At 35.9% G+C, this 71,571-nt stretch overlaps 6 protein-coding genes across 39 annotated transcripts; all 6 read right to left on the minus strand.

Moving 5' to 3' along the window:
* Positions 1-7,625: 7,625 nt before the first annotated feature.
* Positions 7,626-8,045, minus strand: LOC114924937 (uncharacterized). Its single transcript, XM_029291136.1, has one exon. The coding sequence runs from the start codon at positions 8,043-8,045 to the stop codon at positions 7,626-7,628; it is 420 nt and encodes a 139-aa protein (XP_029146969.1).
* Positions 8,046-11,027: 2,982 nt separating this feature from the next.
* LOC112728558 (putative disease resistance RPP13-like protein 1) lies at positions 11,028-18,789 on the minus strand. 5 transcript variants are annotated; one of them, XR_011869033.1, is made up of 5 exons: positions 15,260-18,789; positions 14,868-14,932; positions 13,955-14,031; positions 13,156-13,214; positions 11,028-12,484 (listed from the first exon to the last, which is right to left on the minus strand). XR_011869033.1 is itself a non-coding variant. In XM_025778748.3 (2 exons), exon 1 carries the CDS (start codon positions 18,604-18,606, stop codon positions 15,265-15,267), a length of 3,342 nt encoding a protein of 1,113 aa, XP_025634533.1. In that variant the 5' UTR covers positions 18,607-18,786; the 3' UTR covers positions 14,746-14,932; positions 15,260-15,264. The 5 variants fall into 5 exon arrangements, 1 of the variants encoding a protein (XP_025634533.1); XR_011869034.1 differs by lacking the exon at positions 13,955-14,031 and having other exon boundaries at positions 15,260-18,786; XR_011869035.1 differs by lacking the exon at positions 14,868-14,932 and having other exon boundaries at positions 12,314-12,484; positions 15,260-18,780.
* Positions 18,790-26,063: 7,274 nt separating this feature from the next.
* Positions 26,064-27,103, minus strand: LOC112730656 (putative disease resistance RPP13-like protein 1). The gene is made up of 2 exons (XM_025780723.1): positions 26,783-27,103; positions 26,064-26,678 (listed from the first exon to the last, which is right to left on the minus strand). The coding sequence occupies exons 1-2, from the start codon at positions 27,101-27,103 to the stop codon at positions 26,064-26,066; spliced, it is 936 nt and encodes a 311-aa protein (XP_025636508.1).
* A 1,320-nt stretch (positions 27,104-28,423) lies between these two features.
* LOC112730657 (putative disease resistance RPP13-like protein 1) lies at positions 28,424-34,183 on the minus strand. 17 transcript variants are annotated; one of them, XM_072209922.1, is made up of 7 exons: positions 30,679-34,172; positions 30,296-30,360; positions 29,929-30,055; positions 29,759-29,817; positions 29,545-29,636; positions 29,213-29,315; positions 28,424-29,088 (listed from the first exon to the last, which is right to left on the minus strand). In XM_072209922.1, exon 1 carries the CDS (start codon positions 33,663-33,665, stop codon positions 30,684-30,686), a length of 2,982 nt encoding a protein of 993 aa, XP_072066023.1. In that variant the 5' UTR covers positions 33,666-34,172; the 3' UTR covers positions 28,424-29,088; positions 29,213-29,315; positions 29,545-29,636; positions 29,759-29,817; positions 29,929-30,055; positions 30,296-30,360; positions 30,679-30,683. The 17 variants fall into 17 exon arrangements, with proteins under 17 accessions (XP_072066023.1, XP_072066021.1, XP_072066013.1 ...); XM_072209920.1 differs by having other exon boundaries at positions 29,525-29,636; XM_072209912.1 differs by having other exon boundaries at positions 28,424-29,092; positions 29,525-29,636.
* Positions 34,184-49,584: 15,401 nt separating this feature from the next.
* LOC112728559 (putative disease resistance RPP13-like protein 1) lies at positions 49,585-55,287 on the minus strand. 14 transcript variants are annotated; one of them, XM_072209924.1, is made up of 7 exons: positions 51,791-55,281; positions 51,411-51,474; positions 51,082-51,171; positions 50,912-50,994; positions 50,690-50,794; positions 50,377-50,479; positions 49,585-50,256 (listed from the first exon to the last, which is right to left on the minus strand). In XM_072209924.1, exon 1 carries the CDS (start codon positions 54,394-54,396, stop codon positions 51,796-51,798), a length of 2,601 nt encoding a protein of 866 aa, XP_072066025.1. In that variant the 5' UTR covers positions 54,397-55,281; the 3' UTR covers positions 49,585-50,256; positions 50,377-50,479; positions 50,690-50,794; positions 50,912-50,994; positions 51,082-51,171; positions 51,411-51,474; positions 51,791-51,795. The 14 variants fall into 14 exon arrangements, with proteins under 14 accessions (XP_072066025.1, XP_072066031.1, XP_072066030.1 ...); XM_072209930.1 differs by having other exon boundaries at positions 50,912-50,970; positions 51,791-54,397; XM_072209929.1 differs by having other exon boundaries at positions 49,585-50,252; positions 51,791-54,397.
* Positions 55,288-63,777: 8,490 nt separating this feature from the next.
* Positions 63,778-70,610, minus strand: LOC112728560 (poly [ADP-ribose] polymerase 2). The gene is made up of 18 exons (XM_025778750.3): positions 70,419-70,610; positions 69,822-70,152; positions 69,176-69,294; positions 68,956-69,037; positions 68,616-68,851; positions 68,190-68,316; positions 67,917-67,972; positions 67,400-67,473; positions 67,158-67,204; positions 66,958-67,007; positions 66,644-66,706; positions 66,088-66,168; positions 65,847-65,957; positions 65,603-65,678; positions 65,351-65,493; positions 64,311-64,384; positions 64,110-64,215; positions 63,778-64,019 (listed from the first exon to the last, which is right to left on the minus strand). Exons 1-18 carry the CDS (start codon positions 70,500-70,502, stop codon positions 63,921-63,923), a joined length of 1,959 nt encoding a protein of 652 aa, XP_025634535.1. The 5' UTR covers positions 70,503-70,610; the 3' UTR covers positions 63,778-63,920.
* Positions 70,611-71,571: the final 961 nt, after the last annotated feature.

A 71,571-nucleotide genomic window follows, 5' to 3' on the forward strand; every position in this document is an offset into this window, starting at 1 on the left:
AAGAGAAGAATTGGGTGAGAAAACATGATTCTCTTACCAAATTGCTCGGTAGGTTTTGTAGAAAATTCCGAGACAAACGCGTGACCGCTGACGGCTCGTCAATCGGAGCTCTAAATTGAAAGTTATAGAAGTTTGAATATTTGGAGAAAATGTTTCGTTAGGTTTTCTTTTTCTTCCATTTCCTATGCGTGAAACTGATTTTGAGGAAGAAAGAAGCCTGAATGTCCATTAAATGAGGGTGAAGGTGAACGGGTTAGATTTTGGGTTCGGTTTAGATTTGGTTCAATTTGTTTAATCTGTTCGGTTTAATTTTAGGTCAAAACTTTTAAAATTAGTGTTAAAATTCATATTTTAATTATTCCTACTTCGTAAAACTATAAAATTTTATTTTCTATTTTTTTAATAATAATTAATTTTTTAGTAAATTATTTACTAATTATTCAAGATTTACATCAACTAACCTATTTTATGTTACCTAGAGATAATACATTCTACTCGTGTAAAAACACTAAATCTATAAAAGTACCATAATTATAATCACATATGCTTATTAATTTAAAAGATAAAAACACACTAACTTCGAAGTCGATTGCTTCTGCAATGTGCCAACTATCATTCAGGCGGTCGATATCGGGGTCCTGTGTGTCGGTGCACACCATAACGTCCTAACAACTCAAAAATATAAAAAAAAAAACATCCGAGAAAGAGAGAAATGAAGGTTAAGGGGGGATGGAAAATGGATCAAGAGGCACTGCGAACGAGTTGTATTTATAGCCACACCTCAGTCTTATCTCATTTATAGAGTGAATGAGATACCTATCTCGTTCACTCTATAAATGAGATAAAGTACGTGTCATAACACGCGATACGTAAATATGAGTTTGTGTTTTTTTTCGTTTACACTGTAAACGAGATAAGCATGTTACAAAAATCGATAAAAACTCTTCAAATTACCTATTTCTGTAAATAAAATATTTATTTTATTTATTTAAAAAAACCATAAAAATAAAAACACTTGAACTGTAAATGAAATGGACAAAATCCAAAACATAGGAATATTGAAACTTATCAGTTATCACATAACTATCAAAAAATAAATAAAATCCTAAATTTTATCTGGACCTAAATAACATGGCCTAGATTAACACCTTCACTTTTAATAAATAAAACATAGCCAATCCAAAAAACATCAAAAAAATAAATAAGCTTTTCCAGTGATTAAAAAAATGAAGAAAAAGATTGGCACACAGCACACTGCAGCAGAGATAATCATATTGTTAGAAAGCAATAATATTTTAATTAATATATATATTGATCTGATTTGATAATATCTTAGTATAACTTGGATTAGTTCATATTGATTTTTTTTATTGGATTTTATCAATACGTTTAGATTTTATTTTTCAACAAACTATGCAAATTTTTAAATATCTCAATATATAGTATAAAATTATTCTATTATATTATGCAAATTTAGTATTATTTCTATGATTTTCCACTTATTTTCAGCAAGAATTTTAACATATACTTTTATTCATCAATCACCATGCTTGTTTCGGACAATAGTTTTTCTCAGTTGTGGTGTGTATTATTTTAGAATTATAAGTTTTATTTTGCTTTAAGAAATTTCTCATCCCCAAATATTGCAATTTTCATTATGTTGAGGAACTCTTAGGCAGCAAAACATTGAGAAAACTGAGTTAAATAAATAAAAGCAAAAGTTCTATATCTATATGTGCATGGGTTCGTTCCTCACTCAAGCGACAAATGCAATGCACAAACATGTCTTTTCTTTTTTCTCTCAAATTAATTAATGCTTGAAATTAAAAAAAAAAAAGCTTATTTCAACTGGTTCCAAAATACACCATGCATAGTGCAGCAACCATATCATCAATTTGTTCAGGAAATTAGTTCTTTCAGGTAATTTCAGAGTTTATCGTTTATCATGTGTATGTGGAATTAGGACATAATATAATAATAATGTCTCTAGCTAGAGGGAGGCGGGTCAAGTTTTCAAACTTATTAAAACTAGCCCAAATTTTCCATCTATTTTATCCATACTAGCTTAGTGACAATAATGATGTAGTATAATAACAAATATTATTTTGGTTAATCATGATCATGATGACCATTGCATTAAAGTGTGACACCAATCCACCAATATCGATTTGGTCTACACGGTGGAAGGCTCTATTAATCCCTTTTATATTATGTGAATTTTGAAGGGGAGTTTATATAGAAACATATATTAAAAAGAAAAAACAACTATGAAGGCTAATTATATTAATTGATTTCTGATAATAGAAACAATATACTGAATATGAAAGTAACAGCCATATATTACTACTCAACTTTAACCTTCTAATAAACATTCTATGCCGTATGTAGTTTATATATTTATGGCCAAAATTCCTAAAAGTAACAGCCATATACTACTACTCAAAAGATATGCCTCAGAAGTTCCTGCCTGAGACAAGAAAGTTCAATTAGTAGATACACAACTTGAAAGATCTTCTGCATTAAGAAAATTGAAACATATAACCCAATTATTCTACAAGATCTTCCTTTAAGCATGCCCAAAGATTTCCTATATTTGTTTATTGCAGATTTCAAAAATGATAATTTGAAGAGTATGGAATGATAAGAGCATTTTTAATGTTAAACTTGTACAGCAATGCCAATTAATTCTGCAGGAACCCTTTTAAGTCTCAATTGTGCTAGTAAGTGACATGGATCAATTCCCTCACACCACTTAAACTATCACATGCTTCCAAGTTCTTCACGACTGAGTCATCGTCTTCATGAATACATATTTTATTGACTTCATATACGTTTGCCTTTGGTCTTTAGCAACCTGAAGAATGTGGCCACTTATATTAACACTATACAATTCTAATGTGTTCTCTTCTACATAATCTTTTTTAGCAGTTACTAATGGTGTATCTTCGCATCCATCCTTGCATTGGCGGCTTTACAACTACTAATAACATTCTCTAATGAAATTTGTCCATGCCAAATGACCCATGAAGATTACTTGCTAACTCTCCCAATTAATCTGCACTGACCCCATTTGCTTAAGGCTTTTGCTAGATGCTCTCACTCACATCCTAACACTCCCACTAAACACATTTTGATTTCTAACGTATTCTACAGACTAAATGTCTCTAAGAAAAAGTTCTCCTGCCCCAAAATTTCTTTCTGCTGAATTATATTGACATGTTCCCAAGATGCTGCTTATGTTTGCTTCGATGATTGAGTAGATTTTTCCAAACTTATTTCACACAATTTATTTTCATTAATTTTTATCTAATGTATTTTTGTAATGAGACTTATATTTTATTTTTAAATTGAATCCAGAATTTATTCAAATATATATGCCTCAACTTCATAGTGAGAAATCCATTTTTCAAAAGCTTCTTAAGCCAAACAATATAGCTAAAGGCTAAAGCTTCAACTATTTAGAGCATGTTTGGGTTGTTTGTCCACTATAAATATAGGTTAGGATACTCAACTTCATTAGTCATTGTCATTTTTGTTTGACAATAAGGTTTGATTATCTCTAAGTTTTTGGTGGAACCACCAAGGTGTCCTTCTACTTCTTACGAAGGAAATCTTGTTCCAGTATTAGATATTGAAATCCAATCAACTTTATTGCAGCTAGGGAATGAAATGAAATCTGCACCCAAAGCATATGATTTGATTTTCAATTTAATTTTTGCACTACAACAATGCTACACAACCAAAACTTGTGTCTGAATGAGGTGCCAAAATTATAGTAAAAGATTGAGAGTAAGAAAAAAAAATTAGAAAATGGAGAAAGAAAGCAGAGTTGAAGGAATTGAAAGCACAAAAAAGAGAAAACCGAATTGAATTGTCCATTTACTGAATGAGAATGAATTATAATTATAATTTTACGTCAATAAATTAATAACACTAATTCTTAAACACCAACCTGCAGCACTATATTGTAAGACATAGAAAATGGAAGAGTGATGCAGATTTGAATGATTAAAAGGTGATTTTATAAAATGATCGCATGATTTGCAGAAAATATATGTAGATGACAGTTATAACAATATTGTGAATGAAAATTATAATAGAGAAGATGAACAACACGATCAATCCCAAAGTGAGATCTACATCTAGTCTTCACAACAAATGGTAGAATTTTTTACTATAAACAAATTCAAGTTACAAATACCAATTCAAGCCAATACAAAAAAAACAAATTTCTCAAACGGCACTATAGCTTTTTCTAGATATTCTGACATCCTAGCTCTCTTGCCTTTTTCATAACAGAAATTGATTCTCACTTTTTAAGCTCTCTCTTTCGTATAAACAGAATAACCCATATCAGCTCTCCTAAAATAGAACGAAACGATGAAGGCATGAAAACTCTTAAGAAAAAAAAAAAGATAATTGTTCAGTGTAAATAAAAATATAAAACTAAGTTTGTCCTTCCTTTTTTTCTTTGAAAATTTTGTAAGCTTTCTGCCTATTTTTGACAGGTTGCTCCAACTGTATCCATATCATTGAAGGTAATCATGTTGCATTTTGATTGGTCTATTTGTCCTTGCAAAATTATGTTTTTCATCATCCATTTCTTCTTTTGATTTTGTACGAGGATGATGTCTTCCATGAATTCTGCTTTTGAATTGATGCAGAGACTGCACCTCATCTGATTTGTTTGGGATTCATTGTTCCTCCATCATTCTTGCCCAGATTCCTTTGGTCTCCTAGTTAAGCTTAATCCAAGTTTGCTCCTATTCGTTTCTTGCTACGCCAAAACAAACACATTAGAACAACTCATACAATTTTTGCTTAGTGCATAGTCATTACAAGGTTAATTAATTTCTTAATTCAACAGAAGTTAATGCTAAGATAGTAAACAGCATATCAAAGCAACGAGGGCCACGAGCGAGCAAGCAAGCAAGAGCAACACCAAGAAATGTAATAAAGGCCTTAGATTTGGGTGAGTCAAGGGGTGGTGCAAAAGTAGCTGACAGAAAACAATAAAAAGAAGAAAAACCATTAATGACAAAGGCAAAAGTTGAAAGTAGAAGATTTCATCATTCTCAAGGGTTTATCCTTGAATTAACAAAATTATAACCTCCTAATAAACATTCTATGTTGTATGTAGTTTATATATAGCATTATGGCCAAAATCCCCTAACAGTAATAGCCACATAATACTATTCAAAACTTACTCAAAAGACATGCCTCAGAATTCATTTCTTCCTTTAGAGGAATACTGTTTTGAGATCACCATACCAGCCACTCAACCTTGCTTTCAACATTATTTGCTCCAAATAACCAAGTTTTACCATGCTCTCAAGTAGGGTAAAAAAAAAAGGGTAAAAAAGCAACAATCTAAGAATTTTGTGGAAAATTGGAAAAAAGACACGAGATAAATTTAATGCTTGTGCTTTTTTTATTATGATCACAGTAAAATAGGCCGTACCATGGGCATGATGATTATCTTGTACATACTTCAATGTAGGAAAAGCAAAACCCTTATTCACAATGGTTATAAAAAGGTGCATGAGAAAGTATATTGTACAAGAAAACAGTCACAAGAGTAATGCAGTGCAGGATTATACCACTCTAAGAGCGGTCCACTCCAGCTTGAAGTTCCTGCCTGAGACAACAAAGTTCAAGTATATACATAGCTCCTTGTCCATGTACTCAACCAGCAAAGAATTTGTCATGACCCGAACCAAGCCATGACTGGCGCTCAAGGGACAAGTCCCTCAGTAAGCCAAACGACCAAATTTTCAGAAAAAAACGAACAGAATCTCCTCTGTTTCTAGGACCTTACCAACATAAATATTAACTCCCTGTATTAATAATAAACCTCCATTTCCAAGACAACAACAACAACATACTCCAAATTATATCCACAACCAAATATATCCAAAATACGCATCATCTATATATATCAAGTTGATAATTAGAGTATATAGTTAAAACTATAAGTCTTACATAACCAAATCAAAATCACTACCTAAACAGTTCAAGATTCAAAATAACATAACCCACACGAGGATCCTGCCTGTGACATATGGAGCATTGACATAATCTAAATTTTGAGCAAATGTTCCATTACATAATTACTTAGCCCTGGGAAAGAAGAAGGGCTCACCAAAATGACTAAGATCTACTGAGGGGCTGGTGGAATGGAACCTGAAATGACTCCTGTATCTGAAAAATATGGGAATATAATAGGGTGAGTTTTGCAACTCAGTGAGCAAACATTACATCTATAACCCACACGAGACAATCCAGAGTTTACCTTGAAAATTATATTTCTTTTCAGAGATGAGAAATTCATATTAATTAATTATACAAACATTAGATAAATAGTTAAGCGGATGAACTGAAATGGGAGTTCTCATTCCAGAAGTCAAATCAAATCAAATATTACACATCTAGGGCGGCTCCACCTCTAAGGGTAGCCCTTTCCTCTAGTGTGCCCGTACGGTATAACAGATCCAACGTGTGGCCTACACGTTAGGCTAGCAACGCCCCTGCTAGCTGAGGTCTGAGCCAGATGCATCTAGGTTAACGTCATAACCGCCGTTAACTACGGTTTTCTAGTCAGAGTCTCCCAAACCAATCCAAACCAAATCACTTATAAAAATATCTAGTGCTTATAACATACTACTAAATTCCATAGCAAATCAATATATATAGGATTGCATACTAAAATTTAATTAAAATTTACATAAGGTCAAATAAGAAAACATTTATACTTTACAAAATATATAAATATCATCTCGTGTGTATTTTTATATAATTGTAAGTTTCACAAATCAATATTTATTTTCAAAAAATTCAGAAATCACAATAATAAAATATTTTCAAACTCCAAAATTAATGATTCAACATAGATATTGATAATAATATATTTAAAAACAATTATAGATATAATATCCACTCACAACTTGATTCCAAAGAACCAGAAACAACTCTGAGCGCGCCAACGAGCTACCAAATGATGTCCAATAATTCTACAACTCTAGAAATATGACAATAATGATATTTGTGAGCTACTAACATTGTCAATTAACATAATCTTACTCATCTTGACCAAAAGCCCCAAATTTTCTAATCCTAATAACCCTAATTCGGATTTATACATACCCATAAATATAGAGATGACAAAAATTGTGGATATGGCTAATTATTGAGTCAAAGAGTTACCTTGAAGCCTCAATAATAATTGGAACTCAAAGTTGAATGCTTCTTTCACTCATTAAGTTGACATTCCATGGTTTGGGGTTTTGAGAAAATGAAATTTTGAATAAATAGAAATAGAGTAGAAAAAGAAAGGAAGGTAAGATGATGAAGATGAGTTTGATAATAGTGTGTAATTGCAAGAAGAAATGAGAAGATAGAAGAGTTGAATGAGAAGGGAAGATAAAAGAGATGAGGAAGAAAAGAGATGAGATTGAGAAAGGGAGGGGAAGGGCCTCGAGAGCCTTCCTGACGGAAATAAGGGGAGTTAAAGTGGGTCACGTGCTTTTCACGTGCCACTCCCCTCTCTCTCTTTTTTTTTTTTTTTTTTTTTTTTTGGGTTACTACATTCTCTCCTCCTTAATAAATTCGGTCCCCGAATTTCGAATTCATATATGGTGATAAGTGTGACAGCTACCTTTAGACTCAAACAAATACGGATATTTGTCGTGCATAGCGTCCTTCACTTCCCAAGTTGCTTCTTCTACCGGATGATTCTTCCAAACAACTTTCACAGATGCTATCTCTTTAGAACGTAGTTTCTTTACTTGGCGATCTATTATAGCCACCGGTTTCTCTTCAAATGATAAATCTTCGTTTAACTCTATGGCTTGTGGTGCAAGCACATGAGATGGGTCGGGAAGGTATTTGCGCAACATTGATACATGAAAGACTGGATGAATCATAGACAACTCAGGCGGCAATGCCAAGCGGTAAGTAACTGCACCTATTCTGTCCAATATCTCAAATGGACCAATGTATCGAGGACTAAGCTTGCCTCTTTTCCCAAACATCATCACTCCCTTCATAGGCGACACTCTCAGAAATACCTGATCACCCACTGAAAACTCTAAGTTATGCCTTCTGTCTACTCTGAGCTGCTAATAAACGTTCTATTATTATGCGAACCTTCTCAACTGCATCTTGTACCAAATTTGGCCCCAAAAGCTTAACCTCACCAACCTCAAACCACCCAATAGGTGACCTGCATCTTCTCCCATAAAGAGCCTCAAATGGTGCCATTTGAATGCTGGCTTGATAACTATTATTATAAGAGAACTCGATCAAAGGTAGATAGCTGTCCCAATTCCCACCAAAATCTAGAACACAACACCTTAACATGTCTTCCAATATCTGGATTGTCCTCTCTGATTGCCCATCGGTTTGAGGGTGAAAAGCTGTGCTAAGATCTAGACGAGTTCCTAACGCTTTTTGAAAAAATTTCCAAAAATGAGAGGTGAACTGGGGCCCGCGATCTGAAATAATGGACACTGGAATTCCATGTAGCTTAACTATCTCATCAACATAAAGTTGAGCATACCGAGCTGCACTGAAAGTTGTTTTCACCGGAAGAAAGTGAGCTGACTTCGTCATTCTATCTACAATTACCCAAATTGAATCAAAACCTTTAAAACTACGAGGTAAACCTGTTACAAAATCCATTGTAATCCTTTCCCACTTCCATTCAGGTATCTCAATCTGTTGTAATAACCCAGCAGGTCTTTGATGTTCAGCTTTAACTTGTTGGCAAGTTAAGCAATGAGAAACAAAAACTCCTATGTCTTTCTTCATGCCTTCCCACCAAAACAATTGTTTCAAATCTTGATACATCTTATTGGAGCCTGGATGAACGGTATACTTAGAATTGTGAGCCTCCTCCAAAATAGCTTTCTTCAAGTCGGGGTTATCTGGCACACATAAGCGTTGACCACAACGCAAAACATCTTGATCAAGAGAAAAGTCTGAGTTCCTCCCATTGCGAACATCTTCCATAAGCTTTCTTAGTTTCGGATCATCACTTTGTGCAACCTTGATCTGTTCTATCAGGGAAGATTGGGTTCGAACATGTGCTAAGAAAACTCCTGATTCTCCAAGATCAAATTGAATTCCACTGGCCTCCAATTGATGGACTTCTTCAACAATTGGTCTCCTTCCAAGAGTGATATGGGCCAAGCTACCCATAGATTTCCTACTGAGGGCATCTGCTACAACATTTGCCTTTCCAGGATGATACAAAATGGTACAATCATAATCTTTTAGCAACTCCATCCTTCTCCGTTGCCTTAAATTTAAATCCTTTTGTTGGAATATATACTTCAAACTCTTGTGATCCGTATAGATCTCACAGGTCTCACCATAAAGGTAATGTCTCCAAATCTTTAAAGCAAAGACGACCGCTGCCATCTCCAGGTCATGAGTTGGATAATTCTGCTCATGCTTCTTGAGTTGTCGCGAGGCATAGGCAATAACGCGGCCATGCTGCATTAATACACAACCAAGTCCTATCCGAGATGCATCGCAAAAGACTGAGAATCCCCCAGACCCAGAAGGTAAAACAAGAACTGGTGCTGAGGTTAGACAAGCCTTAAGTGTCTGGAAACTTTCCTCACAAGCTTCTGACCATTGAAACTTTACATTCTTCTGAGTTAACTTGGTTAATGGTGCAGAAATTCTCGAGAAGTCCTTGATGAATCGCCGATAGTAGCCGGCTAACCCTAGAAAGTTACGAATTTCTGTCAGTGTAGTAGGCCTTGGCCACTTCTGAACGGCTTCAACCTTCTTTGGATCCACCATGATTCTATCTTTTGATACCACATGCCCCAAGAATGTCACTTGATCAAGCCAAAACTCACATTTAGAAAACTTAGCATAGAGCTTGTGATCTCTTAAGGTTTGTAACACAATCCTCAAATGATACTCATGCTCCGTAGCACTTTTTGAATACACCAAGATATCATCGATGAAGACGATAACAAAGCGATCTAAGAAATGTTTGAAGACTCGATTCATTAAGTCCATGAAAGCTGCAGGCGCATTCGTCAGACCAAAGGACATTACTAAGAACTCATAGTGCCCATAGCGAGTACGAAAAGCAGTTTTTGGAATGTCTTCCTCTTTTATCTTCAATTGATGGTACCCTGAACGCAGGTCGATTTTTGAGAAACAGGTAGCTCCTTGAAGTTGATCAAACAAATCATCAATCCTTGGCAATGGATACTTGTTGCGAACAGTTATCTTATTGAGCTGACGATAATCCACACATAGTCGCATCGTTCCATCCTTCTTCTTTACGAATAGAACAGGAGCTCCCCACGGAGAAGTGCTAGGACGAATGAATCCTTTCTCTAGCATATCTTCCAATTGAACTTTTAATTCTCGTAACTCAGTTGGAGCCATACGATAGGGAGGAATGGACACAGGTTGGACTCCCGGAGCCAATTCTATAGAAAACTCAACTTCACGGTCAGGCGGCATCCCCGGTAGCTCATCAGGGAACACGTCAGGGAATTCTCTAACAATAGGAACCTGATCAAGACTAGGCACTTCGGCATTAACATCTCTAACAACTGCCAGAAATCCTTGGTTTCCCTTATCCATCAATTTCATAACACTCATAGATGAGATGATGCTAGCTAAAGTGGGACAGTCATCACCCTTAAAAACAAAAGGTGAGATACCCGGTATGTCAAACTTCACAGTTTTGGAGTAACAGCCCACATCAGCATGACAAGCTGCTAACCAATCCATGCCTAAGATGACATCAATATCTTCCATTGGTTCTAAAAGGATCAAATCAGCTAAGGTTTCAACGGTATTAATTCTAACAACACAAGACCGAAATACGACTCGAACCATCGTGGAGACTCCAAGCGGAGTGCCAACATGAAATGGGTGGGATAACAGTTCAGGTTGTTTATCGAAACGAGATGCAAGATGTGGAGATACATATGAATAATGAGAACCCGTATCAAATAACACTCGAGCATCTAAAGAACAAACTTGTAAAGTACCTGCCACCACAGCATGAGAAGCTTGAGCATCTTGACGTGTTAAGGCATACACACGTGCCTGACCTCTTCCTCTTTGGCTCCCTCCTCTGTCATAAGTCTGACCCCTGCCACCTGCTCCTCTGCCACTAGGACCAGAAGAATTTCCAATAGACATAGCTGAAGATGATGGCATTGGTGTTGTAGGATGTGCAATACCTGGAGCAAAGCCTCCTCTAGGATTTGGACAATCCCTCCTAAGATGACCAGATTGACCACAACCAAAATATGCACCAGTAGCCTTGAAACATATACCGGAATGGTAACTCCCACACTGAAGACAATAGGGCTGAGCTGGCCTTGTCTGATTTGAACCCTGTGCACTAGATTGAGAGGTGCTCTTAACAAAAGGTCTGGGATTCGAAACACTCATGGGAGCAGATCCAGAAGAAGCAACCCCACCAAAAGATGCTTGAGGACGAGCTCGATACCCCGAATAACCTTGCTGGTTAGTTTGAACATGATGAGACTGAAATCCTCCTAAACTAGATCCACCAGAAAATTGTCCCTTCATCTTGGGCTTCTTACCAACATCCTTAAAAGCATTTCTCTCCGCTATTCCAGCTTCAATTCCATAGGCAGAGTTTAGGACATCCTTAAAAGACATGCGTCCGACTTCAGGCATAAGAGTAGTGAACATAGGTTCTGCCAATCCACGAACGAAACGACGAACTTTCATCTCTTCTGAATTCACCAAGTACGGAGCACTCTTAGAAAGTCTAGTAAACTCCTTAGCATACTCAGTCACTGTCATATTCTCTTGCCTTAATCTTTCAAAGGCAATTGCATCTTCTGCTTGCTTGTTAGCTGGATAAAATCGAGTAAGAAACTCTTCAATAAACTCTTCCCAAGAAGGAGGAGGAAGTCCAGCTGCTTCTTTGCTCTCAAGAAGAGACTCATACCAATACCTTGCTGAACCACGCAAGTTGTAGGATACTAACTCAACAGCCCATTCTTTGGTGCACTTGAGAGCTCGAATAGCTTTCTTTGCATCCTCTAGATATTGTTGTGGATCTTCATCCAATGAATCTCCATTGAAAGTGGACGAATTCAACTTCAAATACTTTTCAATTGGCGGCTCTTGATCCCCAAACAATTGATGAACCCTATGAGGCTGAGGATTTGGCGCATTAGAAAGTCTCGCTTCATCCCTATTTTGATTTGTTAGAACCTGTAACACCGCATTAAGAGTTTGATTCATTCCCCTCAATTCAACTGCTAAATCCGGTTGAGCCTCTCTTACTGCGGGGTTCTCTTGAACTCTCTCGCGGGGTATCTCTCCTGCGCGCCTATCAGCTATCCTTTGGCTCCTTGGCCTTTGTCGAAGCGCTCCAAGTGGCGGAGAAACTGCCCTATTGGATTCAGCAGTATCAGGAGCACCAACAGTTCCACCACGTCTTTTCTTAGGTGGCATCTTCCACCTATCGAGTAAGTAGAGCGATTGAATCACCAACGACATATATATATGGAGTTCGAAGATAATAGGACAGACAGAAAGAATTATGAGACCAAAAGATTGAGGACAACTTCCTATAGGCCTCTAGTAAAATCACACTTTATGAAAATGGGCCGGCTTCCATTTGCACAATTGTGATCTTACTAAAGAACACTTGCTCCATATTACACAGGAAAACCAGGCTCTGATACCACTTTGTCATGACCCGAACCAAGCCATGACTGGCGCTCAAGGGACAAGTCCCTCAGTAAGCCAAACGACCAAATTTTCAGAAAAAAACGAACAGAATCTCCTCTGTTTCTAGGACCTTACCAACATAAATATTAACTCCCTGTATTAATAATAAACCTCCATTTCCAAGACAACAACAACAACATACTCCAAATTATATCCACAACCAAATATATCCAAAATACGCATCATCTATATATATCAAGTTGATAATTAGAGTATATAGTTAAAACTATAAGTCTTACATAACCAAATCAAAATCACTACCTAAACAGTTCAAGATTCAAAATAACATAACCCACACGAGGATCCTGCCTGTGACATATGGAGCATTGACATAATCTAGATTTTGAGCAAATGTTCCATTACATAATTACTTAGCCCTGGGAAAGAAGAAGGGCTCACCAAAATGACTAAGATCTACTGAGGGGCTGGTGGAATGGAACCTGAAATGACTCCTGTATCTGAAAAATATGGGAATATAATAGGGTGAGTTTTGCAACTCAGTGAGCAAACATTACATCTATAACCCACACGAGACAATCCAGAGTTTACCTTGAAAATTATATTTCTTTTCAGAGATGAGAAATTCATATTAATTAATTATACAAACATTAGATAAATAGTTAAGCGGATGAACTGAAATGGGAGTTCTCATTCCATAAGTCAAATCAAATCAAATATTACACATCTAGGGCGGCTCCACCTCTAAGGGTAGCCCTTTCCTCTAGTGTGCCCGTACGGTATAACAGATCCAACGTGTGGCCTACACGTTAGGCTAGCAACGCCCCTGCTAGCTGAGGTCTGAGCCAGATGCATCTAGGTTAACGTCATAACCGCCGTTAACTACGGTTTTCTAGTCAGAGTCTCCCAAACCAATCCAAACCAAATCACTTATAAAAATATCTAGTGCTTATAACATACTACTAAATTCCATAGCAAATCAATATATATAGGATTGCATACTAAAATTTAATTAAAATTTACATAAGGTCAAATAAGAAAACATTTATACTTTACAAAATATATAAATATCATCTCGTGTGTATTTTTATATAATTGTAAGTTTCACAAATCAATATTTATTTTCAAAAAATTCAGAAATCACAATAATAAAATATTTTCAAACTCCAAAATTAATGATTCAACATAGATATTGATAATAATATATTTAAAAACAATTATAGATATAATATCCACTCACAACTTGATTCCAAAGAACCAGAAACAACTCTGAGCGCGCCAACGAGCTACCAAATGATGTCCAATAATTCTACAACTCTAGAAATATGACAATAATGATATTTGTGAGCTACTAACATTGTCAATTAACATAATCTTACTCATCTTGACCAAAAGCCCTAAATTTTCTAATCCTAATAACCCTAATTCGGATTTATACATACCCATAAATATAGAGATGACAAAAATTGTGGATATGGCTAATTATTGAGTCAAAGAGTTACCTTGAAGCCTCAATAATAATTGGAACTCAAAGTTGAATGCTTCTTTCACTCATTAAGTTGACATTCCATGGTTTGGGGTTTTGAGAAAATGAAATTTTGAATAAATAGAAATAGAGTAGAAAAAGAAAGGAAGGTAAGATGATGAAGATGAGTTTGATAATAGTGTGTAATTGCAAGAAGAAATGAGAAGATAGAAGAGTTGAATGAGAAGGGAAGATAAAAGAGATGAGGAAGAAAAGAGATGAGATTGAGAAAGGGAGGGGAAGGGCTTCGAGAGCCTTCCTGACGGAAATAAGGGGAGTTAAAGTGGGTCACGTGCTTTTCACGTGCCACTCCCCTCTCTCTCTTTTTTTTTTTTTTTTTTTTTTTTGGGTTACTACAGAATTAGTACATAGAAAACTTTTAAGATCATCTGCATTAAGAAAATTGAAACGAATAACTCAATTATTCTACAAGATCTTTATTTAAGCATGCCCAAAGATTTCCTATGTTTGTTTAATGCAGATTTGAAACATGAGACTTTGAAGAGTATAGAATGATAAGAGCATTTTTAATGTTAAGATTGTACTTTAATGGCAATGAATTCTCGAGGAATCCTTCAACAGAATAAAGCAAACGTTACTTTAAATCCAAATAGATACTCATCCTTACAAGATTGGAGGCGCAGCACCCAAATGCAATAAATTGACAAGTCCCAGAAGAATCAATATATGTTCCTATACATGAAGAAAGAAAGAAGAAATAATAAAAAAAAAAGGGTAGAACGGTTAAATGGGGAAAGGGAGGGGGAGGGGGGGGGATTCCAAAATGAGATTGTATCCTAAAAAAAGTTAACAGTTTTGTGATACTAAATGTTGGGGAAAGTAGGCATTGAGTAGAGTGGTGATTAAGAGTGTTAAAAGAGAGGATTGGGTTTTGTATTTACCTAAAAAAAGAGTAGGATAAATTATTGAAATAAAAGTAAGATTATGTAGGAGAGAATGAATATGATGTTGGAGAAGATGAAGTGGGTTTGGGATATAGAGAGATAGCAAAAGAGTTACCTGTTTTAAAATGCTGAGTCATTGCGAATCCATTTGCGATCAACAAGAATGCAGGGGATGTGGGAAATGGATGGCCAAATGTGGGGGTCCTTCCTCTCTATGCCTTCACCCAACAACGGACATTCTCTGATTTTGAGTTCCCTTAAAGAGGCAGGCAGCCTTATTATGTTCTCCAGCTTAGGGCACTCTACAATCCATAATTCTCGGAGGGACTGTGACACCTCCAGAGATGTCAACTTTTCACGTCTTGCGATTCTGAGATACTTGAGATTTGGGAACGCTGGCAATGCGAAGGATGTAAGCGAATCACAGCTGTTGTCTATTCTAAGACTCGTTAGTGAGTGATGTTGTTGGTGTTGTATTGGGAATTCTACATTCTTGCAATCCTCGATTGATAGCTCTTTCAATGAAGGGGGCAAAGAATCCACTGGAAATGATATGGCTGATGAGCACTCTGAGATTCCTAAATAACTGAGAGAGGTTGGTTGGGTGTGGGTCATGGCCTCAAACACATACTCCACCTGCTGCTCTCCATTAACCCATAGTGTCTTCAACATGGAAAGTGGTAGGTCCCGCATTCTTGCTTCCTGTGTGCCATATATTGTTAATTCGCGTAGGATGGGAGCTCTTGGCAGATAACAACCAAGCTCCTCGCATCTTCTAATGTGGAGTCGTTTCAAAGACGGAAGGAAAGTGGGCAAATCTCCTTTTAACTTAGGACAATCCCATATCTCAAGTGTCTCAAGTTTCGGAAATGGTGCATCATCATCATCATCACATTCATATGACTCCCATTCCTCCCAGCAAGGCAGTTTTTCAATACTCAGATATTTGAGGGATCGGAAGGGTGTCTCCTGATGCTGATGAGTTCCATCACCCTTATAGAATGACCCACCAATCTTCTTCACCTTCTCGAACCCTGCAATGACCAGCCTCTCCAGAGAGGGTAACTGTCCAAGTGAAGGAACCACCCAACAATTCCTGCATCCAATTAGCTGCAACTCAGTCATCTTGTGGTACGAAGACTGCCCTACCCAATCCGGAAACATCGTACCTCTGTAATGCCAGATGGATAGCTTCTTCAAGTCTTTGTGAGGACGTAATTTGTCAAGTACATCTTTTTCACTTTGGGAATCACAAACCTCACTTTCTTCAAATGATGACCAGGTCAAATCTATATCATTCAGGTGTATTTTTTCATCCATCCTTGCATTCGATGCTTCACCACTATTCTTAACATTCTCTAGTTTCTCAATACAAAATGAGCCATGAAGATGTGCTAGCTCTCCCAATTCTCCAATCCCATTCTCTTCATGTTCGCCCGCAATATAGCAACTTAAAAATTGCAAATCTTTTAATTTGCTCATCTTTTTTGGCATCTCTTCCAAATCAGTGCCGGAAAAATCAAGATGACGCAAATTCACAAGATTTTGCATCTTGCTAGGAAGCTTTTTAAGTTTTCTACAGTTTTCCAACTTCAATGTTTGTAAATTGTACAAATTATTCAAGGACTTGGGCAATGTCTCGACAAGTGTGGCAGAGAGATTCAAATAACGCAAGTAGATCAATTCACCAATTGAATCAGGCAACATATCAATTTTAAATGATGTAAATGACAAAACACGTAGGCGCTTCAACTGTGCTAGTAAGCCACAAGGATCAATTCCCTCTTTGTGTTCACCGTATAAATCTGCCTTGATTTGAAACAGGGTCCTCACATGACTTGAACTCTCACATGCTTCCAACATCTTCGGGACTGAATTATTGTCGTTGACATCATATGACAAATGACGAGTTTTCGTATCATGTTGGACTACATTCTCGTGTTCAGAGATTCTAACAAAGAACTTTTCACCATAAAATGTCGCTAGATCATGCATGAGATCGTGCATCACAAATGAATATTTATAACCATTCTTTGAAGGTTGAAAGAATGATCGTGCAGCTAAATCATTGAAGTATTTATATCCAACTTCTTCTAAAATGCTTCCACTCTTTGGTTGTTGCAAAAGATCTTCTGCCATCCATAATAGCACTAATTCATCTTTGTCAAATTCGTAGTCCTTTGGATATAGAGAACAATAAACAAAGCAACGTTTTAAATATGAGGGGAGGTAGTGATAGCTGATTCTTAATGCAGGAAGAATCCTACACTCATCTTCAGAAAACTCCCAAATCTCACTCATCAAAACATCTTTCCAATCCGCTATGTTATCCTTGGTTCTTAGCAAGCCCCCAAGTGATTGAGCAGCCAAAGGCAGTCCTTTGCACTTATCAACAATTTTTCTACCAACTTTTTCCAAAGCCAAACGATCTCGGGATTCAGTGGGAAAAAATGCATGATTTGCAAACACCGACCAGCATTGTTCATCATCCAACAAACTCAAATTGTGAGCTGGAATTGTTTTCACCATAGAAGCAACAGCATCAATGCGGGTTGTTACAAGAATCTTTCCTCCCTGACTTCCAAATTGGAAGGGGCCTAGAAAAGTTTTCCAATCATCATAATGATTGGTCCACATGTCATCCAGAACAACCAAAAACCTTTTCCCTGTTACCTCATTCCTCAAACGTTGTTGAACAGAATTTAAGCCATTCAGTTCACAAGACTTAGAAGTTACTTCCTCTATTACAGTCTTTGTCAACCGAAGAACATTAAAATCTTCTCCAACACAAACCCATGCTTTAACATTAAACTTTTGCTGCACTTGGTCATCATTGTAAACCAATTGAGCCAAAGTAGTTTTTCCTATTCCGCCCATACCCACAATGGGGATCACAGTCACAGGTGATTCAGCATGACGAGTATCATCTAACAGCAATTTGATTATCTTCTCCTTGTCTTCGTCCCGACCAAATATGTCAGAACTTACAACGAGAGATGTCGATGGAGTTCTCCATGATGACATGTCCACCTTGGTGCACTCTTTCAGACGATGATGATTTTTCTTTGCTACAACAGACTCTAGTGTACCAACTATTTTTTCCATGTCACCACTATCTTCAATATATGAATCAACAAGAGAAGAACAGGAAGAAGAGATACCTGGATCTCTTAGAGTGGTGGCGATGGCAGCCTTAGTGGAGAGCTCATCGACCAAATCATCAGCCTTATAGAGAGCATCTTGGAGATCAACAAGCCACTTCTTCACTTTCTTGTCAGTGAACTGCTTCTGCTCAGCATCGTCAAGAACAGGTCCAGCCTCATACAGACTTTTCTCCAACCTTCGAAGCAAGATGTTCCTTTCCAGGAATGAGTCGTCTTCTTCAAGTATTGGAGAAAGCTTATCCAAAATAGCATCAACAAAGCAAGTGAGATAAGCTCCACCATAAAGTTTTGAAGCCATGATTGGATCTCAAGTGCAGCGGATGAGATCACAACAAAGAAAGAAAGATGAAGGATGAGGGAAGAAGGGTTCACAGTTTGCAATGTAGTCTCTGGGTTTTCTCAAACAGGAGCTAAGGGAAGTGTTTGATATCTGTGGTGACTAAAATTTACCTGATGACTGATGAGCTTTATGGTCTTCGCCTCTTCGGACAAAATCATTGGCTTTTAATAAAGATGACGATGTCAGATGACAATTACGGAATTACCATCGGTGAAAATTTTCACCTTTTCATTTTATTTTCAACAGTGTTATGTTACGTGTACACCTAAAATACATATTAAAATATAAATACACATTGAAAATAAATTAAATTATATATATTTATACACAAATATATTGGTAGCTGATTTTAATGATTAATTTTAACTTACAAATAGTATTTTCCTTTTCGATAATATTATTTCAACATACAATTAGTTTCCACAAATCTTTTTTTTTTGGACTTGGTTTCTACAAGTCTTGTTCATTATTATTGAAAAAGAAATAAAAATTGTAACACATTACCAAATAAATACTTTTTTTTTTTGGTATTTGAAGGCCCAAATATTAATGAAGTCTCTTATATTAACTTCTATAAAGAAAATGGTGTGTTGGGACTAAAGGCCCAAACTGGTGGAGATAAATGATAAAGAAATAGATTTTTTTTTGTAAAATAAATACAAAAAATTTTTAAATTACGAATTTCACTTTGTGCATGCAGTAACCGACAAACTCTTAAATAAAGCTCAATATTGCGATGGATGAGTCTTTGACTTGTCGAATTAGAAGATACCGTGAGAAAAAAAGAACATAATTTTGAGAGTTTTTACCGATTTTCGTAATATGTTTTATCTCGTTTACTTTGTAAAAGGAGATAAGTATAGGTGTATCTCATTTCCAATGTAAACGAGATAAGGTACAAATTCAGGTCTACGTATCACGTGTACACACGTGTTACATGGGGAAGAACGAACTCCATATATCTCATTTACACTGTAAAAAAAATATAAATGAATCTAATTTTGTTTACTGAGTAAACAAGATACATGCTAACTTAAAACGTTGACACTATAAATGAGATATAGTACGACAAAAATCAATCAGCTATAAAAGGATCTTCAAATCGTTGGTATTCTCCACAAAAATCTCTCCTTTTTTTTAATTTATTAAAAATGTCTAGTGGTAGTGGTTTCTTTGTTGTGATGGTATATCCAACTGTCACATGAGAAACAGTGATACTGGGATTATATTTGAGTATGAGAATCATGCGCTGCTGCGCACTCGGAGAGCAAATTCTTTGTCCGAGTTAGAAAGTCTGATATTGACGCACGTCGGTGATAGGAAGTAAAAAGAGGTTGGAAGAGTTGGGTATAAGATGCTAGCACTGATGGAAAATGGTATATTTTGGTTTCATCCATTTTGCCTCAATGGCGATGAGCATGTGCACCTAATACAAGAACAAAAAATCATTAACTGATTAATTAACGTAAAATAATAATTTAAATTGCCCGAAAATAGGTTCAAAAATTTGTAATGTGAATTAGAAAATTTTGAAGTGAGATTTGAATTCAGTAGAATTTTTCGAGTTGGGAAATATAATTTTCTACGAAATGTTGAGTAAAATCGTGTACCGATAAATTAGCCGGCAGTACCAGTTTAAGTCTGTCTAGTACTGTATAAGCATAATAAAAACTGTAGAAAAACTTAAGAAAATTATTAAAGTTGAAAATCGGACGATAATTCTAAAGTTTTGACCCAAAGTTAGGCCAAACGGGCCAAAAATGCTAACAGGTTGGATCGGGTCCGAGTTGAACCCAAACCCAACATATATAAACACTTAAATGAAGCCAATTCAGCCTCATTCACAAACATAACACAACCCTAGCAGCTGGTAAGGAGAAGAGAGAAGAGAAGAGAGGTTACTATTCATATTCATCTTAAATCACTCATAACTTGAGCTACGGTGCTTTGATTCGTGTCTCGTTTGCGGTCACGCTAAGCTCTTGCCGAGTCCGTTAGTTCTATCTAACCAAAGTGGTAAGAAACTCACTCTTTCTTGCCAAGTTCTCTCTTCCCAACAATTTCGAAAATTTGACTATAGTTGTTGACTGCTTTTTGTGATTTGGATATTTAGGTACCATCTAGCACTTGATTGCTATTGGGTTTTGCCTCAATCAACATTGAGTAAGGTGAGTGTATTCGAATCTCTTGTGATTTTATGTATATATGGAATTCTAGGTTGAATTATGGTAAATTATGTATATATAGGTTGAATTCTTGTGATTGGAGTGAAGTTGGTGGATTGGAGTTGCTTGTTGATTGACTTGGAGGCAAAGCTCATTGAACTTGGTTGTGGATTTTGGTGATTTGTGCATATTGAGAATCGGCTAAGGTATGATTTCAGTTTTTTCTATGTAATATGTAATGTTTCATGACACATAGACTAATGGACCTTAGGATAGGATTGAATTGGTTGTTGATAATTGTTGGATTGATGATGTCCGATGATTTTGATGAGATTATGATGTTATTGTTAATGAATGATGTTGAGTATTGATATTGGGGTTGAATAATGATAATTATGAGGATTGAAGATGATATATGATGAATGAGGTTTATGAATAGTTGAATTGTGCAAAATTATTAATATTGACATCTTGATTTGAAAGTTGTGGGTTTTGTTGAATTATGGTGGAAAGAGGTGGAAAGATTGAGTGAAATAGGTGTGAAAATGACTGAAGTGCAATAAAATAGTAATTTGTAGTGTGTGGTAGTATTTTTGATGAAATTGAGTAGGTTTTGATTGGTTTAGTTTTGAAAATTTGGGAACTAGAGAACTTTGATGATTTTGTGTAAAATCTTGTTTTTAACGAACTTTGGCAAGGCATAACTTGGCCTTTAGACCCCCATTTTTTAGAAACTTAGTTTAAGTGAAAGTTGGGTCCGAGAGCTTTAAGACGTTTGAAGAACGAATGGAAAATATTTTAAAACGAAAAAATTATACGCGTTTGAAGTTCGGTGCAAAAATCTAAAATTCTGCAGCTTTAAAATTTTTCTACGTCTGTTACAGCAAGCGTACGTGAACCTGTGCACGCGACGCAAGCATTCTCCTCTGTCTAGGATACCTCGCGTACGCGAGCACTAGCATGCATCCGCGAGCATGTGTTTTCAAGGCATGCGTATGCGAAAATTTGACACGCAACGCGGGCTTTTCATCTGAATTGGGACACTCGCGTACGCAAGTAAGATGCCGCGTACGTGGACGCCCACATTTCGACTTGTGCGTACGTGGGACAGGTTCGCGTACGCGAGATCCTTGTTTTGCTGAAAAATTGTTTTCTTCACTTTTCAAGGGTTCTCTAACTTTCTAAACTTCTTTAATTATCGTTTAAGGTTACTATTTAGTAATTAGGCCCTAAGACTAATAGAGATGATTTAGTGAATTAAATTGGTAAATTTTTGTATGAGTTTAGAATATGGAGACTTTGGTTTCTGAAGTTGTGGGTGAACGAGTGAAGTGCTATATTAGTGATGACTTTGAGAACTTGAAAGTTGATCATAACTTGTGAAATCAATGACTAATGATGGTTATAACGAGTCTGGGACTTAGAGAGAAATGAGTATGGTTAATGAGACTGATAACTTGAGGTTGGTTCTGATTGAGAGGCGATATGTAAGTGGTAAGAGTGTGCCGGACACTATATCCTTGGGTAATGTGAGGTCTATGACTAAGTATCTCGCTCGCATCCTTTCGATTCACAAGAGTGAGTCGGACACTATATCCATGGGAGGTACCCATTTATATCGTGACAAAAGGCAACATACCCATGGAAATGTGTCGGGTTGACAGTTGAACCGATAATGTGATATCACAGCCAATAGGATAGGCATTCATCATGTGCATTTACTATGTGGTTGTTTGCTTTGTTTACTTGCCTATATTGCCTAAGCATATAACATGCTTACTTGCTTCCTGATTTACTTGCTATACATAATTATTACTTGTGTATTACTTGTTTGCATATACTTGTGTATGTTATTGAGGTTGAGGAGGCTCGGTAAGCGGTGGCAATGAGATCGCATGGATGTTAGGCCGGCGAAGACTGTGGGACAACAATGTAAATGTTAGTTTAGAAATTCCTTAAGTAGAGACCTATTTAAGGATTTTGTTAAATTGTTTTATAAGCATGAATCTTATGTTTGATGTGAAGTTCTAGGATTGCCTTTGGCGTTCCGGAACCTTATATCTTACATTACTGGGCATTGTTACCATACTGAGAATCTCTAGTTCTCATACCATATGTTGTTATTTTTCAAATGTAGTTTGTAACCCACTTCGGTGAGTTGCGAGATGGTGACGGAGCAAAGGATCTTTTATCACCTTTTGTATTTTGATTATTCTGTTGTAATACTCTCTCTTTTGTATCTTCGACCTTGTTTCCTCAAAGGCTTATTTGAGAGACAAGTTGTATATGTTGTTTAACTTTCCAAAACTCTGTATTGTTTGTATATCACTAGTCGGCCTAAACTCTGCGGACTACGGCTAGAGTTCTTTTGACCATTATACTTATATATAACTATCTTGATTATTACTGTATTATGTTGTATCTTGTGCATTTACGCTTTTAGTTAATTGTATGAACGCTTCGAGCTTTTCTATCTCTGTTTTGAGCTTTATTTCTTCATCGGGCTTCTCGTATTATAAATTCCTTATATATCTACTATTGTATAAGCTTTAGAATTGTTGTGACACTTTGTTATCCTTTACTTTACGGCATGATGTAAGGCTTAGGGTAATAGCTGTTACACCTAAGGTTTGACGTCTACGGGAGAATTATGGTTGAACAAGTGATGGAGTTTTCTGCGGAGGTTCGTGATATTAGTGGTGGTGGTTCTGGTAGCTCGAATTTTGTCCAAGATGACCTACCTCTTGCACTGTGCTAGTCCAGTGGTAGACATAGACCTTGATGGTAAGGAGTCTGATGAAGAGTACATTGCCAATAGCCACGAAAGTGGCTCCTCTAGGGATGGTGACAAGGATAAGTTTATACCAAAGACTCCCATTGGTGGATCAGTTCGATACCTTTTGTCTACTTCGCAACCATTCCGGAGTTATCAGATGTACCCAATCACCACCATACTTTGAATTTGGACGCGATGCATGAGGTAACTCCATTTTCCAATATGGGGGCAGATGATTACAATATTGATGGTGGTGTGGAGTTTAGGGTTGGTCACCGATTTAGAAGCAGAGAGGCAGTACTGTAAGGCATGAAGAATTACAGCATTTGGAGAAGTGCCGAATACCAAGTTGTGGAGTCGGATCGATTAAAATATCACGTGCGTTGCCGTTAATTTACTGATGATTGTCCTTGGAGTCTCCGTATCGTCCTCCGACAGAATCTCAGATACTGGTAAGTGTTACAGTATCTTAATGCATTACCTTATTTTTCATTCTTATTTTAGTTATAATATCATTTGATTATATTTTAAATCGTTAGAGAGGTACATAAATTCGACAGACTGCACACGTGTTTAGTCTCCATCATGTCTCAAAATCATCGACAGTTAGACATCCTAGATAGTAGCAGACGAGGCTTCTGTTTAAAAAAATAAAACTTCTTAAAAACTTGGATTTCAAGCTAAGTTCTCCGGCATATTCAAATTTAAAATGAAAAATATAAAATTCGACTCAAAGAAATAATATAACGTAATAACATGGATAAACAATAATTAATGAATTTCTTTTATTTATTTAACAAATCTAATAAACAGTTAATCAATAAATTAAATTAAGTTAACTAGTAAATTAACTTTTACTATAAATAAATTCGACACCCAGCAAATGTTAATAGCTTGTCAACTAACCTATTTTATGTTACCTAAAGATAATCCATTCTACTCATGTGTAAAAACACTAAATCTATAAAAGTACCATAATTATAATCACATACGCTTATTAATTTAAAAGATAAAAACACACTATCTTCGAAGTCGATCGCTCCAGCAATGTGCCAACTATTATTCAGGCGGTTGATATCGGAGTCTGTCGGTGCACACCATAACGTCCTAGCAACTCAAAAATATCAAGAAAACATCTGAAAAAGAGAGAAAAGAAGGTTAAGGGGGATGAAAAGTGGATCAAAAGGTGCTGCGAACGAGTTATATTTATAGCCGAACCTCAGCCTTATCTCATTTATAGAGTGAACGAGATAAGTATAGGTGTATCTCGTTTACACATATCTTGTTCACTCTATAAATGAGATAAGGTACGTGTTATGTGTACGCGTGATACGTAAACATGAGTTTGTGTTTTATCTCATTTACACTATAAACGAGATAAGTATGTTACAAAAATCGATAAAAACTCTTCCAATTATCTATTTTCGTAAATAAAATATTTATTTTATTTATTTAAAAAAAACCATAAAAATGAAAACACTTGGACTCTAAATGAAATGGGCAAAATCCAAAACTTAGGGATATTGAAACTTATCAGTTATCACATAACTATCAAAGAATAAATAAAATCCTAAATTTTATCTGAACCCAAATAACATGGCCTAGATTAACACCTTCGGTTTTAATAAATAAAACATAGCCAGTCCAAAAACCATCAAAAAAATAAATAAGTTTTTCCAAAGATTAAAAAAATGAAGAAAAAGATTGGCACACTTGCAGAGACAATCATGCATATTGTTAGAAAGCAATAATATTTTAATTAATATACATATTGATCTGATTTGATAATATCTTAGTATAACTTGGATTAGTTCATATTGATTTTTTTATTGGATTTTATCAATACGTTTAGATTTTATTTTTCAACAAAAAATGCAAATTTTTATATATCTCAATATATAGTATAAAATTATTCTATTATATTATGCCAATTTAGTATTATGTCTATAATTTTTCACTTATTTTCAGCTAGAATTTTAATATATACTTTTATTCATCAAATCACCATACTTATTTTGGACAATAGTTTTTCTCAGTTGTGGTGTGTATTATTTTAGAATTATAAGTTTTATTTTGCTGTAAGAAGTTTCTCATCCCCAAATATTACAATTTTCATTATGTTGAGGAACTCTTAGGCAGCAAAACATTGAGGAAACTGAGTTAAATAAATAAAAGCAAAAGTTCTATATCTATATGTGCATGGGTTCGTTCCTCACTCAAGCGACAAATGCAATGCACAAACATGTCTTTTCTTTTTTCTCTCAAATTAATTAATGCTTGAAATTTAAAAAAAAAAAAAGCTTATTTCAACTGGCTCCAAAATACACCATGCATAATGCAGCAACCATATCATCAATTTGTTCAGGAAATTAGTTCTTTCAGGTCATTTTAGAATTCAGAGTTTATCGTTTATCATGTGTATGTGGAATTAGGACATAATATAATAATAATGTCTCTAGCTAGAGGGAGGCGGGTCAAGTTTTCAAACTTATTAAAACTAGCACAAATTTTCCATCCATTTTATCCATATTAGTGATTGAGCAGCCAATGGCAGGCCTTTGCACTTTTCTAACAATTTTTCTACCAATTTTTTCTAAAGCCAAACGATTTCGGGATTCAGTAGGAAAGAATGCATGATTTGCAAACACCAACCAACATTGTTCAGCATCCAACAAACTCAAGTTGTGAGCTGGAATAGTTTTCACCATAGAAGCAACAGTATCAATGCGGGTTGTTACAAGAATCTTTCCTCCCTGACTTCCATATTGAAAGGCGTTTAGAAAAGTTTTCCAATCATCATAATGATTACTCCACATGTCATCCAGAACAACCAGAAAACTCTTCCCTGTTAGCACATTCCTCAAATGTTGAACAGAATTTAAGCCATTCATTTCACAAGACTTAGAAGTTACCTCCTCTATTACCATCTTTGTCACCTTAAGAACATTGAATTCTTCCCCAACACACACCCATGCTTTAACATTAAACTTCTGCTGCACTCTATCATCATTGTAAACCAATTGAGCCAAAGTAGTCTTTCCAATCCCACCCATGCCAACAAGTCTACAATGTCTTCCTTGTCTTTGTCCCTACCATATACATCAGACACCTTAACTAGAGACGTTGACGGAGTTCTCCATGACATGTTTTCCATCGGCATCTCTTTCAGGCCAAGAGTATCTTTTTGATTCACAATTGACTCTAGTCTACCAATGACATCTTCCATACTGGCAACCATCTCTCTATCTTTCATATTGAGAAAGCGAGATAGGAAGTTACCTGGATCCTTGTGAGTTGCAGCTTTGGTGGTGATTTCATCAAGGAAATCATCAGCCTCATAAAGAGCATCTTTGAGATCATCCAGCCAAACCTTCACCGGCCCTTCTTTGATTTGTCTCCGCTCAGCATCATTCAGCAGGGCTTCAGCACCACGCAGAGTGGTCTTCAACCTTCCAAGCAGCTTCTGGTCAATCTTCTTTCCTCGGATCCAGTTGACAATCGCAGGATCAGACATCTGGCCAAGGAAGTAAGAAAGGTAAGGGAAGCGATTTGTAGTAGTATGCACTCAAACTCAGAATTCTCTCACAAACACAAAGGGTAAGGAAGTGGTAGCAGTAGCAGTAGCATTAAAGTATTATTATAGTGAAAGTGTGATGCATGCTGGCATTATTAATAGTTTAATACTATACAAGTCTAATGCGTTCTCTACATAATCTTTTTTAGCAGTTACAAATGGTGTATCTTCACATCCATCCTTGCATTGGCGGCTTTACAACTACTAATAACATTCTCTAATTAAATGTGTCCATGCCAAATGACCCATGAAGATTACTTGCTAACTCTCCCAATTAATGTGCACTGACCCCATTTTCTTAAGGCTTTTGCTAGATGCTCTCACTCGCATCCTAACACTCGCACTAAACACATTTTGATTTCTAACGTATTCTACAGACTAAATGTCTCTAAGAAAAAGCTCTCCTGCCCCAAACTTTCTTTCTGCTGAATTATATTGACATGTTACCAAGATGCTGCTTCTTGTTTTATTCCTACAAAAGAATCCAACATGTTTGCTTCAATGATTGAGTAGATATTTCCAAACTTATTTCACACAATTTATTTTCATTAATTTTTATCTAATGTATTTTTGTAATGAGACTTATATTTTATTTTTAAATTGAATCCAGAATTTATTCAAGTATATATGCCTCTACTTCATAGTGAGAAATCCATTTTTCAAAAGCTTCTGATAAGCCAAACAATATAGCTAAAGGCTAAAGCTTCAACTATTTAGAGCATGTTTGGGTTGTTTGTCCACTATAAATATAGGTTAGGATACTCAACTTCATTAGTTATTGTCAATTTTTGCTTGACAATAAGGTTTGATTATCTCCAATTTTTTGGTGGAACCACCAAGGTGTCCTTCTACTTCTTACGAAGGAAATCTTGTTCCAGTATTAGAGATTGAAACCCAATCAACCTTATTGCAGCTAGGGAATGAAATGAAATCTGCACCCAAAGCATATGATTTGATTTTCAATTTAATTTTTGCACTACAACAATTAGAAAAAGAGAAAACCGAATTGAATTGTACATTTATTGAATGAAAATGAATTATAATTATAATTTTACGTCAATAAATTAATAACACTAATTCTTAAACACCAACCTGCAGCACTATATTGTAAGACATAGAAAATAGAAGAGTGATGCACATTTGAATTATTAAAAGGTGATTTTATAAAATAATTGCATGATTTGCGAAAAACATATGCAGATGACAGTTATAACAATATTGTAAATGAAAATTATAATAGAGAAGATGAACAACACAATATATCCTGATTCAATCCCAAAGTGGGATCTATATCTAGTCTCCACCACAACAAATGGTAGAATTTTTTACTATAAACAAATTCAAGTTACAAATACCAATTCAAGCCAATACAAAAAAACAAATTTCTCAAACGGCACTATAGCTTATTCTAGATATTCTCACATCCTACCTCTCTTGCCTTTTTCATAACAGAAATTGATTCTCACTTTCTAAGCTCTCTCTTTCGTATAAACAGAATAACTCATATCAGCTCTCCTAAAATAGAATGAAACGATGAAGGCATAAAAACTCTTAAGAAAAAAAAAAAGATAATTATTCAGTGTATATAAAAATATAAAACTAAGTTTGTTCTTCCTTTTTTTCTTTGAAAAGTTTGTAAGCTTTCTGCCTATTTTTGACATGTTGCTCCAACTGTATCCATATCATTGAAGGTAATCATGTTGCATTTTGATTGGTCTATCTGTCCTTGCAAAATTATGTTTTTCATCATCCATTTCTCTTTTGATTTTGTAAGAGGATGATGTCTTCCATGAATTCTGCTTTTGAATTGATGCAGAGACTGCACCTCATCTGATTTGTTTGGGATTCATTGTTCCTCCATCATTCTTGCCCAGATTTCTTTGGTCTCCTAATTAGGCTTAATCCAAGTTTGCTCCGATTCGTCTCTTGCTACGCCAAAACAAACACATTAGAACAACTCATACAATTTTGGCTTAGTGCATAGTCATCACAAGGTTAATTAATTTCTTAATTCAACAGAAGTTAATACTAAGATAGTAAACAGCATACCAAACCAACGAGGGCAACGAGCAAGCAAGCAAGCAAGAGCAACACCAAGAAATGTAATGAAAGGCCTTAGATTTGGGTGAGTCAAGGGGTGGTGCAAAAGTAGCTGACAGAAATAACAATAAAAAGAAGAATAACCGTTAATGAGAAAGGCAAAAGTTGAAGGGGAAGATTTCATCATTCTCAAGGGTTTATCCTTGAATTAACAAAATTATAACCTTCTAATAAACATTCTATGTTGTATGTAGTTTATATATAGCATTATGGCCAAAATCCCCTAACAATAATAGCCACATAAAACTATTCAAAACTTACTCAAAAGTCAAAAGACATGCCTCAGAATTCATTTGTTCCTTTAGTTGAGGACTACTGTTTTGAGATCACCATACCAGCCACTCAACCTTGCTTTCAACATTATTTACTCCAACTAACCAAGTTTTACCATGCTCTCAGGTAGGTTAAAAATAAAAAATAAAAAATAAAAAATCAACTAAGAATTTTGTGGAAAATTGGAAAAAGACACAAGATAAATTTAATGCTTGTGCTTACTTGTTTATGATCCCATTAAGATAGGCTGTACCGTGGGCATGATGGTTGTCTTTTACATACTTCAACGTAGCAAAAGCAAAACCCTTATTCACAATGGTTATAAAAAGGTGCATGAGAAGGTATATTGTACAAGAAAATAGTCACGAGAGTAATGCAGTGCAGGATTATACCACTCTAAGAGTGGTCCACTCCAGCTTGAAGTTGCTGCCTGAGACAACAAAGTTCAACTATATACATAGCTCCTTGTCCATGTACTCAACCAACAAAGAATTAGTACATAGAAACTTTTAAGATCATCTGCATTAAGAAAATTGAAATGAATAACTCAATTATTCTACAAGATCTTTATTTAAGCATGCCCAAAGATTTCCTATGTTTGTTTAATGCAGATTTGAAAATATGAGACTTTGAATAGTATAGAATGATAAGAGCATTTTTAATGTTAAGATTGTACTTTAATGGCAATTAATTCTCCAGGAATCCTTCAACAGAATAAAGCAAATGTTACTTTAAATCCAAATAGATACTCATCCTTACAAGATTGGAGGCGCAGCACCCAAATGCAATAAATTGACAAGTCCCAGAAGAATCAATATATGTTCCTATACATGAAGAAAGAAAGAAGAAATAATTAAAAAAAGGGTAAACGGTTAAATGGGGAGGGAGGGGGGGGGGATTCCAAAATTGAGATTGTATCCTAAAAAAAGTTAACAGTTTGGTGATACTATATGTTGGGGAAAGTAGGCATTGACTAGATTGGTGATTAAGAGTGTTAAAAGAGAGGATTGGGTTTTGTATTTACCTCAAAAAATAGTAGGATAAATTTTTGAAATAAAAGTAAGATTATGTAGGAGAGAATGATTATGATATTGGAGAAGATGAAGTCAAGCTGCTTTGGGATAGAGATAGCAAAGAGTTACCTGTTTTAAGATGTTGAGTCATTGTCAATCAGATTCCCATTAACTTTAATGTAGGGAATGTGGGAAATGGATGGCCAAATGTGGGGGTTCTTCCTCTCAATGTCTTCACCCAACAACCCACATTCACTGATTCTGAGTTCCCTTAAAGAGGCAGGCAGCCTTGTTATGTTCACCAGCTTAGGGCATTCTTCAATCCATAATTCTCGGAGGGACTGTGAGTGTGACACCTCCAGAGATGTCAAATTTTCACATCTTTCTATTCTCAGAAACAAGAGATTTGGGAACACTGGCAATGCGAAGAATGTAAGTGAATCGCAGCTGTTGTATATGTATAAGCTCTCTAGCGAGTGATGTTGTTGGTATTGCATTGGGAATTCTACATTCTTGCAATTATATATGCGCAAATCTTGCAACAAAGGGGGCAAAGAATCCCCTGGAAATGAGATAGCTGATGAGCACTCTGAGATCTGTAGCTGTATGAGAGAGGTTGGTTGGGTGTGGGTCATGGCCTCAAACAGAGAATCCACAAGCTGCTTTCCTTCTATTCTTAGTAGTTGCAGTGAAAGTGGTAGGTCTCGCATTCTTGCTTCCTGTTTGCCTAATATTTCCATTAGGAATATTGTGGGAGCTCTTGGCAGATAACAACCAAGCTCCTCGCATCCTCTAATGTAGAGTGATTTCAAAGACGGAAGGAAAGTGGGCAAATCTCCTCTTAACTTAGGACAGTTCCATATTGAAAGTTTCTCAATTTGAGGAAATGGTGCATCATCATCATCATCACATTCATATGACTCCCATTCCTCCCAGCAACTCAGAGAAAAAAATTGCAGAGATTTAAGGGATCGGAAGGGTGTCTCCTGATGCTGATGAGTTCCATCACCCTTATAGAATGACCCACCAATCTTCTTCACCTTGTTGAAATCTGTAATGACTAGCCTCTCCAGAGAGGGTAACTGTCCAAGTGAAGGAAGCACCAAACAATTCCTGCATCCACTCAGATACAACTCAGTCATGTTGTGGTACGAAGACTGCCCTAACCAATCCGGAAACATGGTACCTCTGTAACCGCACATGTATAGCTTCTTCAAGTCCTTGTGAGGATGTAATTTGTCAAGTACATCTTTCTCACTTTGGGAATCACAAACCTCACTTTCTTCAAATGATGACCAGGTCAAATCTATATCATTCAGGTGTATTTTTTCATCCATCCTTGCATTCGATGCTTCACCGCTATTCTTAACATTCTCTAGATTCTTAAGACAAAATGACCCATGAAGATGTGTTAGTTCTCCCAGTTCTCCGATCCCATTCTCTTCATGTTTGCCCGCAATATAGTAACTTAAAATTTGCAAATCTTTTAATTTGCTCATCTTTTTTGGCATCTCTTCTAAATCAGTGCCCTCAATATCAAGATGACGCAGATTCACAAGATTTTGCATGTTGGAGGGAAGCTTTTTAAGTTTTTCACACTCTGCCAACTTCAATGTTTGTAAATTATACAAGTTACTCATGGACTCGGGCAATGTCACGATAAGTGTACCAGAGAGATTCAAATAACGCAAGTGGATCAATTCACCAATTGAATCAGGCAATATATCAATTTCAAATGATTGAAATGGCAAAACACGTAAGCGCTTCAACTGTGCTAGTAAGCAACAAGGATCAATTCCCTCTTTGTGTTCACCGTAGAACTTTTTCTTGATTTGATACAGGGTCCTCAAATGACTTAAACTCTCACACGCTTCCAACATCTTCAGGACTGAATAATTGTCGTTGACATCATATGACAAATGACGAGTTTTAGTATCATGTTGGGCCACTTTCTCGTGTTCAGAGATTCTAACAAAGAACTTTTCACCACAAAATGTCGCTAGATCATGCATGAGATCGTGCATCACAAATGAATCTTTATAACCATTCTTTGAAGGTTGAAAGAATGATCGTGCAGCTAAATCATTGAAGTATCTATAACCAACTTCTTCTAAAATGCTTCCACTCTTTGGTTGTTGCAAAAGATCTTCGGCCATCCATAATAACACTAATTCATCTTTGTCAAATTCGTAATTCTTAGGATACAAAGAACAATAAACAAAGCAACGTTTTAAATAGGAGGGGAGGTAGTGATAACTAATTCTTAATGCAGGAAGAATCCTACACTCGTCTTCAGAAAACTCCCAAATCTCACTCATCAAAACATCTTTCCAATCCCTTATGTTATCCTTGGTTCTCAGCAAGCCCCCAAGAGATTGAGCAGCCAAAGGCAGTCCTTTGCACTTTTCAACAATTTTTCTGCCAACTTTTTCTAAAGCCAAACGATCTCGTGATTCAGAAGCGGAAAATGCATGATTTGCAAACACCAACCAACATTGTTCATCATTCAACAAACTCAAATTGTGAGCTGGAATAGTTTTCACCATAGAAGCAACAGCATCAATGCGGGTTGTTACAAGAATCTTTCCTCCCTGACTTCCACATTGGAAGGGAATTAGAAAAGTTTTCCAATCATCATAATGATTGGTCCACATGTCATCCAGAACAACCAAAAACTTCTTCCCTGTTACCTCAGTCCTCAAACGTTGTTGAACTGAATCTAAATCATTCATGTTGCAAGAAGCAGAAGTAGCTTTCTCCACTACAGTCTTTGTCACCTTAAGAACATCAAATACTTCACCAACACAAACCCATGCTTTAACATTAAACTTTTGCTGCACTTGCTCATCATTGTAAACCAATTGAGCCAGAGTTGTTTTTCCTATACCGCCCATACCCACAATGGGGATGACAGGTGATTTAGCATGAGGAGTATCATCTAACAGCAATTTGATTATCTTCTCTTTGTCTTTGTCCCGACCAAATATGTCAGAACTTACAACGAGAGATGTGGATGGAGTTCTCCATGACGACATGTCCACCTTGGCGCACTCTTTCAGACGATGATGATTTTTCTTTGCTACAACAGACTCTAGTGTACCAACTATTTTTTCCATGTCACCAGTATCTTCGATATATGAATCAACAAGACGAGACCAGGAAGAAGAGTTACCTGGATCCCTTTGAGTGGCTGGGATGGCAGCTTTAGTGGAGATCTCATCGACCAAGTCATCAGCAAAATAGAGAGCATCTTGGAGATCAAGAAGCCACTTTTTGACTCTCTTGTTAGTGAACTGCTTCTGCTCAGCATCATCAAGCACAGGTCCAACCTCATACAGACGTTTCTCCAACCTCCCAAGCAACTCGAGGGCAGAGACGTTTCCATTGAGGACGGAGTCATCTTCAAGTATTGAAGACAACTTGTCTAAAACAGCATCAACAAGGAAGCGAGATAGGCTCCACCATCAAGTTTTGCAGCCATGATTGGATCTCAAGTGCAACGGATGAAATCACAACAAAAAAAGAAAGGTAAAGGACGAGGGAAGAAGGGTTCACAGTTTGCAATGTACTCTCTGGGTTTTCTCAAACAGGAGTTAAGGATGAATGATGAGCTTTATGGTCTTGGGAGTTGGGACAAAATCACGTGGTGGAATAATGCTGGCTTTTACGGAATTACCCATCGGTGAAATTTTTCACCTTTTCATGTTATTCTCAAAAATATTATTTCAACATACAATTTGTTCCCACAAATCTTCTTTATTATTATTGGAAAAAGAAATAAAAATTGTAACACATTACGAAATAAATACTCTTAATTTTTTTTTTGGTATTTGAAGGCCCAAATATTAGTGAAGTCTCTTATATTTGACTTGTAGGAAGAAAAGAGTGTGTTAGGACTAAAGGCCGAAACCGGTGGAGATAAATGATAAAGAAATGATTTTTTTTTTTTGTAAAATAAATACAATAAATGTTTAAATTACAAATTTCGCCTAGTGCATGCAGCCGGCAAATCCTTAAATGAAATTTAATACTGAGATAGATTAGTTTTTGACTTTGTGAGTTGGAAGATCCTGTGAAAAAAAAAGAAGATAATTTTGAAAGTTTTTACTGATTTTCGTAATATGTTTTATCTCGTTTACTTTATAAAAGGAGATAAGTATAGACGTATCTCATTTCCAATGTAAACGAGATAAGGTACAAATCCAGGTCTACGTATCACGTGTGCACATGTTTTACATGGGGAACGAACTTCACATATCTCATTTACACTATAAAAAAAATATAAACGAACTAATTTTATTTAGTGTGTAAACGAGATACATGCTAACTTAAAACGTTGACATTGTAAATGAGATATAGTACAACAAAAATCAATCATCTATAAAAGGATTTTCAAACCGTTGGTATTCTCCATAAAAATCTCAATACTTCTTCTCTCCCTTTTTTTTTTAAAAAAATTATGAAAAATGTCTACTGGTAGTGGTTTCTTTGTTGTGATGGTGTATCCAACTGTCACATGAGAAACAGTGATAGTGGAATTATATTTGAGTATGAGAATCTTGTGCTTTTGCACACTTGAAGAGCAAATTCTTTGTCCGAGTTAGAGAGTCTGATATTGACGCACGTCGATGATAGGGAGTGAAAAGAGGTTGGAAGAGTTGGGTATAGAATGCTAGCACGGATGAAAAATGGTATATATATTTCAGTTTCGTCCATTCTGCCTCAATGGCAATGAGCATGTGCGCCTAATGTAAGAACCAAAAATTATTAACTAATTAATTAACGTAAAATAATAATTTAAATTGTCCGAAAATATGTTCAAAAATTTATAATGTGAATTAGAAAATTTTGAGGTGAGATTTAAATTCAGTAGAATTTTTTGAGTTGTGAAATATAATTTTCTACGAAAAATTGAGTAAAAACGTATACCGATAAATTAGTCGATAGTACTAGTTTAAGTCTGTCTGGTACTGTATGAGCATAATAAAAATTACCTTTTATAGTTTTGTGTAAATTTTATTAAATAATAATATGTATTAAAAATTTATTTTTTAATATTTTTTGTAAGTGTTCATATCTTGGGTCGAGCTACACGACCCAGGCTGCTTAAAGACAAAGCGACCGACCTGTACAGGTCTGGAACTCCCGATCTCTTCTCAAAGAGGTCGGCTAAATCGACAATAGAGGCCCAAAGCAGGCCCAAATAAAGGAACGCAACCCAAATCCAAAGGCAACCAAAGCCTATAGAGATAAGGGGGTTCCCTTGAAGATAAGATGACTTCACTCAAAGATAAGATAAGATAAGATAACTATCTTATCTCCAAGAAGGTCACTCCTCACCATTATAAATATACTGGAGCACCCCGGTATAACTCATACTCTGATTCTACTAAAAATCTGCTTAATACCCTTGCTAACTTAAGCATCGGAGTCCCTTGCAGGTACCACCACCCTCCGGTGACAAAGGATCAGCAGCACACCCCGTCCAACAAGTCGGACACGACAGCTCCAGTCACCACCCACAAGTCGGACAAGTCAGCTCCGACCAGCACAGAAGATCTCCTCCGAGATCGACCTACAGTTTCAGGTAACCCTCGGAACATTGGCGCTGTTGCCGGGGAACCTGGAAGTCATCCCATCATTATGGCGGACAACCTTGACAACGACCACAACTCTAATTTGGAGAACAGAACGCCACATAAAAACGCGGAGGTCACACTAGACGATACTTCTCAACCTAACAAAGACAAGAATTTACTAAACACGGGAGCCATGGAGGCACTTCAGGATCGCCTAAAACAACTCGAAAAAGAGGTCGAGTATCAACGGGAAGTCGAGAGAGACCTACGAAGGGAAGCTAGGTGACGCCGCGAATTAGAGGACAAGCTCCTAAAGTTCGAAGCTGATCTCAAAGCTAAAACTACTCGATCCAGCCACGAAGATAGCTCCCGCAAGGACCAAGACCCATTCACCAAAGAGATTATGAAGGCCAAAATCCCAAAAGACTTCAAACCCCCCCGACATGACTTTGTACGATGGCACATCAGATCCCAGCCATCATCTCAGTAATTTCAGAAGTAGAATGTATCTCACCGACGCCTCAGATGCAGTCCGCTGCAAAGCCTTCCCGACTACCTTGACAAAGACAGCAATTAAATGGTTCGACAATCTGCCCCCTAGGTCCATCTCAAGCTTTGACGACTTAGCCAAGAAATTTCTAGCCAGATTCTCTATCCAGAAAGACAAAACTAAGCATGCCCCAAGTCTATTAGGGATCAAGCAAGGAGATCGGGAAAGTCTCCGCAGCTACATAGAAAGATTCAACAAAACATGTCTAGACATACAAAGTCTGCCCACAGAAGCAGCCATTATGGGCCTCATCAATGGCTTACGAGAGGGACCTTTTAGTCACTCCATATCGAAAAAACATCCCACATCTTTAAATGAAGTGCAAGAACGAGCAGAGAAATACATCAACATGGAGGAAAACTCTCGACTAGGAGAGAACTCAAAGTCCGGATTACCATACTTCTCCCGAGATAAAGATAAAGAGTCCAAGAAAAAAGAAGATTAGCATGGAGAAAAGATCAAGAAATACCACAATTAAACCCCTCTTCGGGTGTCTCTTGTAGATATCTATCGAGAAGTATGCCATACTGAAAAAATACCTCCACCTCGTCGACTCAAAAGCAAGAAAGGAGGAGGAAATCGGACAGAATACTGTGAATACCATCGAATCTATGGACATCCCACCAACGAGTGCTTCGATTTGAAGAATGTCATAGAAAAATTGGTAAGAGAGGGGAGACTAGATCCGTACTTAGCCAACAAATTAGATGAGCCAAGAAAAATAAGAAGGGACGAAGAAGTCGGATGAACTGAACGACCACCTCGTACCCCGGAGAGACATGTCCACATGATACACGGAGGATTTGCGGGAGGAGGAATCTCCAAATCATCTCGCAAAAGACATCTGAAAGAAGTATATCATGTCGAGGGAGGAGAAGGAGCACCCGACCTCCCCACTATCACCTTCACCAAAGAGGACGCAGCTGGCGTCATCTCGGAACATGACGATCCCATGGTCATCACTATCATATTGGCCAACGCTAATCTCCACCGCACACTGGTGGACCCAGGAAGCTCAGCCGACATACTGTTCAAAATCGTCTTCGACAAACTCGGCCTAGAGGAAAAAGAACTCAGAGCATATCCAAACAGCCTATTCGGGCTCGGAGACACTCCAATCCAACCACTGGGATACATCTCACTGCACACAACCTTTGGAAAAGGAAACCGGTCAAGGACACTCAACATAGACTACATCGTGGTCGACGTGAGTACAGCCTACAATGCCCTGATAGGTCGAACAATGCTGAATCAGCTCGGCGCAGTAGTCTCGACTCCACATCTGTGCATGAAGTTTCCAACAACAGAAGGGATCGCTACGGTAAGAGCAGACTAGAAGACAGCGCGCCGCTATTACAACGAAAGTATGAACCTCAGAGGCAAAGGAGAAGAAATCCACACCATCGAATTCGGGGGAGTTTGAGGGCGGGAAGAACTTCGTCCACAACCCGAAGGCAAAATAGAAAAGGTCCAGATCGGAGATGTCCCAGATAAAACAACCAATATCGGCACAATCCTAAAAGGAGACATAAAGGAGTCCCTCATAAAGTTCTTAAGAGATAATGTTGACCTCTTCGCATGGAAGGCCGCAGATAGGCCATAGACCCCAAGCTAATGTGCCACAAGCTGGTAGTATACCCAGGATCTCGGCCAGTACAGTAGAGACACAGAAAGCTCGGGCCAGAACAGTCCCAAGCTGTAAAAGAGCAGGTACAAGCTTTACTGGAGGCAGGATTCATATGGGAAGTCAAGTACCCACTATGGCTCGCTAACGTCGTCTTGGTGAAAAAATCAAATGGGAAGTGGCGGATGTGCACCGACTACACCGATCTCAACAAAGCTTGCCCAAAAGATCCTTATCCACTCCCAAGTATCGACGCTCTGGTAGTGCCTCCTCCGGATACAAATACCTCTCGTTTATGGACGCCTATTCGGGATACAATCAAATCCCAATGTACCCACCTGATCAAGAAAAAACCTCATTCTTAACCCCAAAAGCAAACTACTGCTACGTCGTCATGCCATTCGGACTCAAAAATGCAGGAGCCGCTTATCAAAGATTAATGAATAAAGTCTTCACAGACCACATCGGGAAAGTCATGGAAGTATACGTGGATGACATGTTAGTAAAGACACAAAGCGAGGAATCATTACTGTCCGACCTCACCCAAGTATTCGACACTATAAGAAGGCATGGCATGCGACTTAACCCTGCAAAATGCACCTTCGTAGTAGAAGCTGGCAAATTCTTGGGTTTCATGCTCACACAAAGAGGAATTGAGTTAAATCCGGATAAATGCTGAGCTATACTCGACATGAAGAGCCCGACCTATGTCAAAGAGGTACAACAACTCAATGGAAGATTAGCAGCCTTGTCCAGATTTCTAGCCGGATCAGCAATAGAATCTCTCCCCTTCTACGCCACTTTAAGGAAGGAAAAGAGGTTTGAATGGACAACGGAGTGTGAGCAAGCTTTCCAGGATTTCAAAAGGTTCCTGGGACAACCACCTATTCTAACTCGGCCACGGGAAGGAGAACCACTTATTTGTACCTCACAGTAGGAAATCGGACAGTAGCCTCAGCACTGGTCAGAGAGGACGAAAGCAAACAACAACCTATATACTTCATCAGCAAAGCACTACAAGGGTCCGAACTGAACTACCAAAAAATAAAAAAATTCGCCTATGCTCTCATACTAACGTCTCGATGACTTCGCTCATATTTTCAAGCCTACATCATCAAGGTTCAAACCAGCCAGCCCATAAAAGGCATTTTGCAGAAAATATATTTGGCAGGAAGAATCTTACAATGGGCAGTCGAGTTGTCTGAATTCGACATCCAATATGAAGCGCAGACAGCCATCAAATCACAGTACCTGACCGACTTCATTGCAGAGTTTACTGACACCCCGAAAATCCCTACAGAATAGAATCTCTACATAGATGGCTCCTCGAACAAAACCGGGAGCGGGGCAGGCGTAATAATAGAAAGCAATCAAGGAACCCAAATCGAACTCTCCCTTAAGTTCGATTTCCCTGCCTCAAACAATCAGGCTAAATATGAGGCATTACTAGCTGGTTTGAAGCTGGCTAAAGAGGTCGGAGCTCAAAAGCTTATCATCTTCAGCGACTCACAAGTAGTCACCTCACAAATAGCAGGAAGTAGGGGTGTTCGCGGTGCGGTTTGGTTCGGTTTTTTAAGAAAAATCTATCCGATCCAATTTTATATTAGTAGTTCGGTTCGGTTTGGTTCGGTCTTTTTACTGAGACCATCCGAACCAAGCCAAACCAATTAAAATCGGTTTGGTTTGGTTCGGTTTTTGAACTCAAAAAATGAATTCAGTTCCAGTTATTTCCCATGTACTAAAACTCTGTCCTATGTTATTTTCAACATAAACATATGCAACAAAATAACAAGTTTAATTTCACAAAGTCATAAATACAGTCATACAACATAATAACTAACAAAAATCTTGATACAAGAAGTTCAACAACAAAAGAAATTATAAATACAACAATCGAAAAACATGAAAAGTTCAACACAATAAAAAGAAAAAAAAAGTTGCTTCCATTAATTTGTACAGCAAAGCAGCCATATTTTGATGTTTCCTAGCAAGATTGCAAAAAATTGTTCAGCAAACAAAGAACCTGAAATCAGAAATTGAGTTATAACAATTAATACCACCAAATAGGGTTGTATATTCAGGAAAAAATGAATGTTAAACAATAGTATGAATGCTTAACTAAACTAAAAATGTGCCTCTAAAAGGTATTCTCGATTCTCAATCTTCAAATTAGGGGAACAGGGCCATGCCTTAATTTATGCATTATTTTCAAAATTAGAATCATAACAAGTTTCAGCAAATAAACACAGTTTACAAACAAAATCATTGAATACAACCAAACTGATTCCAAAGTCACTAACAAATAATCAACTTGACTCAAATCATTAACAAAGTACTAAAAACACAACAAATTAAAATCATCAACAATTTTGTAAAAATAGGGAAAGCAGAAGATGGAACAATAATCAACCTCACTCAGAAAAATCAAGAAGCAATAAAAAAAAGGCAAGAGACTGAATCAGAAATAGAACCAAACTAAATCAGAAATACAACCAATCTGATTCCAAAAGTTTGCATGTAGTGCACTAATTCCACAAATTCTTCCTCTTTCACCTTCTCCTTTCGTGCATTAACATTGAATAAACAAGAAATTCAGAATTAACCCTAAACAAGAATTACCCTAAATTAAACGTAACAAAAAATTCAGAATTAAAAAACAAAATCAGAATCAACAACTCAGCCATAAAATCAAGAACAAGCCAACCAAGTGTTCATCCCAAATTAGAATCAACAAGAATACTAAACCAGATTTAAAAAAATAGAATCAGAACAAAAAAAATAAACCTGAGGCTTAGGCTCCATTACAGATGACAGAGATGCTGCGACAGAAGGAGATGCTACGACGGAGGCAACGAGGCTAGAAGAACTGGAAAACGAATTAAAATGAAGAATAAATTAAAAAAAAATTAATAATAGCAGTGAACCAAGAAAACAAAATTAAAATAAAAAAATACCAATCAATAATCAAGAAGAAAATTATAACAAAAATAGAAAAGGAAAAAATGGCAGATAGAGAATGAAAACTCAGAAAGAAAATCAAGAATAAACCTGTGTGACGGAAGACACGGCGGCTGGACTGCGCTGCGCTGTGCTTCACGGAGGGCGATGCTGCATGCTGGTGCGTGCTGCACTACTGCTGTTGTTTCGCTGCGTGGGAGACGATGGAGAGAGAGCGGGTACGAGAAAGGGAGAGGGAGAAGGAGGGGATAACGGGGAGAAAGGCTCCTTCGCGGCTGCTACAGTCTGGACTCCGGAGGATGGCAGAGGAGAGTGGAAGATGAGGGTTGAGAGTTCAGAGTAGGGCAAGGTAATGAGGTCTGCGGCGCTGAGGTGAGGGTGAATGAATGGGCTTCACATTAGGGTTAGGGTAATTTAAATGTTTTATTTATATACTGGTTTGGTTTGGTTTGGTTTAGGTTTTCTCAATCAAAACCGAAAACCGAACCGAACCGAACAAAAAACTGCAAAAACATAATTTTTTGGTTATTTTGGTTTTCGGTTATTTCGGTTTTTGGTTTTTTTAGTTCGGTTCGTCGGTTTTATTCGGTTTGGATTGGTTTTGAACACCCCTAGCAGGAAGCTATCAAGCCAAGGATCCGACCATGAAAAAGTACTTGGATAAAACCAAGGAACAGCTCGGACAACTCGGGAAATATGAGGTCCGTCACATACCTCGGGAACAGAATGCTCGAGCTGATGCACTCTCAAAACTAGCCAGCACCAAACCAGGGGCAACAATAGAAGCCTCATTCAGGAGATACTACAGAACCCGTCAATTTCGGAAGATGAAAAGGTCCTATCCATAACCGGTCTGGATCAAGGATGGATGTCTCCCATAATTAACTACCTCAAAATAGAAATACTCCCTACAGATAAGAAGGAGGGAAAGAGGTTAAAATGGGAGGCACAATACTATACCATCATAAACAACACTCTATACAAGAGAGGGATTTCAACACCACTGTTAAAATGTGTGCCGACTTCCAACACAAAGAAAGTTTTAGAAGAAATACACAGTGGCATCTATGGCAACCATCTCGGAGCACAAACTCTCACCAAAAAAAAATACTCCGAGCCGGATTCTATTGGCCAACTTTACAAAAAGAAGCAACATAGTTCGTAAAGATATGTCCACCATGTTAGAAACATGCTAATTTTCACATCGCCCTACCAGAGGAGCTCATCAGCGTAACCTCACCCTGGCCATTTGCAAAATGGGGACTCGACCTCTTTGGGCCCTTCCCTCAAGGATCAGGACAGGTTAAGTTCCTCATCGTCGGGGTATACTATTTTACAAAATGGATTGAGGCAGAACCCCTAGCTAACGGCACTGCTCAAAGAAGTCAAAAATTCCTATATAGAAACATTGTCACAAGGTTTGGGGTTCCATACTCCATCACCACAGACAATGGCACTCAATTCACATATGCAGGCTTCAGAAAATTGGTGGCCGACTTAAAAATAAAGCACCAATTCACATCCGTAGAACACCCCCAGGCTAATGGACAAGCAGAAGCTACCAACAAAGTCATACTGGCCGGGTTAAAACGGAGATTATAGGACGCAAAGGGAGCTTGGGCTGAAGAGCTCCCACAAGTCCTATGTGCATATCGGACAACACCACACTCCACCACAAAGGAATCACCTTTTCGATTAGCTTACGGGATGGAGGTAATGATCCCAGTGGAGGTCGAAGAAGGATCGCCCATAGTGATCCACTATGGTTAAAAGGACAACTCCCAACTACAAAGGGAAGAACTCAACCTACTTCCAAAAATCCAAGAAAAAGCTCGGATCAGGGAAGAGGCGTTAAAACGTCGAGTGGCCTCAAGATACAATCGGAAGGTAGTACAGCGAAGCTTTGCCAACAACGACCTCATCCTAATCCGAAATGATATCGAAACAAGTCAACCGGGAGAGGGGAAACTAGCAGCTAACTGGAAAGGACCCTACCGAATCACAGAGGTACTGGAAAAAGGCTACTACAGGGTGTCCGAACTAGAAGGGCGAGAGCTACCAAGGTCATGGCAAGCCTGCAACCTAAGAAAGTATTATAGTTAGTGGTAATAAAGATCTTAGGTCAATGTGCACTCTTTTTCCTGAAAAGGTTTTTTAACGAGGCATCAAGCCAAGATATATACATGTATATATTTGCATATTTTCTATTTTGAATAAAGTTTTTTCAGATTTTCTACAAATCCTCTTTATCAAGATGCATTAATCTGAAATGCAAAAATTCATCGCCCGATTATAAAGCTACAGATCGACAAAAGTGAAAAATCAAATTCACTGCTTGATCACGATGAAGTCGACAAAGATGAAAATCGAATTCATCAGAAGTCGGCCAAAGTAAGGATCAAAATCGGCAAGATGAAAAGCGACAAAATAGAATAATGCAAGAAGTTATCAAAAGTGATCCATAGGAAAAGACTTGACGAGGTCTTAATAAAAATGGGTTGCTAAAAATAACTTAAAGACGGACCGACATAAAGAAGTCAGACCAGTCGACTACAACTATAAAAGTTATAAAAAGTAATCCCTAGAAAGAAGCCTGGCCAGCCCTAAAAAAGAGGATTACTAGAAATAACTTAGAAGGGACCAACATGATAAAGTTGGCCCAACAAAACTCAAAAAGTTATAAAAAAAAGTAATCCATAAAAGAGACCTGACAAAGGTCCAAATAATATGGATTACTGAAAATAACTTAGAAGGGACCGACATGATAAAGTCGGCCCAACAAAACCTCAAAAAGTTATAAAAAGTAATCCATAAAAGAGACCTGACAAAGGTCCAAATAATATGGATTACTGAAAATAACTTAGAAGGGACCGACATAATAAAGTCGGCCCAACAAAACCTCAAAAAGTTATAAAAAATAATCCATAAAAGAGACCTGACAAAGGTCCAAATAATATGGATTACTGAAAATAACTTAGAAGGGACCAACACAATAAAGTCAGACCGAAAAAAGCTACAAAAAGTTATAAATAGTAATCCATAAAAGGACCTGACAAGGTCCAAATAAAATGAATTATTAGAAATAACTTCGGATAAACCGAGATGAAGAGGTCGGCCTAAGACAAATCAAAGCTACAAAGTTATAAAAGTCATCCATAAAAGAGACCTAACAAGGTTCAAATAAAATGGATTACTAAGAATAACTCGAAGGACTCAACAAAAGGAGCCAACGTGACAGAAGGCGTGCGCTAAAAGGGACACGGCTCAACCTACAGAAAGCCACGACCTCACCAAGCTCGCAAGTATTCTATGAGAGTACTAAGAAAGAATAAGTCGAATAAAACTAGCCTCAGAAACTTTGTTCGACTAGCGCAAAAAGTAAAAGCCATCTAAAGAGGTCGGACAACAAGACTCCAACACTCTAAAAGATTCCTGAAAACGCTAAACAACGCTGCAGGCAAGCATATCGCAAAGGAACAAAGATAATATGACAAAGGGCTCAAGAGGCCACCCAAGAGTCGACCTCAGAGAGCTCAAAAAGCTACTTTATTTTTCTACATAAAAGTTGCTATAGAAAAGCAACCAAAATCTCCAAGTCAAGACCGCAAATTACAAAAATAAAGAGTTCAAAGCCCACAGACCGGGCTATACACAAATACATCAAGAAAAACTATAAAGGATGCAAGGACTCCCCAGTAGCAGTGTCTCGGGGTGAAGGAGGACGAGCCTGAAGGGGAACAGCATCTACAGTCCCATCATCCCGGTTCAAGATCTGGACATTAGGGTCGGACTCGAGCTGGCCGACCTCAGTAGCAGGAACTGAAGAAGCCGGGGCACCAGGAGCCTTGGTAGATGGCACAGGAGGAGGGTCTACATCCACATCATCATCATCCGAGCCATCAGGGACAATCTTACCATCCACTACAGTGTTGTCCAAGCTGAGTAGGGTAAGGTCGAGCTCGAGCACAAGAACTCAAATATGAGCCTTCAAATTCTCATAAGCAGCATTCACGTTACCTACAAGATGACCCTGGAGCTCGGCATAGTCGGTCTGGGCAGATTTCAACCTCTCCCGGAGCTCTATCATTTCCCCATAAGTTAGGACATAGCTCTCCTTATGTTTCAAAGACATCTCCTCAGCCAAGTTCGCAGAAGACACCGCAGCAGTAGCCCGAATCTTCTCACCCTCCAACTCTTTTTCCAACTTCGCCACCCTCACCTCAAGCTCCTCCTTCAACCCCTTGATTCTGTCAAACTCTGATTTAGCCTCCTCCATAAAAGCCTTGGTTGCATGAATGGGAAGATCTTGGGCAGTTCGATATAAAGCCGCCCCCATATATGCCATCTTAATACTGCTCCGAGTAATAAAGTCCAGATGACAAAGAAGAGAGACATCGTCAGTAGGAACAACACCGTAAGGGGCAATCTGTTGATCAACAAACCCAACGGCATCAAAGTCAGGGGCATCCAAATTGAAGGGTTTGACAGTCCTCTGTCTTTTTTGGGGAAGTGCCAACAGTAGAAGAAGTAGCAGCAGAAATTGAGGGAGGATCAACTAAATGGACCTGAGGAGTTGGAATCATCCTCCTCGGCCCAGTAGAGCTCATGATCGGCTTCTTAGGAGGAACTTGAGAAGATCTCTCCCCTGCGGCTTTTGCCGAGATGTTCTGGGCGGTGATGGCTTTTCTCGCCTTCTTAAAGGCCCTCATGGAGTCATTGTTTTTAATCATCTCTGAAAACAACATACAGCAAGAAACCGAGTTATAAAAAGGGAAACGAATAAACTCGACAAAAATAAACAAGCACAACAAATACAAAAGAAGTCGACCACCACCTAACTCAGCTCGGAGAAGAGAGAAATTTCTTTGTATCAAGATGGGGAGGCTGCCCCCAGTTCTCTTCCAGCACAGTCACGAAGGCTTGCTCAACCTCATCTAACATCTCTCAAGTATACCTAGACACCACTACATTCTTTTGCCATTCTAAAGGAAAGCTGGGCTCGCCATTCTCATCCAAAAAGAAAGGCCGAGCTCCTTCAACAGCTCGGACCTTGAAAAAATAGTTCTTAAAATCGCAAAAAGATTCATCATACATTGAAAAAACTTTCTTTCCCTGGGCGGCACGGAAAGATACCCAAGCAGCCTTCTTCTTAGCCACCCCGGGCTTAGTCAAAACAAAGAGGTAAAGAAAAAGGGTTTGAGATGGTTTAACATCCAACTCTTGACACAGTAATTGAAAAATCTTAAGAAAGCCCCACGAATTCGGGTGAAGCAGGGAGGGAGATACATTGCACGACCACATCAAATTGGTCTCAAAAGCAGTAAAAGGAAAAGTAATGTTCAGTTGGCTGAAAAAATAGTCATAGGCATAAAAGAAGGGACGCTCCCCCTGGACCGAGGTCGAAAAACAAACCCTCTCATCGGAATCAGGCGCTACAAGCTCATAATCTTTCTCCTGGGCCTGACTACTACAAATCCTATGATGTTTCTTCAGTTCTACACAGTACTCAGTATTTACCACAAAGACACACATCAACACGAGGGAGTCCAGCCAGTCCGACATACCCTCAGGGACTTTTAAAGAAGTCTCGACAATATTTTTGCGAGAAGACATGGGTCAACTAGTCCTACAATAAGAAAAGGAAAAAGGGGTTACTAAACAGCTCGGGCAAATCAAAAAACAACTCGGACTAAAACATAGAAACAGCAAAAGGAGACCTCAGGACTGACACCAAGGTCCAGGGGCATCCTTTAGAGGAAGAAACAGAATAAGGCTTCAGGAAAAATATACGACCTACATCCCTCAAAACAAGGAAGCAACTCTCCTTCGATAGCGACACTCCACAAAAACACAAAATAATCTATCAAATTCATTACTTTTTACAGCCTATCAGAAAAGTCAAATATCAAAGCATGCAAAGGGGCAATTATCAAAGACGCAACCTTTCTCAAGGTCAAACAGTTCAGCATTTTAAAAAGGGAGAATCATCAAGGGCGCAACCTTTTCTCAGAATCAAACAAGTTCACTATTTCAAAGGAAGAAATCAAGAAGATACAGTAAACAGCATTTAAAACCCTAAAAATGCATCAAATACCAGCAAACAAGGAAAGGTTCTACAAAATTAAAGAAACCCTAAAACAGCACACAGAGCAAAAGCAAATCAAACGCAGCAAGCAAAGAAAGATTCAAACTTTTCAGCTTTTTCCAAACAAAATAAAAAAGATTATAAATATGCAAACATAAAAATGAGGAAAGAGAGAAAAGCCAACCTGCAGTAGGAAAGGAACAATGAAGTGATCAGAGATTGAAAAGAAGCAAACACCAACGATCGCCTCTTCAAAAGCAGAAGATAGAAAGCAAGAAAAGTTGCGGGGAAGCAAGAAGAGGAGAGACAGGGAAGAGAAACTCTTTGAAGAATTTTGAAAAGAAGTGAGAAGTGGGAAGCAAAGGAAACGGCGAAAGGGGAGGTTAATGGGCATTTAAAACCGTCGCATGTTTCCAAAGAAGTACAAAAACGTGCGCTACAAAGAGAAACGTTCCGCATTTAAAGCTACTTAAAAGAAGTTCTACAAACAGACCCAACAAAAGAATGCTCGAGTCCGGCTTCCCCAAAAGAGATCGAAGTTCTAAAACTCGACCTCAAAAGAAAGACCGAGCTCGAGCAGGGGCACTGTTCATATCTTGAGTCGAGCTGCACGACCCGGGCTGCTTAAAGACAAAGCGACCGGCCTGTACAGGTCTGGAATTCCCGATCTCTTCTCAAAGAGGTCGGCCAAATCGACAATAGAGGTCCAAAGCAGGCCTAAATAAAGGAATGCGACCCAAATCCAAAGGCAGCCCAAGCCTATAGAGATAAGGGGGTTTCCCTTGAAGATAAGATGACTTCACTCAAAAATAAGATAAGATAAGATAACTATCTTATCTCCAAAAAGATCACTCCTCACATTATAAATACACTGGAGCACCCAGGTATAACTCATGCTGGCATTATTAATACTATACAAGTCTAATGCGTTCTCTTCTACATAATCTTTTTTAGCAGTTACCAATGGTGTATCTTCACATCCATCCTTGCATTGGCAGCTTTACAACTACTAATAACATTCTCTAATTAAATGTGTCCATGCCAAATGACCCATGAAGATTACTCGCTGACTCTCCCAATTAATGTGCAGTGACCCCATTTGCTTCAGGCTTTTGCTAGATGCTCTCACTCACATCCTAACACTCGCACTAAACACATTTTGATTTCTAACGTGTTCTACAGACTAAATGTCTCTAAGAAAAAGTTCTCCTGCCCCAAAATTTCTTTCTGCTGAATTATATTGACATGTTCCCAAGATGCTGCTTCTTGTTTTATTCCTACAAAAGAATCCAACATGTTTGCTTCAATGATTGAGTAGATATTTCCAAACTTATTTCACACAATTTATTTTCATTAATTTTTATCTAATGTATTTTTGTAATGAGACTTATATTTTATTTTTAAATTGAATCCAGAATTTATTCAAGTATATATGCCTCAACTTCATAGTGAGAAATCCATTTTTCAAAAGCATCTGATAAGCCAAACAATATAGCTAAAAGCTAAAGCTTCAACTATTTAGAGCATGTTTGGGTTATTTGTCCACTATAAATATAGGTTAGGATACTCAACTTCATTAGTTATTTGCCAATTTTTGTTTGACAATAAGGTTTGATTATCTCCAATTTTTTGGTGGAATCACCAAGGTGTCCTTCTACTTCTTACGAAGGAAATCTTGTTCCAGTATTAGAGATTGAAACCCAATCAACCTTATTGTAGCTAGGGAATGAAATGAAATCTGCACCCAAAGCATATGATTTGTTTTTCAATTTAATTTTTGCACTACAACAATGCTACACAACCAAACTTGTGTCTGAATGAGGTGCCAAAATTATAGTAAAAGATTGAGAGTAAGAAAAAAAAATTAAAAAATGGAGAAAGAAAGCAAAGTTGAAGGAATTGAAAGCATAAAAAAGAGAAAACCGAATTGAATTGTCCATTTACTGAATGAGAATGAATTATAATTATAATTTTACGTCAATAAATTAATAACACTAATTCTTAAACACCAACCTGCATTATAATTATAATTTTACGTCAATAAATTAATAACACTAACTCTTAAACACCAACCTGCAGCACTATATTGTAAGACATAGAAAATGGAAGAGTGATGCAGATTTGAATGATTAAAAAGTGATTTTATAAAATGATTGCATGATTTGCCAAAAACATATGCAGATGACAATTATAACAATATTGTGAATGAAAATTGTAATAGAGAAGATGAACAACACGATGTATCCTGGTTCAATCCCAAAGTGGGATCTACATCCAGTCTCCACCACAACAAATGGTAGAATTTTTCACTATAAACAAATTCAAGTTACAAATACCAATTCAAGCCAATACAAAAAACAAATTTCTCAAACGGCACTATGACTTTTTCCAGATATTCTCACATCCTAGCTCTGCCTTTTTCATAACAGAAATTGATTCTCACTTTCTAAGCTCTCTCTCTCTGGTATAAACAGAATAACTCATATCAGCTCTCCTAAAATAGAATGAAACAATAAAGGCATGAAAACTCTTAAGAAAAAAAAAGATATTTGTTTACTGTAAATAAAAATATAAAACTAAGTTTGTCCTTCCTTTTTTTTCTTTGAAAAGTTTGTAAGCTTTCTGTCTATTTTTGACAGATTGCTCCAACTGTATCCATATCATTGAAGATTTGAAGGTAATCTTGTTGCATTTTGATTGGTCTATTTGTCCTTGCAAATTATGTCATCATCCATTTCTTCTTTTGATTTTGTACGAGGATGATGTCTTCCATGAATTCTGCTTTTGAATTGATGCAGAGACTGCACCTCATCTGATTTGTTTGGGATTCATTGTTCCTCCATCATTCTTGCCCAGATTCCTTTGGTCTCCTAATTAGAACTAATCCAAGTTTGCTCCGATTCGTCTCTTGCTACGCCAAAACAAACACATTAGAACAACTCATACAATTTTTGCTTAGTGCATAGTCATCACAAGGTTAATTAATTTCTTAATTCAACAGAACTTAATACTAAGATAGTAAACAGCATACCAAACCAACGAGGGCCACGAGCAAGCAAGCAAGCAAGAGCAACCCCATGAATTGTAATGAAAGGCCTTAGATTTGGGTGAGTCAAGGGGTGGTGCAAAAGTAGCTGACACAAATAACAATAAAAAGAAGAAAACCCGTTAATGACAAAGGCAAAAGTTGGAAGGGGAAGATTTCATCATTCTCAAGGGTTTATCCTTGAATTAACAAAACTATAACCTTCTAATAAACATTCTATGTTGTATGTAGTTTATATTTCGCATTATGGCCAAAATCCCCTAACAGTAATAGCCACATAATACTATTCAAAACTTACTCAAAAGACATGCCTCAGAATTCATTTCTTCCTTTAGTTGAGGAATACTGTTTTGAGATCACTATATCAGCCGCTGAACCTTGCTTTCAACATTATTTGCTCCAACTAACCAAGTTTTACCATGCTCTCAGGTAGGTTAAAATAAAAAATAAAAAATCAACAACTAAGAATTTTGTGGAAAATTGGAAAAAGACACGAGATAAATTTAATGCTTGTGCTTACTTGTTTATGATCCCATTAAGATAGGCTGTACCATGGGCATGATGGTTGTCTTTTACATACTTCAACGTAGTAAAAGCAAAACCCTTATTCACAATGGTTATAAAAAGGTGCATGAGAAAGTATAGTGTACAAGAAAATAGTCACAAGAGTAATGCAGTGCAGGATTATACCAGTCTAAGAGTGGTCCACTCCAGCTTGAAGTTCCTTGTCCATGTACTCAACCAGCAAAGAATTAGTACATAGAAAACTTTTAAGATCATCTGCATTAAGAAAATTGAAATGAATAACTCAATTATTCTACAAGATCTTTATTTAAGCATGCCCAAAGATTTCCTATGTTTGTTTAATGCAGATTTGAAACATGAGACTTTGAAGAGTATAGAATGATAAGAGCATTTTTAATGTTAAGATTGTACTTTAATGCCAATTAATTCTGCAGGAATCCTTCAACAGAATAGAGCAAACGTTACTTTAAATCCAAATAGATACTCATCCTTACAAGATTGGAGGTGCAGCACCCAAATACAATAAATTGACAAGCCCAGAAGAATGAATAGATGTCCCTATACATGAAGAAAGAAAGAAGGAATAATAATAAAAGGGGTAGAACGGTTAAATGGGGAGAGGAGGAATTCTAAAATTGAGATTGTATCCTAAAAAAAGTTAACAGTTTTGTGATACTAAATGTTGGGGAAAGTAGGCATTGAGTAGAGTGGTGATTAAGAGTGTTAAAAGAGAGGATTGGGTTTTGTATTTACCTGAAAAAAGAGTAGGATAAATGTTTGAAATAAAAGTAAGATTATGTAGGAGAGAATGAATATGATGTTGGAGAAGATGAAGTGAAGCCACTTTGGGATAGAGAAAGAGCAAAAGGGTTACCTGTTTTAAGATGTTGAGTCAAACTCAATCCATGTGCCGTCAACTTCAATGTGGGGGATGTGGGAAATGGATGGCCAAATGTGGGGGTCCTTCCTCTCTATGCCTTCACCCAACAACGGACATCCATAGATTCTGAGTTGAGTTAAAGAGGCAGGCAGCCTTATTATGTTCTCCAGCTTAGGGCACTCTACAATCCATAATTCTTGGAGGGACTGTGACTGTGACAGCTCCAGAGATGTCAAATTTTCACGTATTGCGATTGTGAGATACTTGAGATTTGGGAAAGCTGGGAATGCGAAGGATATAAGCGAATGACAGCTGTTGTGTATTTGTAATCTCTGTAGCGAGTGGTGTTGTTGGTGTTGCATTGGGAATTCTACATTCTTGCAATTGTATATGCCCAACTGTTTCAACGAAGGGGGCAAAGCATCCCCTGGAAATGATATAGCTGATGAGCACTCTGAGATTCCTAAACAACTGAGAGAGGTTGGTTGGGTGTGGGTCATGGCCTCAAACACATACTCCACCTGCTGCTCTCCATTAATTACTAGTGTCTCCAACATGGAAAGTGGTTGGTCCCGCATTCTTGCTTCCTGTTTGCCATCTATTCTTAATTTGCGTAGGATGGGAGCTCTTGGCAGATAACAACCAATCTCCTCGCATTCTTTAATCCAAAGTGATTTCAAAGACGGAAGGAAAGTGGGCAAATCTCCTCTTAACTTAGGACAGTTATAAATACGGAGCTCCTCAAGTTTCGGAAATGGTGCATGATTATCATCATCACATTCATATGACTCCCATTCCTCCCACCAACCCATATGACGAAATTCTAGAGATTTAAGGGATCGGAAGGGTGCCTCCTGATGCTGATGAGTTCCATCACCCTTATAGAATGACCCACCAATCTTCTTCACCTTCTCAAACTCTTCAATGATCAGCATCTCCAGAGAGGGTAACTGTCCAAGTGAAGGAATCACCCAACAATTCCTGCATCCCGTCAACTCCAACTTAGTCATGTTGTGGTACGAAGACTGCCCTACCCAATCCGGAAACATCGTACCTCTGTAACCCCAGATGAATAGCTTCTTCAAGTCTTTGTGAGGACGTAATTTGTCAAGTACATCTTTTTCACTTTGGGAATCACAAACCTCACTTTCTTCAAATGATGACCACCTCAAATATAAGGCATTCAATTGTATTTTTTCATCCATCCTTGCATTCGATGCTTCACCACTATTCTTAACATTCTCTAGTTTCTTAATCCACAATGAGCCATGAAGATGTGGTAGCTCTCCCAGTTCTCCAATCCCATTCTCTTCATGTTTGCCCGCAATATAGTCACTTAAAAATTGCAAATCTTTTAATTTGCTCATCTTTTTTGGCATCTCTTCCAAACCAGTGTCAAAAACATCAAGATGACGCAAATTCACAAGATTTTGCATGTTGGACGGAAGCTTTTTAAGTTTTCTACAACTTCTCAACTTCAATGTTTGTAAATTGTACAAATTATTCAAGGACTCCGGCAATGTCACGACAAGTGTGTTAGAGAGATTCAAATAACGCAAGTGGATCAATTCACCAATTGAATCAGGCAATATATCAATTTTAAATGATTTAAATGACAAAACACGTAAGCGCTTCAACTGTGCTAGTAAGCGACCAAGATCAATTCCCAATTTGTGTTGACGGTATAAATCTGCCTTGATTCGAAACAGGGTTCTCACATGACTTGAACTCTCACATGCTTCCAACATCTTCGGGACTGAATTACTGTCGTTGACATCATATGACAAATGACGAGTTTTAGTATCATGTTGGCCTACATTCTCGTGTTCAGAGATTCTAACAAAGAACTTTTTACCATAGAATGTCGCTAGATCATGCATGAGGTCGTGCATCACAAATGAATCTTCATAACCATTCTTTGATGGTTGAAAGAATGATCGTGCAGCTAAATCATTTAAGTATTTATATCCAACTTCTTCTAAAATGCTTCCACTCTCTGGTTGTTGCAAAAGATCTTCCGCCATCCACAACGACACCAATTCATGGCTACTGAGTACATAATCTTTAGGATACAAAGAACAATAGACAAAGCAACGTTTTAAGTGTGAAGGGAGATAATGATAACTTATTCTCAATGCAGGAAGAATCCTACACTCATCTTCAGAAAACTCCCAAATCTCACTCACCAAAACATCTTCCCACTGGCTTGCCTTATCCTTGGTTCTCAATAAGCCCCCAAGTGATTGAGCTGCCAAAGGCAGGCCTTTGCACTTTTCAACAATTTTTCTACCAATTTTTTCTAAAGCTAAACGATCTCGAGATTCAGTAGGAAAGAATGCATGATTTGCAAACACCAACCAACATTGTTCAACATCCAACAAACTCAAATTGTGAGCTGGAATAGTTTTCACCATAGAAGCAACAGTATCAATGCGGGTTGTTACAAGAATCTTTCCTCCCTGACTTCCACATTGGAAGGGGCCTAGAAAAGTTTTCCAATCATCATAATGAATGGTCCACATGTCATCCAGAACAACCAAAATCCTCTTCCCTGTTACCTCAGTCCTCAAACGTTGTTGAACAGAATCTAAATCATTCATGTTGCAAGAAGCAGAAGTAGCTTTCTCCACTACAGTCTGTCACCTTAAGAACATCAAATACTTCACCAACACAAACCCATACTTTAACATTAAACTTTTGCTGCACTTGGTCATCATTGTAAACCAATTGAGCCAGAGTAGTTTTTCCTATACCGCCCATACCCACAATGGGGATGACAGTCACAGGTGATTCAGCATGACGAGTATCATCTAACAGCAATTTGATTATCTCGTCCTTGTCTTTGTCCCGACCAAATATGTCAGAATTTATAACGAGAGATGTGGATGGAATTCTCGGCATGTCCACCTTGGCACTCTTCTCCAGACGAAGTAAATCTTTACGTGCTACAACAGACTCTAGTGTACCAACTATTTTTTCCATGTCGCCAGTACCTTCAATATATGAATTAACAAGAGAAGAACAGGAAGAAGAGATACCTGGATCTCTTAGAGTGGCGGGGATGGCGGCCTTAGTGGTGGAGAGTTCATCGAGCAAATCATCAGCAAAATAGAGAGCATCTTGGAGATCAACAAGCCACTTTTTGACTCTCTTGTTAGTGAACTGCTTCTGCTCAGCATCATCAAGCACATGTCCAACCTCATACAGACTTTTCTCCAACCTTCCAAGCAACTCGAGGGCAGAGTGGTTTCCATTGAGGACAGAGTCATCTTCAAGTATTGAGGACAACTTATCTAAAATAGCATCAACAAAGGAGGTGAGATAAGCTCCACCATAAAGTTTTGCAGCCATGATTGGATCTAAAGTGCAGCGGATGAGATCACAAGAAAGAAAAAAAGGTGAAGGATGAGGGAAGAAGGGTTCACGGTTTGCAATGTACTCTCTGGGTTTTCTCAAACAGGAGCTAAGGGAAGAAGTCTTCGGACAAACTCAAGTGGTGAAATAATGCTGGCTTTTAATAATAAAGATGATGATGTCCGAGGACAATTACGGAATTACCCATTGCTGAAAATTTTCACCTTTTCATGTTAGTCTAATATTATTTCAACATACAATTAGTTTCCACAAATCTTGTTCATTATTATTGAAAAAAAAATAAACATTGTAACACATTACAAAATAAATACTCTTAATATTTTTTTTTTTTGGCATTTGAAGGCTCAAATATTAGTGAAGTCTCTTATGTTGACTTCTATGAAGAAAATGGTGTGTTGGGACTAAAGGCCGAAAATGGTGGAGATAAATGATAAAGAAATAGTTTTTTTTTTGTAAAATAAATATAATAAATGTTTAAATTATAAATTCCGCCTTGAGCACGCACCAGTCGACAAACTTTTAAATAGAGTTTAGCACTGTAATAGATTAGTCTTTATTCTTTAACTTGCTGAGTTGAGAGATATCGTGAGAAAAAAAAAAGATAATTTTGAGAATTTTTACCATTTTCATAATATGTTTTATCTCGTTTACTTTATAAAAGGAGATAAGTATAGACGTATCTCATTTTTAATGTAAACGAGATAAGGTACAAATCTAGGTCTACATATCCCGTGTACACATGTTTTACATAGGAAAGAACGAACTCCACGTATTTCATTTACACAATGAAAAAGATATAAACAAACTAATTTCGTTTAGTGTGTAAACCAGATACATGCTAACTTAAAACGTTGACACTGAAAATAAGATATAGTACGACAAAAATCAATCACCTATAAAAGAATTTTTAAACCGTTGGTATTCTCCACAAAAATCTCAATCCTTCTTCTTTCCCATTTTTTTTTTCAAAAAATTTATTAAAAATGTCTATTGGTAGTGATTTTTTTGTTGTGATGGTGTATTTCAATTGTCACATGATGATAGTGAGATTATATTTGAGTATGAGAATCATGCGCTGCGGAACAAATTTTTTGTCTGATATTCGCACGTGGGTGATAGGGAGTGAAAAGAGGTTGGAAGAGTTGGGTATAGGATGCTAGCACCGATGAAAAATGGTATATTTCGATTTCGTCCATTCTACCTCGATGGCGATGAGCATGTGCACCTAATGTAAGAACCATAAATTATTAACTAATTAATTAATGTAAAATAATAATTTAAATTGTTCAAAAATAGGTTAAAAAAATTATAATGTGAATTAGAAAATTTTGAGATGAGATTTCACTTCAGCAGAATTTTTCGAGTTGTAAAATATAATTTTTTACGAAAAATTGAATAAAAACGTATACCGATAAATTAGACAGTAGTACCAGTTAAATGTATTGCATGAGCATAATAAAAATTACCTTTTATAGTTTTGTGTAAATTTTATTAAATAATAATATGTATTAAAAATTTATTTTTGAACATTTTTTGTAAGTGAATAATAAGAGTTTGTTTAGATGTTAATAAATCGTTAAAAAATTCAATAAAAAGATTTTTTTTTTTATCGTATTTGATAAATTTGTAATAATAAAAATAAAGTATTAAAAAAATTAAAAAATATTTTTTTAAAAAAATTACAAACCTATAATTTATCTTTTTTTTAAAAATATTTTTATATTAGTATATCTAAACATAATTAATAAATAAAAAATATTTTTAACATAAAATACTAATTTTATATTTTTTAAACTATTAAAAAATATTTTTTTAAAAACTCACCTAGTCAAATCCTAAAACTAACTTCTACAAAAATTAGTTTTTAATTATATAAGAAATTAAAACATGCGCTCGCTAAATAAGTTTTGAATCCTTTTAAATGTGAATTTTAGTTTTAGTCTCTACAAAAATTCAGATAATATTACTTTGGGTTGAGATATGTCTCCAAACACTTTAAATATTTGTATAACAATTCTGCTACGTTACCAACAACATTTCTGTCAACATCTGCTAACTCTTATTTATAAGGGTGTTTAATGAAAGTGTCTTTGTAGATGTGTCTAATAAAAATGTCTTTTTTATAGTTATGTTTGATAGAAGTGTCTTTTATATATATTTTTTGGATGCGTCTTTTTATATATGTGTTTAAAATATAATAATTAATCATTATTGGTAATAAGTTGGCAGATAATATATTGGTACCCTATACTTTTTCTTTGTATATTATCCATTAAAATGCCTCTCAAATCAAAATAGTAATGAGAATTAAATTTATAAAAAAAATGTTTATTATCAATTGCGTTAATTTGATTTTGAAGAGTGTTAGAGATCAGCAGATTTTGTAATTTTTAGCCATTAATTAACTATTAATAGTATTTTTAATGGTGTGAAATTTCATCTAATGATAGAGAATTACTCATTTTTCTTTTACAGACTTAATGCTAACCAAATTTTAATAAAAGTGCTGAACTCTTAGACTTTTTCGAAGTGTAAAATAGTTACATAGTTAAACTAGCATCAACAAGTGTTTGTGAAAATTATTCCATCTAATATAAATTTCATAGTTGCTTACCCTAATTTGTCATAATGCTTCCCTATATACTATATAGTATATATTATAGTCTAGAACCTCCCATGAGAGAAAATAAGGTGAAAACATTTAATGTACATTTCATCATTTTCAATTACATTATTACAATCTATACATAGGCCTTGTTCATTTGCAGCACTAACTTGTATTACACTCCAAAAAAAATATCACTAAATCAATATATAACTACCAATGGCTGATTTACATGCACTAAGTTGACATTTGGTCTATAATTTTCAAACCACAAACACTACTCATACATTAACAATCATGCTTAGAATGTTATGAAATTAAACTATATATTATTTATGGGATAATCATCAATTGTTGATATAATGATATACAAATTCATTTTATCTTTTAGCGTATTAGGATTCTAATTTTTCCTCCTTAAAACTATGGTTTGAAGTGGATAAAAACTTAAATTCATTATAATACATCTAATGAAATCAAGCGAGTACATGTAACATGATTCTGAATCTCATATATGAAAATTGCTTCTCCTTTGAACATATCATGGTATGTATGAATGCTACCCATGAACAAACACAAATATCAAAGGAAGAAACAAACCGATTTTATACCTCATGAAGCGCCATTATTCAAATTCAATGTTGTATCTAAACAATAACATGATAGTAGAATAAAAGAGTGAAAAATCCGTGTTGGAGAAAAAGAGCACGTGCAGAAAACAATTTCGACTATAAAAATTAAAAAAAAAAAATTTGCACGTGCCCTGCTTCTCCAACAAGAACTATTCACTCAATGAAGAAGAAAACACTCCACAAACCTTGAGAATTTGATGAGACAAAGTGAATTTAGATGTTGAAGTTGAACTTAGCCGAGGGAATGACTCATTATTTATAGCTAGGTCCAAAACTTTGGAGAGAGAGACATAGGATATTTTAATATTTTGTTTCACCGTATCACATTAAATTATAACTAATCAATCAAATCAATTATATATAATAGTATTTATACGTACATAATAATAATAATAATAAGTATAAATTGTATTTTATTTTTTTTAGTAAATTTTTTATTATCTTTCTTTTAATAAAAAAATATTATAAATGATTTTAAACTAATAAATTTATCATTGTTGTGAGAAGATATTGTATATTCATTTATGGATTTTCTTATCTTTATTAGCAGATTTATTAAGTGTTTAAACTAAAAAAAAAACATAAAATTATTTTTAAGTACAAATATAGCTACTACAATTTAAGAATAGATAAAATATGTTGGTAAATTTTAATAAATAATAACATTAGTCATATTCAATGACGGATAAATCTAAAAAACTTTAACAGCAAAAATAAAGTATTCATAACATGACAATAATTTTTACAATTCTACTATGTTATTATAAAATATGATTAGTCTTTAAATTATCTAACTAATAAAATTAAAATAATAAAATAATAATAAATAATTTAGAATTTTATTTTTTTAGGTTTTATATTTTTAAAAAATTAAATAATTTTTTATTGTCGATTCAATAAAATATTTTTGTATAAAAGTTAATATTAAAATAAGTTAAAAAATCATCATCTTTAATTTGAAATTAATTTAACATAATAATTTTATATATTATTAGAGTTAAAGTTAATAAAATAATTTTGATAATAATTTACTAGAGTGGAGTCAAAATTACTTATGTAGTAGAAACAACTAACCATTATTATCAAGTACTAAATAATTTTTGAAATTCTAATGCATAAATTCGTCCCTAATCATATTATTTTGATTTAAAAAATAATATAATAATAAAATATAAAACAATTTTGGATAATAAATTTTAATAAAAATAATTTTTCATAATCATTTATGATAATAAAAAATAATTTAAAGACAAATTTTATCTTATGTTAACTTATATTTGTTCAAATCAATTTTACCGTAAAAGTTAAAAAATTTTATGCATAAATCATAAAAAAATATATCTACAAATTCAATCAAATAGAAATCTTTGAAAAGAATTGGATTGAATGGTGGAAGCAACAAGGAAGGGAAAATTTCATAATGTAAGAGTGCAGATAGGTTTGGGTTTTGCGTGTTGGCATGCAAAGTTTTCAAGTATTATTGCATCATTTGCATGTGTGAGTTTTAGAGAAAGTTGTGTGGGGAGGCTTCCTAGCTAGGTTGATATCATTCCCTATGTGTAATAGGCCTTTACCTTTTCTTCCCAATGTTTTTGGTGAGTTTTTAACAGCACAAGAATTTCAATGACTTGATATTAATACCAAAACACTGCCCATCATGGACTCAACATACTTCATGCCTGCCTCCTACTTCGTACATATAATAATAAACACCAATCAACTTGGGTTAGTCGAGTGGTTAGCTTACTCGTCCGCTTAAATAAGTGTCGGAGGTTCGAATCCCGCCTTGTGCATGCAGCAATCTATTAGCCAACGGCAGACCCTTAAATGGAGCTCTGATCCGCAACGGATTAGTCCTTGACCTGTCGAATTGGGAGATACCGTGAGCAACAAAAAAATAAACACCATGTTGCAACCTTCTAGACTTGTAGCTACATCAAATCCAAAGGCTAACCAGATAAGTAACCCAGCCACTAACCCTATCCATTTCTAATTCAAATACCTACGTCATTATTCATCTGCTTTTTAACTTGTGTGAATGGTACTTGTATATGGATACAATCATACTCTATATATTATATTAAATTCACTTTTCATATTAGTTAGTCGTGTAAATATATATTAAAAATGAATAAAATAACACACACACACATATATAATTTAATTTTTAAAGATCATATTTAAGTTAAATTAGTTTTTTATTATTTTTACTAATATATTTCTTATAATTGTTAATGTGTTAAGTCTATCACATATCACATTTTTAACATATCATGTGGTGACATATTAAAAAAATTAATAAAAGAACTAACTTGACTTACATTATTATCTACTCATAATTCATTATTTATTATTAGATAAAATATGAAAAATTGTTTATTTATGTACATTAATTAGCGATTATCTTAGATTAGTGCATAGTCAAAAGGATAATTACACTTGTACTAACCTATGATTTATATGAATACTTTGACTTTTTAGATTAATAGTCAAATTAATTCTTAAAAAATTGAGATTTTTTAAATTTGTCATTTAATTATTCTATTAAAAAATTTTCGTCAATTATTGATAATATAAAATGCTAATTGATAGCATACATCATATATGACATATCCAATTGGACGTTCACCAAATATGTTCATAAATCATTTTAGCTGTTAAGTCAAATTTAGTATAGGTTTTATGTAATTGGTAAAAGAGACTAAATTGATAAATTTTCATAAACATATTTATTTAGCATCCAATCAGACATGTTAGCTATTATGTATGTTGTCAACTAATATTTTACTATTTTAGATTATCAATCGTTGATAAAAATTGTTAATAGAATGACTGGAAGACAAATATAATTAATTTATAATATTTAAAAGATCAATTTAATTAGAAAAATATTTTAAAGACAAATTTAAAAAATGCTTCTATTAATTAGAAACTAATTTAATTATTAATTCTTGGTTTTCTTTTTAATGCAAAAATCACTTTCAACTAAAGGTATAAAGTACGGATAATTTTATTACCCAATTATGTTAGGCATTTTACCCAACAGATAACGGATAAAATCATATTATATTATACCTGGTCTTAATTGGTTCATGTATCAGATTTGTAGTCACATAATTCGAATTGACTCGCCAATAACCTAATATATTATATTAAAAAAATAAAATATATAATATATAACTTTTACTAATCTTAATCTCACCTGAGCCCACCATTTCTCTTTTTATTTTTATTTTCAAGTGTTACATAAATTTTTTTTTTCATTTTTTCCTTTTTTTTCAATTTTCTCACATATTTTATTTTAATCGGATACATGATTACTCGAAACAATCCATCCCAAAATTGATTGGTTTAGATGGGTTTGGGTCCAATCACAAAAATTACACTAATACAATTCAATCTAAACTGAACAAATTTAATCGATTCGATTCTCAAATTCACTCAAAACCGATCCAATTCTGACCTGATTATACTGCTACTTCCAACTTTTTATCGCATCAAAAAGGATACAAAGCTAGGGGAAAAGAAGGAAGCTAGTTTCACAACAGAGAATTCCCTAAGAAGAAGTTGTGTTATGAGAGGTTTTCCCCTTGGTGACGAGGGAGTAATGAAACATTGCAAAGTTTGATGAATAGCATGCTACGAAGGTGTGCCGTGCGGCAATGGTTTAAATCCTAGTTTAGTTTTTCTACATAGGTCAAATCTTACATACACAAGCAGCAACCCCATCATTACTACCACCACCCCTACTTTGCTGTTCTACCATGCCACTTCAATTATGCACAAAGGAAAAACCATGAAACATGTCACGCTCTATTCCTACTAAATTTTCACAAGCACTCATGTATGCATTAAAGAACCGCAAGGTCTACTTTGAAGGGGAAGGGCGATATCTCTCTTTCTTGGGGTTTTACTTTGCAACTAATAATCTAGCTTCTTTTTTTTTTTTGGTTGCATATATTCTCCCCCAATCCGACAGACCAAGGACTAATCCGTCGCATATCTGATTTCCATTTAAGGATTTGGCACGGGCCACTTGTTTAAGCAGAAGAATGAACTAGCCACTCGATCAATCCAAGTTGGTTAATGAATATTCTAGCTTTATTATTAAGAATTCAATCTAATCCATATTGAAGAAAACTTCTTCATAACATTTGTATAAGTCCCCAAATACGGAGATTTTAAGAGACACAAACCTGTTTCGAGGGAAAAAAAACAGAAGAAGAATAGAATGACAAGCAAAATGTCTATTTTTTATTCTAAAAAACACTCACTAAACATCATCCAAGAGAGGAACATGAGATCAGTAGAAAGAAATCAACACCACTCTACCAATATGGTGTTAGTAGGTCTAGTTCCATGTATTATACATATATTAGAGCAGTTATGGGGTTTGTAAGAACATTGGCCATGCCACTATCTTGTGGGATAAGAACATAGATTCTGGATGAGGTCATTATGAAATCTAAGGGTCTTTAATATTGGCGTGTGCACCATGCACTTGGGTTGGGTATGTTGAAAAATGAAAATGCTTTATTTGGTCAGGCACCACCCTACGATTCAAAGGCTTTTAAAACTCAAATCATGCTCCCAACAAGCAGCTGAAATTCTACAGCAATTGATGTGTGTGTTTGACTATGCTTCAGAAAAAGGAACAGCAACACAGCCAAAAGTCACTTGCTTCTTTACCCTCATTAAATTTGGGTAAATGATTATGTATCTAACGGATTTATAAGAACAAGAAAAAGAAAACAAAAGACTTATGTTTGGTTTAATGATTCCAGCATGGAACCACTACCAATCTACCATGTCCATGACCATTATCCCCCTCTTTACATTTTTTTTTCTTAACCTTTACAGACTTTATGAGTTTTAGGTGAAAAATGAAAAAAAGATGTAAAGAGTATATAACTATATATATAAATGGGAGTCATTTATTTCAAATTTTTTTCTCAAGGAAATTGCTCCCAAACAGCAAGTGAAGTCGTTACTTCCGTCACAATAATGTCATGGAATTGAATTATGTTTGGCCAAATTGCCATTTGTTGACTTTCTGTGAGTAGCTATTAGCCTATTTTACCTGCCAACATACTGGTTTAAATGAAGCACAAAAGTGAACAAAATGAAAACTATGCATGTTTTATACGGGGATATACACAGTCATTGGCGTGCACCACCCAGAGTTTCCTTTTCAGGCATTGGAGTTCACAAAAAACCATGCAAAAAACCAAGGAGTGAGTGTTTTAGATATAGTTGACACTTCTTGCTTCTATTAATTCTATCTCAGTAGATATCCTGATTTCTATTTCTTCCTTGTGACTCACTCTATTGTGTATTGTCAGTTATAAACCACTCACTAATATGTGTAGTTTATAATGGTAAACCATATTCTAATTCAATGAGGGCATAACATTTTTTTACCCTTGTTTAAAACATTTTTCCTCAAAATAGCAGAAAAAGTACAAACCTTTCTCTCAGTAAAGATATATATAAGTTCATACATTTTTTACCATTAGTGTCTTGGCTTAAAGTTGAAATTTACATGAACAACATAGCGCATCTTAATTTGTTCCACATTATAAACAATGTACTCATTGTACAAAAGAGAACCCTGCAATGCAAAGTGATAACAGAATAAATGTAAAAAATCCAAGTATAATAATGAAGAAATCTGCTGTTGAAATTTAAAATCTTAGCCTACCTTAAAGCTTGGATTTTTCTTGGGATTTCCTAGGGGAACAACGACCCCGTCCTCAAGTGCCTGGGCTTCAGAAAAATCTGGTGATGTTCCTCCTACTCCTTTTGTGCTGCAGCATGAGATTGCAAACATTTCAATTAGAAAACTCGACTTGGCCACTTTATATACTTAAATATTAACAATTGAGGAATTGGAGAAACAAACCTAAGTTTTCCTTCAGGCAACTTATCAGCATCATACTTTGCTGTTAGAAATTCAGCCATGTCACCAAGTGCAACCTAGAGTACAATAAAAAAAATCACTCTCATGAAGATGAATATCAGAATGAATAATGACACAATGCACAAAAAAACAAATCTATATAAAAGGAGAAACTAAACTAATATTACAGTAAGTGAATGACATATAAGTTTTAAGTTTTGTATAAATTTGTCGATATCAACACTAAACTTAGTTTGTAATAATATAGAGAAAAAACATCTATTTATATAACCACATTTGTACTATCATAAAGAATAGCATCTATTTAATCAATTCAGTATCAATTTCATAATTTTCCACAATAAATTAACCAATTATATTATAAAAGATACCAAAGTAGTGCTATAATAAACTAATACATAAATTCTTAAGTTCTCTATAAATTTGTCACGCCACCTACTACTACTACTTAGACAACTATTTGGAGAGTACATTTTATTATTAAATTTTTAATTAATTCATAAAACAGTTCATCATATATGATCATACGAAAAATTAATAGTTCGCGACATAATTTTAATAAGCAACAAAAAATTCTAATTAGTCTATTTGAACATTTTGGCATATGTAACTATATGAGAAAGTAATAGTCATAATATACTATTCAAATAGACAAATATGATACTTATTTAAAATACAATTATTTTTTTACCCCAAAAAAAAATCTCATTTTAGATTTTATATTTTTTCGCGCATCATGCAGATTTAAATCTAGTTAATATAAATTGAAATTTCAAAAGATGTGGATCAATGATGAACATATTGTAAGGCTCATCTTATAAATGGAACCTTAGGTGCAATACTCACATTATGTTTCAGAAAACATGGGAAAACAAAACAATGAAAAATCAACATTGGAGCTCTTGTAGTTAGCTAATATGATTGACATGCACATCTTTTGGTGATATTGGTAATGGGACTTTCAATCCTAAAATCGTACTTATCCATGAAGCAACAATGTTCACTAAAAGATAAGAAACAACCTCACATAAAAGGAGCACTCCATCTGTAGCGGTATGAGTAGCATAGCAATAATTTGCACTTTTGGAGAACATGTCAGCAAAGTATACCCCCTTCCCAAACATGTATCCGGTTACAGGTGCCTCAGGTGGAGCTATGCGTAAACCTGACAATGGTTCATCAAATTCACTCGGATATTGTAGCGACAAAACAATATTAACTTGTACAACAGCATGCACATGGATGCAATATTCAACAATTAAGAGAGGAATGACCTTGAGATAAAATTCCAGTCCAGTTTGAGAGCCGAGAACCATGCCACAAAAGCATCCTATTTTTTGTGCCGCAAAACTGTCATATAGAGTGGAAAAAACCTATAGATTTAATTCAAAATGTCTACATAATAGGATTTACTCTCTTTTTTTTTGGGGGGGGGGGGGGGGGGTTGGAATATATTATATTTGCAGAAGAAAATATCACAGAAAAAAAAATTCTTATTCAATCATGCATTAATCACACCTTTTTGAAGCGTTCAGCCTCTCCTTCTTTTGAAGTCCTGAATATTTGAACAATTTCCACTGAATAGTTTGAATGTGTTTCTGCATGAGTGTTCTTCATATATCTTTCAATCTGATGACATCAACAGGGACAACATGATATCAAATGAGACCAGTAGGAGTCAGGGTTAACAATTTATGCTTCACATCTCCAGCAAGGTCTGATTTAATATTTTACAGGAAAAGACAACATCATTGCTTACCATGGAGAATTCCTTGCTACCAGATTCAACTGGTAAGAGTTCACAATGAAGGCGTTGATAATGTGCATAAAGGGGATCTCCCTACAGCAATTCCAAGATCAGTCATAAAGTATAACAAGTCTATACAGAAAGTAATTTAGAAAAGTAGATATCATCGGGAAAGGAGTCCATCCTTTTTGTACAGGATTGTGTTAAATTGAACATCATATGTTTAATTTTCAAAAAATATACCAATGGAAATAATTATTTCAAAATAAAATATTTTGTGATGCCTAACATACTAACTAGTCTATGCTGTCCCTTCATTTCACTATGACAATTAAAAACAAAACCATATAATATTTTCTCACTCCGATGTTGTTTAGAAGATTGGAATAAAATGTATCCGTAAGTAATTCATCATCACTTAGGGTTTAATTTAACATTTTATATCATAAACATTTCTATCATAGTTCAGCACCTATGGCAGTATCCAAAATAAATTTTGATAAGAATGCTTGAAAAAATTCCAGATACTGCCAACCATCCACAAGAAAGAAGTTTAAACAAGAGATACCTGCATTTCTTTATCCTCCTTCAATAGCTTTGTCGCAACCTCAATTTCAGCAAGAGCTTCAACCTTTAATTGATTACAAGGAGCCAAAAAAGATCAAGTTAAATAAAAATAGGTAAAACTAATTTACTGTTCTGAACCATTGCAAGGAAATTGAAGGAAGATGGTGAATAGCCTCAGGGGACAAGGAGGCTGCTGAGGTTAACGGGAAACAAAACAAAGCACTAAACGAAAATATATAATATAACAGCACCCATAACAAGTAGCCACCACATATAGAATACATATAAGAAAAAAGAAAAGGAATAAAGGATTACCATTTCCAACTTTCGCTTTAACTTTTGAGGGGTGTCGATAACAAAGTCTCCTGTTTATATTTCTATATCGATTAGTATGATTCCGAGAAAAGAGTTCACAAAACCCACAATTAATTGTGAAAAAATCACAATTATAATTTAAACCATGGAATAAAACAGTACATGGGCAGGTGGAAAAAGGTATGGGAGAGAGAGCTTACGCATTTTTCTGAATCCAAAATCATGAGGAATTACAGTGTAAAATTCTCTGTAATAAGCAATGAACCCAATTAGATAATGAGGTGATCCAATTTCTTAAAGCTCAAATGGAAAATTTCAAGTCATGATATATAGGCAAATCAGCTCTTTGAAAAGCAAATAGGTAAGAAAAGGTAAATGACTTCAACCGAAACAATAAAAGAGCATAGAACATTGAGAACAACAAAGTACCAAATCTTCTTACCCACTTAATTGCTCAAGGGCTCTCCTATCAGATTTATCAATCACATCAGCAAGTCTTTTGAGAACTTCATAGCCCTAAATTATTTAAGAAATATAAACGGTTATTTTTCTAGAAAACAGGATGTAAAATGCATGCAAGTTGAAACAGCAGTTCCCAACATGATGTGAACAAAAGATTCATCTACAATATAACTTGTGCGTGTCATCAAGATTTAACGACCTTGGGTTTAACTTTATATTCTAAAAGCATAGAGAAAAGCAGATTAAAGGGGGGAAAATAATTTCCATATAACACTGAAACTTCACCTCGTGGTGCAATTTTTTTTCCACCACCAATAAGTACCCAGATGTACTTTGGTTGTTCAACAGTATCAATGAAATTTGATTTTTCATCAACAACATTATAGAAGCACAGAAAATTAGTATGAGATGAACTTCTAAAGGAACAATAGATTAAATTAAACATATGCCAAAAAATAAAGTAAAATAAAATACAATTGTGGTGCCCTAATACTTACCTTTAGAATTGTTGATTTGCTAAGTTTTCCAAGGGGCAACTTGTTTGCATTATACCCTGAAAAAAGATCCCAGAGCTAAAGATAACGAATATTGAATTAGGCTATATCAAAATTTTAAAGAAGGGGTTTCAAAAGCATGACAATGAGTATTGACTTGATATTGTTGTATCTTTGGAAACCATCTAGATGATTTAAAAGACTAAGCTGAATGTCTAGCATGCTTTTGGATAATATGGTCCAGAACTCATCCAATTGAAGGGAGCAATAACTAACCTATTTCCATCATTTGCTGATTCATCATGCTCACATTGCAAACAAGAGATATAAACTTTGCAACACAAGGCTCAAGTTTTGATTCCAGAGGTTGCTTTTTCAATTCATGGCCAGCACTTTCTGTGACCTGAAAGCAACTGCCCATTTAGAATGACCAACTAAAATAGTTTCTTCCTCCTTTAGGTTCCTCTCCACCAGCATAACCACAAGGGAAGATAACATCAATTACCATCAACAAGAAATGAGTGAAGTCCTTTCCAAAATCCATAAATATGAAAAAGAAAAATTCCTCTTATATAAGATAACGTGAACTAATTTCAAAAGGATGAGAATTAGTTACAAAAGGCACATTAAGTATTCAAGTTACATGAGTAAAAGGAAAATGGATTATGTAATAAGGGGAATAGTCAAGTCAATAGTACTCACTGTAGATTCTTCTTCCTTGCTGCTGTAATCCATTTCCAACCATACATAACTCTTTGGGTAGCAAATAAAGTTTTTCCTATCAGACCAAGCATTCTTGGTCTTGGCCAAAAACTTATCTTCAAACTCTACAATGGCATGCGCACTTGATGTGAAAGGTCCGTGTATCTTGTCTTGACCCTTTACACCTACCCTTCCCCATCTATTGTAAACAAGAAATTTACTGCCATCATCGGATTCTGAGAGCAATTATGACACAGGTGGTCAGAAAAACCAGTGGAATGATAAACCCAAAAGTAGAGCAAACTTTCAACAAGCCAAGTGACACAAATTTGCGACTAACCAAGAACTTGAATCACATAGAACTTGTTATTGTTGTCCCCAACATTTGTCTGGTTTAACATGGCATCATAGACTTCACCACCCTGCATCGTATTAAGAAAAACACTGGTCAATTTAAACCCCTACAAGTAATTAACTATCCAAACTGAACAGAAGGTATCAATGTCAACAACAGTATCTCGCTAACAAAATTTGCAATGCAACAACTATTAGAAACTTGCCAGTTGCAGAACATGATACTGTGATTTGATATGATCCGGCAGCCACTGATCAAGAATAGCAGCACCCTTTTTGGTTGCAGTCACTATCTTTTCCTCTTCTTTACATGATGTAGCCTCCTCTGCAGACACATCATATTCACTACTCTAAATACTAACAAGGAAGACCAAATATGCAATGCCTATGCTCAAAACTAAGTAACAAGGAAAGTGACAACCCATTCTCAGAATCATCCATTTCACTCCCAAATCTCAAAGCATCTACTATAAGATGTTTATATAATAATGAACCACTAGTATCCTCAATCCTCATTTTTCTTCTCAGACAAACAAAGTCGGAGTTGGAACTTGAAACTTAACATGATTACATTTGAACTTAGAAACAACAATAAATAACCAATTTTAGGAGGCAATATCACAATACCTCCTTTAGAAGTTAACTGGGGATCGAAAAATTAACATGTCAGGATTAGTTTTCACATTCTATAGAAACACCTATATTGCGTTCTCGGTCCACACTATTGAGATTAAAACATTCAAATGCAACAAATATTCACAAGGATAGAACTTCCATCAATGGAAAAGAAATTCTCCCATATCAAAATAAGAACTTTTAAAGCCATTTGCATAGCATCAATGAGAAGCATACCATCCTCTACATTATCAGAACCCTTTCGCAACAGCTGAGAGATTCTTTCAACCAACTGTTTCTTGGAACCAGAGGCCGGAATTCCATGAAGGGAAGCTTGTTGTCGAAGCTGCTGAACACTCAACTCACGAAGCTCCTCAATGGAAGTGATTTTGTTACCACGATTAGAGTCACCATTCTCACCATCATCACCTTCACTCTCTCTCACTCTCTTATTACCCGCCAATAACAAAGTATCACCATCAGCACCAACACCATACCCAGAACCATCAGCATTACCAACAGAATTTTCCTTAGCTTCTTTGCGAAGTGCAGCGTCAAGTCTCCGAACCTGTAGAACAATCATCCTTCAAAATGCACTAGACTCTAACTAATCTAACTCGAGTAATAAAATAAATAAAGAAATTTAAACAAAAAAAAAACTTTTTTTATCATTCACATAACTCGAACTTGAGAATTACTTAAGAAAAAACTAACTTTGAACAACTTGAACTAACACTAAACACATCATTGTCAAAATTATACTCTTCATTTTTCAAATTGGAACAAAAATATGGTGAATAGTGCGATTAATGTGAGAATGTAGTGACCACTAACCAGAGTGGGTTTTGTTCCAGTAGTGGCGAGTCCACGTTGTTGGAGGTGAGCTCGCAGTTCCTCCACCTTCAGTTTACTTGACATGTTTTCTTCTTCTTCGAAGTGGAATCGATTTTTGGTTGGAAGCGCTTTTTTTTTCTGGCTCTGAAAAGCTTCTTTTCAAAACTTCGAACGAAACTTTTCCGAACACTGAAGAGGAGTAGAGAACTTTATATACGACGTCGTTTTACAGGGACAAGGACTAAATCGTCAATTTATGAGGTGTGCTTCGCACGATAACACATTATATATATATTTCACTTTTAAATTCGTAAACTCTAATAAAAATAAAAGCTTTTGAATTTTTTTTTGGTTGTACAAAAGCTTTTGATTTAAGAGAAAAAAACAAATAGGTATCTGTCCTTTTGTCCTGCAGACATTTTTGTTTTTGGTTATTGAAAAATATTTTTAAGTTACAAAATTCGGACGGATCAGTCCCTCGGTCAACAGAAAATGCTTGTCACGCGTATGCGTTGTCCGGAAAACTTTCCTCTCTCACGGTCATGTGAAAAACTTTCGTCTCACGCGTACGCGTAGTCACGCTTACACGTCACCATGAATTTAATAATACTTCATTTTTTCATGAATTCTCCACTTTGCATTTTTTTTATTTCTTTTAAGTCATTTTTGCTTTCAAAACTTTAAATCACTCAAACAAACATATCAAGGCATGAAATGGGAGAAAAGTAAGAATGATACAGCCTGATTAGAGAAAGTTACAATGATGAAACTGTTAGTAATATTTTTCGTTGGTTTTTTTTTTCATTTTCTTTTTTATTTTTTGCATCATCACAGCCTTGCATTGTACATCAAAATGTTAATTTAGTATTCTTTTTGACAAATGCATACGCGTGAGAGAGAAATTTTCCAGACGACACATACGCGTGAGAGGAAAGATTTCCACGCGTGACAAGCATTTTCCGTTGACCAGTCCGAGTTTTGTGAAGGTCAGAGAGTTAAAAGTATTTTTTAAAGGTCAGGGACAAAAATGTCAGGGACCAACTTATCCTTTTCTATTGATTTAATCAACCAACTAACGAATTATAGTTCAAATAATATAATTTTTCGTCTTTATTTAGAGATATCAAATTTAAATCTCACTTCTAATTTTAGA

This window comes from Arachis hypogaea, chromosome 12 (genome assembly GCF_003086295.3).
Source record: "Arachis hypogaea cultivar Tifrunner chromosome 12, arahy.Tifrunner.gnm2.J5K5, whole genome shotgun sequence".
Taxonomy (NCBI): Eukaryota; Viridiplantae; Streptophyta; class Magnoliopsida; order Fabales; family Fabaceae; genus Arachis; species Arachis hypogaea.

What these genes read in the sequence shown, in the direction of transcription:
- LOC114924937 (XM_029291136.1), bottom strand. Translation starts at nt 8,045, where the DNA reads ATGAAGGGAGTGATGATGTTTGGGAAAAGAGGCAAGCTTAGTCCTCGA.
- LOC112728558 (XM_025778748.3), bottom strand. Translation starts at nt 18,606, where the DNA reads ATGGCTTCAAAACTTTATGGTGGAGCTTATCTCACTTGCTTTGTTGAT.
- LOC112730656 (XM_025780723.1), bottom strand. Translation starts at nt 27,103, where the DNA reads ATGTCTGATCCTGCGATTGTCAACTGGATCCGAGGAAAGAAGATTGAC. An exon ending in TTGGTAGACTAGAGTCAATT is followed by an intron (nt 26,679 to 26,782) that starts GTGAATCAAAAA and finishes TGTATATGGTAG; the next exon opens with GGACAAAGACAAGGAAGACA.
- LOC112730657 (XM_072209918.1), bottom strand. Translation starts at nt 33,665, where the DNA reads ATGGAAAAAATAGTTGGTACACTAGAGTCTGTTGTAGCAAAGAAAAAT.
- LOC112728559 (XM_029290920.2), bottom strand. Translation starts at nt 54,396, where the DNA reads ATGAATGATTTAGATTCTGTTCAACAACGTTTGAGGACTGAGGTAACA.
- LOC112728560 (XM_025778750.3), bottom strand. Translation starts at nt 70,502, where the DNA reads ATGTCAAGTAAACTGAAGGTGGAGGAACTGCGAGCTCACCTCCAACAA. An exon ending in CTATGTGATTCAAGTTCTTG is followed by an intron (nt 68,852 to 68,955) that starts GTTAGTCGCAAA and finishes AATTGCTCTCAG; the next exon opens with AATCCGATGATGGCAGTAAA. An exon ending in GCAAGGAAGAAGAATCTACA is followed by an intron (nt 68,317 to 68,615) that starts GTGAGTACTATT and finishes AGTTGCTTTCAG; the next exon opens with GTCACAGAAAGTGCTGGCCA.